General features: G+C 38.2%; 3 protein-coding genes across 3 annotated transcripts; 2 read left to right on the top strand and 1 right to left on the bottom strand.

Annotated features, from left to right (window-relative positions):
* Positions 1-29687: 29687 nt before the first annotated feature.
* LOC145066036 (protein EARLY-RESPONSIVE TO DEHYDRATION 7, chloroplastic-like) lies at positions 29688-31813 on the top strand. The gene is made up of 4 exons (XM_079013188.1): positions 29688-30566; positions 30756-30922; positions 31199-31283; positions 31379-31813. Exons 1-4 carry the CDS (start codon positions 29749-29751, stop codon positions 31572-31574), a joined length of 1266 nt encoding a protein of 421 aa, XP_078869314.1. The 5' UTR covers positions 29688-29748; the 3' UTR covers positions 31575-31813.
* A 19154-nt stretch (positions 31814-50967) lies between these two features.
* On the bottom strand, positions 50968-51492 carry LOC145067775 (uncharacterized). Its single transcript, XM_079014826.1, has one exon. The coding sequence runs from the start codon at positions 51490-51492 to the stop codon at positions 50968-50970; it is 525 nt and encodes a 174-aa protein (XP_078870952.1).
* Positions 51493-56571: 5079 nt separating this feature from the next.
* LOC145068475 (E3 ubiquitin-protein ligase UPL3-like) lies at positions 56572-64659 on the top strand. Its single transcript, XM_079015446.1, has 18 exons — positions 56572-57803; positions 57892-58002; positions 58088-58204; positions 58289-58459; positions 58535-58696; positions 58834-59061; positions 59149-59270; positions 59346-60780; positions 60873-60971; positions 61141-62565; positions 62700-62924; positions 63033-63137; positions 63374-63454; positions 63553-63621; positions 63721-63849; positions 63948-64070; positions 64181-64378; positions 64479-64659. Exons 1-17 carry the CDS (start codon positions 56907-56909, stop codon positions 64244-64246), a joined length of 5565 nt encoding a protein of 1854 aa, XP_078871572.1. The 5' UTR covers positions 56572-56906; the 3' UTR covers positions 64247-64378; positions 64479-64659.
* The last annotated feature ends 7430 nt before the right edge of the window (positions 64660-72089 follow it).

Raw genomic sequence — 72089 nt, 5'->3', positions numbered from 1 at the left:
GTCTGAACTTTACGTGATTATCATGCTTGGGAAGGTCAGATCTATGGATTAATGAAACAGATCTGACCTCAGGAGGTCTATGGAGTTTGTGCATGGCATGAACTCGCCGAGTCCAAAGATCAGACTCGGCGAGTAGGGTGAGGGTTTCCCGTAAATCACTCGGTGAGTAGACTTGCCGAGTTAGGAAATGACTCAGTGAGTCAGAGAGAGTTAGGGGACTGGAGTTCAAGGCGGAACTCGCCGAGTTGTTCTTGAGACTCGGCGACTTAAGTCGCGGTGGCCCTACGATTCATGCCAGGTGTGACTCGTCGAGTAAGGGGAGGAAATCGACGTGCCAAGCGGAGCTAACAGAGTTAGTAGACACGTGTAGACTCGCCGAGTTGCCTAATTGCACTTGACGAGTCGGGTCAAAGTTTGACCGTTGACTTTTGTTGACTTTTAGGGTTTGGTCAACAATGTGGCCTTTGAACTGATAGAGGGGTAAAATGGTCTTTCCCCTATAGAGCGTTGAGTCTAGTCCCGAGAGTTGTATTTATGAGAATATTTACTTTGTGTGATTAGGCGAAGGCTAGATCATATTTCCACTGAGTCAGAGATATACCGAGACATCTGAGGTAAGTCTTCTCACTATACTTTACCTAGTGTGGTAACAGAGTTGTGTGATAGAGTATTCTAGAGTTATATGTCAATGTATTTGCATGATATTATGTGTTGTGATTTATTGTGATATGTGATATGCATGATTCAGAGTTTACAGAGTTAGGACCAGTGGGTCCACAGAGTTATGGGACCAAGAGGGTCCTACAGAGATATTCGACCAGAGGGTCAACAAAGTTACAGCCTTGAGTGGTTGATATGTGTTTATGTGGTATTTTGGGGAACTCACTAAGCATTTATGCTTACAGTGTTATGTGTGGTGTTTCAGGTACCAGTGATGATCGCGGGAAGGCGTCGGCATGACTCGTACACACGCATACCGGAGTTCATATGTTTTGATCTTGGGGTTTTGTATTGAGATAATGATGATACAATGTTTAAAATGTGGATGGGAATGAAAATATATGTTTTTTAAAATGCGAAAAATTGTTTGAATTTTTACGGTGTTACAAGTTGGTATCAGAGCCTTGGTTTGAGGGATTCGGATGCATCTTCGGGCGTATCTGAACTCAAACTGAGGAATTGAGAAGAATTTTGATAATAAAGTAAAATTTTTGAAAAGAGTAAAAAGAGTTTTGAGACAAACAGAGCAGAGCCGTGTGTACGATCAGCCAGCGCCCGAACGGTGATTTCCCAAAATACCCTTACAATAAGTGCTATCATATATGTTATGTTATGCTATATGACGAATTATGATATGCATGATAGAGTAGACTAGGTATTCTTCTTAGGACTAGAGTGGCATGATATATGATGCCTTAGTCTAGGGGATTTTGCTGCTAGATATGTTTGAGAGTGTTTAGATAGCAGTGAGGTGCTTATGAGATATCTGCTTGTGAGTAGCACATGATTAAGAGATTAGATTGCTTGGAAATTTGGGACTCTGGGAGGAGGACTTGGAATGAATGTTGAGTTAGTGTGGTCGGTAGTATTGGGCCCGTACTACCGAAGGCACCAGGCCAGTGCCCAACCCAAGTAAGAATCCTTAGGGTACCAGGAACCAAGTAGGATTGGGGGTATCGAGTGTGTGCACACTCAAGAGAGTCTTTGATATTTTGTGTTGTATTTCAGAGAGGTATCATGGTGGGAACGCGCAACAGACCAGGGACTAGTGGAGGGGGTGTGAGCGACGAGGAGCTCCGCCAGATGATCCATGATGAGGTGGCTGTTGCCATCCGCGCTGAGATTCTAGAGATGTTCGGGTATATCAAGAACACCCTGATAGAGACATTTGACGAGAGATACGCTTCTCTTTCAGATGCTACTGTTGCTGCGGCCACTACAGCCGTAGTTGCGGCTAGACCATAGGGTGGTGAAATGTTGCTGTTCCGGGAATTCATCAACACAAAACCACCGGAGTTTGATGGGACCCAAGACCTGATTGCAGCGATGAGGTGGATTTCAGACATTGAGGAGTGTTTCTATACTTGCTCATCTCCTGATCATTTGAGAGTCCGGTTCGCGCTGAACCAGTTTCGCTTGGGAGCGAAGGACTGGTGGAAGTTTGTGACGGCGCATTATACGCCTGTTGAGCTTGCTGCAGTGACCTAGGAGAGGTTCACTGCTATGTTTCAAGATGAGTATGTTCCCCAGGTGGAGAGGGAGCGTTTGGCCCATGAGTTTTTGACCCTCAAGCAGGGTATTGAGTCTATCACAGTGATTATGAGGATGTTCCATGAGCGGGCGATGTTTTGCCCAGAGCACGTGTCCTCCGAGCAGGCACGTATGAGCCGATATCTGAGCATTTTGAGGAGGGATATATGGGAGTTCGTGGCGAACTCGACGTACCGGACATTTGTTGAGCTTCAGGTAAATGCCCGGAAGAGGGAGATAGAGCTGGAGACTCAGGCTAGGGAGAAGGCTGAGTCTCAAGGGAGGGATCGGCGACCGGCGCAGTCTCAGCCGGCAGCCAAGCGGGCCAAGCCCGCTGATTCGAGATCTGGGGGTCAGAAGGGCCGCACTTGTGGTAAGTGCGGCAAGAGCCACGATGGGGTGTGCAGAGAGGGATCTTGCTACAAATGTGGCAAGGAGGGGCATATGGCCAAGGATTGCCCCAAGGGGTTTGCAGCGTGTTTCCACTGCAACCAGACCGGACACCGCAAGGGAGAGTGTCCACAGTTGCGAGGGATAGCTCAGGGAGCACCTCAGGGATCTGCCCCTGTTGCTATCAGAGCTACTGAGAGCCGGCCAATGAAGACCGAAGTACCGAAGGCATGAGGGAGAGCCTTTCAGCTGACTGCGGAGGAGGTCCGCGCTGCACCCGACGTTGTGGCTGGTATGTATCATTTCTTGTATTTATTTTGATGTTGGGATATAGTGTTTATTTTATACTATGCGTAGGTACTTTTCTTGTGAATTCTGTACCTGCCTTGTTGTTATTTGACTCGGGTGCGAGTCGGTCTTTTGTATCTTTGGCTTTTAGTCAGCACATCAGTATTATTCGAGAGGTGTTGAGTCGACCTCTGAGGGTTTCCATAGCTGACGAGAGGACGGTGTATGCCGCCGAGGTAATCCGAGGATGTGTACTCGAGATTTTCGGCGTCAAGTTTCTGATTGATTTGGTTCCTATTGCGATGGGGGATGTCTGTGTCATCATGGGCATGGACTGGTTGAGCAGAGTGTGAGCGGTTATCGACTGCGAGAGACAGATGGTGACCATACGAGACCCTAGTGAGGGAGTTCTTACTGTATATGGCGAGGGTACACGTTCTGGGTCAGCATTTTGTTCGGCCGCCAGAGCGAGACAGGGTCTACAGCAAGGCTGTAGGGGATTTGTAGCATATGTGATGGATGCGAGGGTTGATTCAGAGAGACCGAGGTCAGTTGACGAGGTCCCGATAGTGCGTGAGTTTCCGGATGTATTTCCATAGGAGTTCTCGGGTGTGCCTCCGGAGAGGCAGGTATAGTTCAGTATCAATTTGGTTCCGGGGGCTGCGCCTATCGCCAAGGCGCCTTATCGCCTTGCGCCTCCAGAGATGCAGGAGTTATCCTCGCAGCTTCAGGAGCTGCTGGGGAAGGGGTTTATTCGGCCGAGCAGTTCGCCATGGGGAGCGCCAATCCTTTTTGTCAAGAAGAAGGATGGTTCACATCGGATGTGCATTGATTACCGGGAGTTGAACAAGCTAACGGTCAAGAACCGTTACCCATTACCGAGGATCGACGATTTGTTCGATCAGTTGCAAGGAGCATCTTGGTTCTCCAAGATCGATTTGAGGTCTGGGTATCATCAGGTGAGGGTGCGAGATGAGGACGTCCAGAAGACAGCATTCAGGACTCGTTATGGGCATTACGAGTTCGTGGTGATGCCTTTCGGACTCACCAACGCACCGACGGTGTTCATGGATCTCATGAACAGAGTGTGCAGACCGATGTTGGATCGCTCGGTGATCGTGTTCATCGACGACATATTGGTGTATTCGAGATCCAGAGAGCAGCATGAGGAGCATTTGAGGGAGATCCTCGGGGTCCTGAGATCAGAGAGGCTTTATGCCAAATTCACCAAGTGTGATTTTTGGTTGCGAGAGGTCCAATTCCTAGGGCACCTCGTGAACCAGAAAGGGATATTGGTCGACCCGGCCAAGATTGAGGCAGTGATGAGTTGGGAGGTGCCGAGGTCACCTACCGAGATCAGGAGTTTCCTAGGGTTGGCTGGTATTATCGGAGATTTATCAGGGATTTCTCCAAGATCGTCATGCCACTCACCAAATTGATCCGGAAGGGTGTTGCTTTTTCATGGTGTCCAGAGCAGCAGGCCTCCTTCAAGACACTTCGCCAGAGATTATGCGAAGCTCCGGTGTTAGCCCTTCCGGAGGGGATGGAGGATTTTGTAGTGTATTATGACGCGTCGATATCTGGGCTGGGAGCGGTGCTTATGCAGAGGGGTCATGTGATAGCATACGCATCGAGGTAGCTGAAGTACATGAGACGAGGTATCCCACCCATGATCTGGAGTTGGGGGCAGTGGTGTTCACCCTCAAGATCTGGCGTCACTGTCTATATGGGGTTCGGTGTACCATATACACGGACCACAAGAGCCTGAAGTATCTAATGGATCAGCCCAACCTGAATATGCGCCAGAGGATATGGTTAGATGTGGTGAAGGATTATGATTGTGAGATCCTGTACCACCCGGGCAAGGCTAATGTTGTAGCCGATGCACTGAGCCGTAGGGCAGAGGGCGCCCCGATGCGAGATGTTTGTTTGAGATTGAAAGTGATGACTCCGGTGTTGGACGCTATTCGTGGGGCTCAGGCTGAGGCCGTGATGCCAGAAAGCCAGAAGAGAGAGCGAGTTGTCGGGCTGGTATCGGAATTCGTTACCGATAGTCGGGGGCTTATGACATTTCAGGGTCGGATATGGGTACCGTTTGTAGGCCGGACGCGTACCATTTTGATGGAAGAGGCTCATCGATAGAAATTCTCGATCCATCTCGGGGCCATTAAGATGTATTTGGACCTGAAGAGGGAGTATTGGTGGCCCAGTATGAAGAGGGATGTCGCATGGTTTGTAGAGAGATGCTTGACCTATCGCAGGGTTAAGGCCGAGCACCAGCGTCCACATGGTAAGATGCAGCCGTTAGAGATTCCCGAGTGGAAATGGGAACAAATTACCATGGATTTCATCACCAAATTGCCAAGGACTGCGAGAGGTGTCGATGCAATTTGGGTGATTGTGGACAGGTTGACGAAGAGCGCTCATTTCCTTGCTATCAGTGAGAGCTCTTCCGCGGAGAGGTTGGCAGAGATGTACGTGAGAGAGGTGGTATCGCGACATGGAGTGCCGATCTCGATTGTCTCAGATCGAGAAGTACGTCTCACTTCCAGATTCTGGAAGAAGTTTCATGAGGAATTGGGTACGAGACTGCATTTTAGTATCGCATACCACCCACAGACTGACAGGCAGAGTGAGCGGATGATTCAGACGCTCGAGGACATGCTCCGAGCATGTGTGTTGGATTTCGTCAGGAGTTGGTACACGTACTTGCCCTTGGCAGAGTTTCCCTACAACAACAACCATCATTCGAGCATTGGTATGCCACCCTTTGAGCTGTTGTATGGGAGGAGGTGTTGGGCCCCCATTTGTTGGGGAGAGGTAGGGCAGCGTGTGATGGGTAGTACTGAGATCGTGCTTCAGACGACAGATCAGATTCAGCATGTCAGACAAAGGTTGTTAACCGCTCAGAGTTGTTAGAAGAGTTGTGCGGACAGGCACCGGTCTGAGCTCGAGTTTTAGGTCGGCGACTTCGCGCTCCTGAAGGTCTCTCCTTGGAAAGGAGTGATTCGATTTAGGAAGAGGGGCAAGTTGGGGCCCCGATATATTGGTCCTTTCAGGGTGATCGCGAGGGTAGGCAGGGTAGCCTACCGTTTGGAGTTACCTGCAGAGTTGGGTCAGATCCATGACACTTTCCACGTGTCACAGTTGAGAAAGTGTATAGCCGATGAGTCAGAAGTGGTGCCATTAGAAGATATTCAGGTGGATGCGAGCCTGAACTTTATTGAGAGACCGGTGGCGATTAGGGATCGGAAGATCAAGGTTTTGAGGAACAAGGAAGTGCCTCTGGTGCAGGTCCAGTGGCAGCATCGGAAAGGGTCAGAGTTGACTTGGGAGCCGGAGCGTGAGATGCGGGAGCAGCAACCAGAGTTGTTTGCAGAGTGAGATTTTGAGGGCGAAGTCTAATTTTAGTGGGGGAGAATTGTAACACCCAGATTCCCAGGTATATTAATTATTCCTTTTATTTTAGGGGGTTGAGAGGGGACTCGGCGAGTTGGTGCTTAGACTCACCGAGTATGGTCGCGGATTCTTATCCGGGTTCACAGCTGGACTCGGCGAGTTCATGAGTGGACTCGGTGAGTCCATGCTGTTTAATGAAACCTTAATTTCATTGGTTTGGGACCTATTTAAAGTCCCTTAGGGCCATCATTTGCGGCTACCAAACCCCAGAGAGAAACCCTAAGAGACCTAGAGCGTTTGTGAGGAAGGAGAGGCCATTCTTGATCTTTTTGTTGGTGTATTTGCAAGAAAGAGGTTACCAAGGCAAGAGGAGGCTGAAGGAGGTGCGATTTTGGTGACCTCGGAGTTCATAGACTTCATATTGAGGTATTTATTCGGACCTTCTTCATATTTGGTGTTGATTCTTAGAGTTAGGGTTTTCTAACCCCTTTAGAGGATGGATATGTGAAGCAATTGGTCCCTTCTTGAGTTTATGCTTTGGATCTGGACCCAAAGAGGTCCAGAGATCTTAACCCTTGGAGCTTTATGAGTTATTTTGGGAGCCATGAACTTAGGATGTTAGTTTTGGGGCTAAATCACCAAGTTAGACCATCTAGATGTTATATGAGTGTTAAGGTCTGAACTTTACGTGATTATCATGCTTGGGAAGGTTAGATCTATGGATTAATGAAATAGGTCTGACCTCAGGAGGTCTATGGAGTTTGTGCATGGCATGAACTCGCCGAGTCCAAAGATCAGACTCGGCGAGTAGGGTGAGGGTTTCCCGTAAATCACTCAGTGAGTAGACTTGCTGAGTTGGGAAATGACTCAGTGAGTCAGAGAGAGTTAGGGGACTGGAGTTCAAGGCGGAACTCCCCGAGTTGTTCTTGAGACTCGGCGAGTTGAGTCGGGGTGGCCCCGCAATTCATGCCAGGTGTGACTCGTCGAGTAAGGGGAGGAACTCAACGTACCAAGCGGGACTAACAGAGTTTGTAGACACGTGTAGACTCGCCGAGTCGCCCAAGTGCACTCGACGAGTTAGGTCAAAGTTTGAATTTTGACTTTTGTTGACTTTTAGGGTTTGGTCAACAATGTGGCCTTTGAACTGATAGACGGGTAAAATGGTCTTTCCCCTATAGAGGGTTGAGTCTAGTCCCGAGAGTTGTATTTATGAGAATATTTACTTTGTGTGATTAGGCAGAGGCTAGATCATATTTCCACCAAGTCAAAGATATACCGAGACATCTGAGGTGAGTCTTCTCGCTATACTTTACCTAGTATGGTAACAGAGTTATGTGACAGCGTATTCTAGAGTTATATGTCAATGTATTTGCATGATATTATGTGTTGTGATTTATTGTGATATGTGATATGCATGATTCAGAGTTTACATAGTTAGGACCAGTGGGTCCACAAAGTTATGGGACCAAGAGGGTCCCACAGGGATATTCGACCAGAGGGTCAACAGAGTTACAGCCTTGAGTGGCTGATATGTGTTTATGTGGTATTTTGGGGAACTCACTAAGCATTTATGCTTACAGTGCCATGTGTGGTGTTTCAGGTACCAGTGATGATCGCGGGAAGGCGCCGGCATGACTCGTACACACGCATACTAGAGTTCATATGTTTTGATCTTGGGGTTTTGTATTGAGTTAATGATGATACAATGTTTAAAATGTGGATGGGAATGAAAATATATGTTTTTTAAAATGCGAAAAATTGTTTGAATTTTTACGGTGTTACATTATAGGAACAAAAAAAATCACAGGTGGTAAATAAAGTACTTGGAGCTGATGACACAAATGTTCAAAAAGTCACACTTGCCGAGTATAACCGGCTATCTCTAGCAATGGTCAGCAAAACAAACAGCTCAGGTAAACACTTAATAAGCAATGACATCAATGAACTACTAATATTTTCAAATCACTCTTTTTGATTCTTCTTTAGTGGAATAATATGGTAAATGTGTTATTTTGTTCAAACCAAGTATTTTTTTACTTTTTTTTTGTTGGGAGTTGTAAGTTTTAATCATATATAATTTATTTCGTAGTAATTTGCATGGAAAGCGAATGGAAACACTCATTATGTCTATAATATCTCAATTGAAAAGTTGGAAATCATTGTGACATGCGAGCACATTATTAAATTTTAATTTATTTTTATTGTCTTTTCTGGTTACTAAATCTATAGTAATAAACCTGTGCAGAGTTGAAATTAACATTCATTATGTTTGCAGTTTTAATTTTGGATTTATGTTTTAATTGAATTGGGGATTTAATTCAAATTACAAATGACCACATCGACCCTCTCTGCAGGTGGGTAAGTAATTAGTAACTACACTTCACGTCTATTTTGTTTTATAGATTTACGGTTACCAATTTTGGTTTTTATTGATTTCGGTTTTTAAATCCCATGTTCACGATGTAGGTGGTTTATGTTCAGTACTTCACCATAGGTAATAACTAAAAATATTTTTTTTATTGAGTGTGGAGTTTATTCAGCTATGATTACTTTGGGTATATGATTTTGATTGTGATTTTGTAGTTCCAAGTGAAAATAATAGATGCAAAAATAAGGATCAGAAACCCGAGAAAAGAACTCCTTTGAGACAATTATTATAACCATAAGTCTCTTTTAAACAATTTTATTGTGAAAATATATCTAAGGCTTCACAAAATGAATAATGTGATATTGAAAATTATAGTGTGAAATAGAAGTTCGGAGAGTAATGATTTGAAACAAAACTCAAGGACAAAAAATGTCATTTTACTTGGAACAAACACAATTACAACAAAAATATTTTCTCTTAAATGCTATTTACAAACTTTTATTAAATGAAATTTAATAAAAAAAATCAACCCAACAAATGAATTCCAGGTTAATGTGTGTTTTGAATGGTCATCAGAAAATTTAAGACACTTTGTTCAGTTTTCTTTCCTATTATGTTTCAATTTCTTTTTTTTTTTTTTTGAAATTTAGATTGAATGATTCCAGGTTCATCAACCTTATTTGAAAAGTCATTTCGTCTTTTTCTCTCATTCTCAGCCATCTGCTTCCGATTGTTGACCATCACCGGTCAGGTTAGATCCATCAAATCTATGACCCGCTACTCCTTACTATATGTTTAGTTAGGATATGTCATATTCATATTTTATATAACTAAATTTCTATAACTTTTTGTAACGCCCCGATTCTCATGTATTACTTAAATAAGATTTATTGGGTTAAGCTCTACTCGACGAGTTGGTTGACCTACTCGTCGAGTAGAAGCGGGATGGGATCGCGTGTTAAGTGACCTACTCGATGAGTCCATATTGGGACTAGGCAAGTAGGAGTTGGCAAATGAAACCCTAAATCCTGGGGTTTGCACCCCTATTTAAAGGGATCTTAGCCTCCCATGGGCCTCTTTACAGTTCTAGAGAGTCCTGAGAGTACTTATACGTGTGTGGGTGCCTTTGTGTGGTGTTTGAAGCTTGGAAAGAGAATCTTGGAGGGAGAAAGCTAAGAGTGCAAAGGAATTGAAGCAAGGAAAGCGTGGGAAGCAGGATTTACCTCAGCTAGCATCCTTTGGAGGTATCAAAGTGAAATCCTTACTTCCTTTTTCCCCTTTTGTTGAGTTTCTAGGGGTTTTTATGGATTTTCAAGTTGGTATGAAGAGCTATGGGCTAGATTTGAAGTTGTAACTTCAGATCTGGACACTCCTTGGATTCTAGAAGCATAAAGTTACGGTTTTGGTGGTGATTGAGGTCCTTCTTGGGCATGAAGCCCCATTAAGAACTTAGATTTGGCATTTGGAGCCTTTAAGGCCATGCATGCACGTAAAGTTTGCAACTTTACGTGATAAGCATGCCCTAGAAGCTTGGATCTGTGATTTGGAGCCGCTGCATGGCTCAAAACAAGTTTGTATGGAAAGAGGACTGAATGGACTCGGCGAGTCGCAAAGTTGACTCGGCGAGTCATATGAAGATGGCCGTGAACTCGACGAGTTGGATGAACAACTCGGCGAGTCTGATGAAGATCACCATAAGACTCAACGAGTTGAAGAACAACTCGGCGAGTCAGATGAGTTTTCTCTTGGATATGTATGAGTGTGTATCCGTTGAGTTGCAAGGAGGGAACTCGACAGCTGGCCTTAAAGTTTGATCGAGAATCGAAGGAACTCGACGAGTCACTCCGATGACTCGGCGAGTTGGAATGTACCTCAGGGAACTCGACGAGTAGCCGAGGGTACTCGGCGAGTCGAGGTCAACACGGACAGTTGACCTTGACTGAGGACTTTGACCTTGATCAGGGGTTGTCTAATAGGTTATGGGGTACCTTATAAGGTTAAGGACTTATGAGTATATTGTACTATGATCATAGGTGGTGGAGCCTGTGTCGGGTGATCCGAGAGTTGGAGTGTATCTTCCGAGTCGACAATTGCAAGGTGAGTTATCCTGACTATATCGATAGGGTCTACGGCACCAGGGCCGACCCTTTAGTTGTTATTGTTATGGTATGCTACATGTGGTTATGATCTGTTAGATCGGAATCAGGGTAGACAGTATGCTATGCTCTTATGATCCGTAAGGATTGGTATGTTAGAGACCTGCTAGGTCGGTACTCTAGTTACGAGAGAATTCTATGATTGGTGATCAGTGAGATAGATATGTTTGATGTTGTGTATGCCAGTATATGATAGTTATGTGCACACGGTTATTTGCTTGTTGGTTGGGTTGAGGCGGTCCTGCTTTGTGCTGAAGGCCAACATACCCTATGAGCGGTCCGGGGAGACTGCAGGCCCACGTGGCGGATCAGTCATGCCGAAGGCTCAGGATGGATTCATATAGAATGTAGGCCTAGTAGGGCGGTCCAGTCAGGCCGATGGCCCAATATGCATGTTGATTGATTGATTGATTGTTATCGATATGGCATTGTCAGTTTGGTATTGGTATTTTGGGGGTAGCTCACTAAGCCCTCGGGCTTACAGTTTTCAGTTTATTGTTTCGAGCACTTCAGGAGTTCATGGCAAGGAGAAGGCATGACAGTATCACTCCTCATCCTTATGTTATGATTTTGGGACACTCTGATGGATATTGATTTGAAAACATTTTTGTAAAGCAACGCTATTTGACTTTCATTTATGATTGAAAATGTTTAAATTTGGTTTAAAATTTATGAATGTCACAAGTTGGTATCAGAGCCTCTGTTTGAGTGAATTGGAGGAACACTCGTGTGAATCCAGTCTCAAATCAAGGGGATTTTCGGAAAGTAAGTTTTAGAAATGGTTTTCAAAATAAAGGATGGAGGATGCAGAGGGTACGATCAGCCGGAGCCAGTAAGTAAACCCCAAAATACCATACAGTTACTTGATATTTTGATATGTTAGGACAGCATGCTAGTGCTAGGCTAGGGATCTTCAGGGATCACATGGTAGATTTTCCTCATTATATGATGCCTATTAGCCTAGGGTTTCTTGTATATGGAATTGACATCATAACTGTAGATGTTTAGTGTATGCATCACGGTTGTGCATAATAAAGACTGTATAGCCTGAGAATGTTGATTCGGCCTTCGGGTAGGAATGGATATTCGGAAGTCTATTGGGTCCAGCGTTATGTGCAATTAGCATGCACTAGCGCTGCAATGGATGATGGAAGTTTCATGGGTATGTGAGTCATGAGAAGTGGTGATACTGGATGCGAGATAGTTAGTATTCCTCTAGAAGTGAGGGTTGAGCGCATTTCTATGTTGATGATATCGTTAGGGCGTTGTAGTGATACTTGAGACAAATATGAGTAGGTGTGGAAGGTAGTATGGGCCCGTACTACTGAAAGCACAAGACCCATACGCGTAGCAAGGAAATCACAACCCCTAGGGTATGTGGGTTTTGGTCTCTTGACATTATGTTAGTTATCTGATGACTTGTATATATACTTTAGTATGGTGGTGACGAGACGTGTTGCTTCTGGTTCCGGATCTGGATCAGGATTAGGATCGGGGTCGGGAAACGGAGGGTTGGAGGTGCCGGTAGCACCTGAGCTCGTGATACAGATAGGGACCGAGGAGTTGGATGCTAGGATCCGGGAGATTATGCACGACGAGATTGTTGCGACATTCAGAGCGCAGCTGCCGGAGATGTTTGGGTCGATTAAGACCGCGATGGTTGAGTACTTTGATGAGCGATATGCAGCTCTAGCAGAGACAGCTGCCGCTGCAGCCACTTCGGCTGTAACTGCGGCAGGGGTTGGAGGAGGAGCCAGCAAGGCTTTCCAGTATCGGGACTTTGATAATACGAAGCCCCCGATGTTTGATGGTACAGGATGCGATCAGGGCTATGAGGTGGTTATCTGACGTGGAGGGATGTTTCTTCACGTGCTCATGTCCTGCTGACCAGAAGGTCAGGTGTGCCCTGAACCTGCTGACGCTTGGGGCAAAGGACTGGTGGAGATTGACGACAGGTTCATATTCTGATGATCAGCGGGCTGCTATTACTTGGGAGTAGTTCTAGGATATGTTTCGCACCCACTACGATCCGCGCGTGGAACGGGAGCGGCTTGCTCAGGAGTTTTTGACATTGAGATAGGATGGGGAGTCTGTGATGGAGATTACCCGTATGTTCACGGAGAGGGCTATGTTTTTCCCGAAGTTTGCTTCAGATCAGTCTCAGATGGCTCGTTATCTAAGTATGCTCAAGTCTGATATTCGACAGTTTGTGTCTACACAACGATGTGATACCCTCCTGGATCTTCAGGAAGCCGCGAGGCGGCGTGAGTTGGAGATAGAGTTGCAGCTGAAGGAGCAGCGTCAGGCCCCGACACAGTCTCAGCCGTCGCCTAAGCGGTCTAAGACCGTTGATACACGGTCTGGGGGACAGCAGAGCCGCACTTGTGGAAAGTGTGGCAGGGTTCATTCGGGAGTTTGTAGAGTAGGAGCTGGGTGCCACAAATGTGGCAAGGAGGGGCACTATGCCAGGGACTGCCATCAGTCCGCCCCTCCCGCAAATATGAGGATTTGTTACCATTGTCATCAGGTTGGTCATGTGAAGACCAACTGTCCGCAGCTCGCCGCCAAGTCGGCGCAGGGTTCCGCGCCAGCTACTGTGAGGATTGGAGATGAGAGGCCGGTCAAGGTGGAGCCTCCGAAGGCTCAGGGGCGCGCCTTCCAGCTCACGACCGAGGAGGCCAAAGCAGCATCGGATGTGGTTGTTGGTACGTTTCTATTCTCTGTCTCAATTATTGTATTCGTGTTATGCTTATGGATTGTACCTGTGATAAGGTACGTTTCTAGTAAATTCTTTGCCTTCTTTGGTTTTATTTGACTCGGGGGCGAGTCGGTCGTTTGTATCTCAGACTTTCAGTAGAGGGTTTAATGTGCCGATAGATGATCTTGAGTGTCCGTTGCGAGTTTCGATCGCCAACGATCACGGGGTTTTTGCTTCCTCGGTCTACCGGGGATGCGAGTTGGAGATTTTTGGGGTGTCCTTCCCGATAGATTTGGTCCCTATCCCTATGGGGGGATGTATGCGTGATTGTAGGGATGGATTGGCTTAACCGTTTTGGCGCCATGATCGACTGTGAGAGACAGCGGGTGGTGGTGGTGGGATCTGGGTTTTGTTCGGTAGCCAGGGCTCGACATAATATTCAGCATGGGTGTGCCGGTTATTTGGTGTATGTAGTAGATATGCGGGTTAGAGAGCAGCTCTCAGTTTCTGAGGTCCCGGTGGTTAGGGAGTTTGCTGATGTGTTTCTGGAGGAGTTACTCAGAGTGCCTCCGGAGAGGCAGGTTGAGTTCAGGATTGATCTAGTGCCAGGTGCGGCCCCTATCGCCAAGGTGTCGTATCGCCTGGCACCGCCTGAGATGCAGGGACTATCATCTCAGTTGTAGGAGCGGTTGGGTAAGTAGTTTATTCGTCCGAGTAGTTCACCCTAGGGAGCACCGATCCTTTTCATCAGGAAGAAGGACGGTTCGCACAGGATGTGCATTGACTATCGGGAACTGAACAAGTTAACGGTGAAGAAGCGTTATCCGCTCTTGAGGATAGACGATCTTTTCAATCAGCTGTAGGGTGCATCTTGGTTTTCCAAGATTGATTTGAGATCAGGGTATCACCAGGTTAGGGTGAATGAGGAAGACGTGGAGAAGACCGCGTTTCGGACTCGTTATGGTCATTACGAGTTCGTGGTGATGTCGTTTGGGCTCACCAACGCGCCAGCAGTGTTCATGGATCTAATGAACCGGGTATGTAGAACGATGCTCGATCGCTCGGTCATTATGTTTATAGACGATATCTTGGTGTATTCCAAGACTTGAGAGCAGCATGAGGAGCATCTCAGGGAGCTGTTGGAAGTTCTGAGGAAAGAACGACTGTATGCCAAGTTCTCAAAATGTGAGTTTAGGTTACGAGAGGTCCATTTCCTCGGACACCTTGTTAACCAGAAGGGGATTTTGGTCGATCCGGCCAAGGTGGAGGCGGTTATGCAGCGGGAGACTGTGACAACTTGAAATTTCCATTTGTACGAACAATATATATTCAATAGAAGCCAGTCCAATTTTAGTGATTTTCAGACTTTTCCGAACAAGTTTGTGTACATTAGGGTTTACACTTCAGGGAATATCAGGAGAGTGGATGCTCCTGGGTTTGTGAAATTTGAACATTTCAAGTTTCATAATGTTACAGTCCAAGTTCAAGAATAAAAGTATTTTCTGTCAAAATGTTTCAGGACTATAAATAGTTTTCTGAATTAAATTAATTCATTATTCACAATTCCAACTAGAGAAAAGCCATTTTCTCTCTGACGGATCTTCGGGTTTTTATCCCAGATTGTGAGTAACTATTTCTAGTAGTGTTAGAATACTTATTAGATGCTTATAACATGATTTAGATGGCTAAATCATTAGATCTAGGAGTTTACTCCCCAAGGTGTTCTTGGGCGGTAAACTCCCGAAACGAAGCCAAAAACTGACACTTGTGTTATGATAAAGCCTTACACTATTATGTATGCATGTTAGGGACAAGAAAACATACACAAATTACCCAAGATTGGGAGTTTACGGCCCAATACTCTCATAGGCCGTAAACTCCATTTTCACACCCAAAATGGTGATTTTAGGACTTAAGGACTTAAGGCTTATATCTAGGCTATTTTCCCAAATAGTATAAGGTCTTAAACACATCAAATGACACAAACAAAAGTGAGTTTACGGCCCAAGTGAAGCTTAGGCCGTAAACTCCATATAAATGGACATAAAGGGTGTTTTCATGACACCTAAAGCCCTAGGCCTTTACAAGAAATTGTTCCACTTAAAATGAAGGACCAAAACTCACCAAAATCACTTACCAAAGTGAGTTTACGGCCAATAGAATGCTCTTGGGCCGTAAACTCAAATGAATGGCACCAAAGTGTGCCTAAGGTCCTCATTTGCCTTAAACAATTGTCTAGAACATGTCCTTCAAAAGCAAGAGGCTTGAAAGCAACAAAAACAACACCCCAAGGGAGTTTACGGCCGTAAACTCCAAGGGGAATGGCCTTGAGGCCGTAAACTCCTATTTGGAGTACTTCTAGACCTTAAACCCTTCCAAGGACTTAGCCACTAAGTTAGGATAATTCTAGAAAGCATTTGGGACTTCAAAACACACCAAACACACATGTTTGGGAGTTTACGGCCGTAAACTCAAGAGTTTACAACCGTAAACTCCATGTGTGATGGTTTATGGAGAGTAAACTCTCATATAGGGTCTTTTGGAAACCCTAAACACAAATACCCTGTCCCACAATAGCTTAGATGAAATCCTTACGGCTTAAAACACTTATATAAAGTGTTAACTATGTCTAGGATGTCTTAAACATTATCAATTAGTCATTTGAGTCTAATTGAGTGCATATATGTGTGATTATATGTTCATTAGGATTGTAGTGTGTGCACAAGTCCTCGCTTGACACCTAGCCATCCTATACCGTTCAGTTCATTCCAATCACCAACTACAGGTGAGTTCATACCCCTTAATCAATGTTTTAAAGGATTTTAAATGCTTTAATGGGGGGGAATACAAGTAGAAAACAATATGTTATTAAATCAATCTTATGTATTTTATAACTGTGTTTTCACTCAGTAGATTTCACATATTTCAAAAGGTGTCACATGAAATGGTTTTCTATCTTAAAATACTTGGATAACAAAAGTATTAGTTTTGAAATGTTTAATGACTTCAAGTCACTCTAAATTATTGTTCAAAACTCCTAGATATCTTGCAAAACCATTATTTTACCTTTTTGAATCAAACTATACTTATGCACATATGTTCATTTACATGTTAGAGATTATAGTTTTCATCCTTCGTTCAGTTTCCCACACCCTGGTGTATCGAGGGTGCATAAATCTACTTGAACAACCACATACTTTCCAATAAATTATCATAGGGATAATGTGAAGATATCAAACATTACTTCTATTACAAGGAATCACACAAGAGTCAGTTCATTCATGAGTCTATACTAATGCCTTACATGATACATGAGTACACGTACTTAGGATTATATGATACATGAATATGTTTACATATACTTACCTGTTACATGAACACACTTACATGAATACCATACACGAACACTTCTTCATAGGTGCATTATCTTGTATTTACTTACCTTGGATACTTGTACTTAGAACTAAGAGGATGATTTATTAGTACTTACTGTGTAAATTGTCTTTCCTATCCCGGTTCAATGGGATGTTTCGGTGGGACTTACCATTCCGAATCCCACTGATTAGCACCAGTGGTCGATGAACGTCTACGAATGTCTAAGGTTGTCACTTATTTAGTAGTCAGTGACGGGACTAACCATCCCACTGTCCACTGTTGCAACAGTGGATGAGATGTGAATCTTCGGAGGATCATTAGGTTGACGATCTGCATTAAGAGATCGATACGGGGACTAACCCTCCCTCCACCCTGCTGCCGCTACAGAGGATGAGGGGACACTCTTCGGATGTTCCATAGGGTCTATCTTTCGCTTCAACGATGTCGTGTTTGTCCTGGTAACCCAAGACAATAACACTTACATGATTATATTTTCCCTGTTTACTTTATTTCGTGATTACTTTCACATAAACGTGGAGTTAGACTAAGTGCTCTAGTACTAGTCAATAGAAAGGAAAAACTATCATTATACTTACAGAACATTGGGGTCTTGGTAGAAGACTACACTTCATACTTACAAAACATTCGTGTCTTGGTAGAAGACTACACTTCATACTTAGAAAACATTCGGGTCTTGGTAGAAGACTACACTTCATACATGCAGAACATTCGGGTCTTGTTAGAAGGCTACATTTCATACTTATAGAAAATAAGGGTTTTTCTAGGGATTTCATACTTACCTCAACATTTTCATTTAAAGGTTTACATGGCTTTCATAACAGATTTTCACAAACAAGGCAATGACACTTATATACTTATGAATTCACCAGCTTTAAAGCTGATACTCGCTTTCAAAATAACTTGTATTCTCAGGTCATCAGTAGACAGGTACGGAGGCCAGGTTTTGAGAAGACGAAGCAGACAAGTCTCGTCTTTTATTTTGATTGTATATTTTTGGTGTCTTACTACAACGAAAGAACACACATGTATTAAACTTTACTTATAATGCAATGGATGATGTTGTTGCTTGTTTATTATATTACACTGTTGTGATACTGTACATGACGTCCTCCACCCCTGAACGTTTCCGCCGTTCGTGGTTTTGGGGTGTGACAGAGACCCCGAAATCTCCCTCTGACATCAGGAGTTTCTTGGGTTTAGCAGGGTATTATTGGAGATTCATTCGTGATTTCTCCAAGATTACCGTACCCCTTACCCGTCTAACGAGTAAGGGGTGGATTTCCGGTGGGTCCCTGAGCAATATAGGGCGTTTGAGACTCTCCGGCAGTGTTTATGCGAGGCGCCAGTATTGCCACTCCCCGAGGGAGTGGAGGATTTTGTGGTATTTTGTGATGCATCCATCACAGGTTTGGGGGCAGTCCTCATGCAGCGAGGACGGGTGGTAGCCTACGCATCGCGGCAAATGAAGCCGCATGAGACGAGATACCCTATGCACGATCTTCATTTGGGAGCGGTGGTTTTCGCTTTCAAGATTTGGAGGCACTATCTATACGGGGTCTGTTGCACTATATACACGGATCACAAGAGTTTGAGACATATCATGGATCAGTCGAACCTGAACATGAGGCAGCGCAGGTGGCTGGATATGGTCAAGGACTATGATTGTGAGATCCTTTACCATCCTGGTAAAGAAAACGCAGTTGCGGATGCTCTGAACCACAAGTCAGCTGGGTCCCCAATCCCAGCCAGGTGTATGAGGATAGCGGTGGATTCCCCGCTGGTGGGTTTGGTCAGGGACGCTCTGATTGAGGTGATGAGACCAGAGAACTGGAAGTTGGAGAGGATTAAGGGCGAAAGCGCCCGGTTTTTTCAGGATAGCCACGGATTGTTGACCCGTTATGGTCGGGTTTGGATTCCGATGTCCGGAGGGGTCCGGCAAACAGTGATGGAGGAGGCTCATAAGTCTCGTTTTTTTATTCACCTAGGAGCCACCAAGATGTACCGTGATTTGAGTTCGAGCTATTGGTGGCTTGGCATGAAACGAGATATCGCTTGATTTGTTGAGAGGTGCTTGACATGTAGGATGGTTAAGACCGAGCATCAGAGGCCGCATGGTAAGCTGCAGCCTCTGGAGATTCCCATGTGGAAATGGGAACGGATCGCGATGGATTTCATCACGAAGTTGCCGAAGACGGCAAGAGGGTTCGATGTTATATGGGTCATCGTGGATCGATTGACCAAGAGTGCCCATTTCCTAGCCATACAGGAGAGTTCGTCGGCAGAGAAGTTGGCCGACCTATACGTCCGCGAGATTGTCTCTCGCCATGAGGTCCCAGTTTCCATCGTTTCCGATCGGGATGTCAGGTTTACTTCCCGTTTCTGGCAGAAGTTCCACGAGGAACTGGGTACGAGACTGCATTTTAGTGTGGCGTTCCACCCGCATACTGATGGACAGAGTGAGCGGACCATTCAGACCCTCGAGGATATGTTGAGGGCGTGCATCATTGATTTCGGTGGGAGTTAGGATTCCTACCTACCGCTTGTGGAGTTCGCCTACAACAACAACTATCATTCCAGTATTGGCGCCCCGCCCTTCGAGCTGTTGTATGGGCGGAAGTGTAGGACCCTAGTCTGCTGGGGCGAGGTTGGGCACAGGGTGATGGGTCAGACAGAGGTAGTTCTGCAAACTACCGAGATGATACAACAAATTAGACAGCGACTGCAGACCGCTCAGAGTCGGCAGAAAAGTTATGCTGATCGACGCCGATCTGAACTGGAATTTCAAGTGGGTGACATGGTTCTCCTGAAGGCCTCACCCTAGAAGGGTGTGATCCGCTTCAGGAAGAGGGAAAAATTAGGTCCCCGTTATATTGGGCCATTCATAATTGTTGCCAGGGTTGGCAGGGTGGCTTATAGGCTAGAGCTCCCGGAAGAGCTCAGCCGGATCCACAACACGTTTCATGTTTCGCAATTGCGAAAATACATTATGGACCAGGAGGCAGTGGTGTCGTTGGATGACATTCAGGTCGATGAGCGCCTGAACTATGTGGAGAGGCATGTGGCTATTTTGGAAAGGAAGAAGAAGATTCTGCGGAACAAGGAAATACCTTTGGTAAAGGTACAGTGGGAACATCGGAGGGGATTCGAGTGGACATGGGAGCCGGAGGCGGAGATGCGCGAGCATTACCCGACATTGTTTATTCCAGCGGACTTCGAGGGCGAAGTCTAGTTCAAGTGGGGGAGAGTTGTAACGCCCCGATTCTCAGGTATTGCTTAAATATGATTTATTGGGTTAAGCTCTACTCGACGAGTTGGTTGACCTACTCGCCGAGTAGCAGCGGGATGGGATCGTGTGTTAAGTGACCTACTCGACGAGTCCATATTGGGACTCGGCGAATAGGAGCTGACAAATGAAACCCTAAATCTCAGGGTTTGCACCCCTATTTAAAGGGACCTTAGCCGCCCTTGGGCCTCGTTACAGTTCTAGAGAGTCCTGAGAGTCCTTATACGTGTGTGGGTGCCTTTGTGTGGTGTTTGAAGCTTGGAAAGAGAATCTTGGAGGGAGAAAGCTAAGAGTGCAAAGGAATTGAAGCAAGGAAAGCATGGGAAGCAGGATTTACCTTAGCTAGCATCCTTTGGAGGTATCAAAGTGCCATCCTTACTTCCCTTTTTACCTTTTGTTGAGTTTCTAGGGCTTTTTATGGATTTTCAAGTTGGTATGAAGAGCTATGGGCTAGATCTGAAGTTGTAACTTCAGATCTGGACCCTCCTTGGATTCTAGAAGCATAAAGTTACAGTTTTGGTGGTGATTGAGGTCCCTCTTCGGCATGAAGCCACATTAAGAACTTAGATTTGGCATTTGGAGCCTTTAAGGCCATGCATGCACGTAAAGTTTGCAACTTTACGTGATACGCATGCCCTAGAAGCTTGGATCTGTGTTTTGGAGCTGCTGTATGGCTCAAAACAAGTCTGTATGGAAAGAGGACTAAATGGACTCAGCGAGTCGCAAAGTTGACTCGACGAGTCATATGAAGATGGCCGTGAACTCGACGGGTTGGAGGAACAACTCGGCAAGTCCGATGAAGATCACCATAAGACTCGACGAGTTGAAGAACAACTCGGCGAGTCGGATGAGTTTTCTCTTGGATATGTATGAGTGTGTATCCGTCGAGTTGCAAGGAGGGAACTCAACGGCTGGCCTTAAAGTTTGATCGAGAATCGAAGGAACTCGACGAGTCACTCCGATGACTCGGCAAGTTGGAATGTACCTCAGGGAACTCGACGAGTAGCCAAGGGTACTCGGCGAGTCGAGGTCAACACGGACAGTTGACCTTGACTGAGGACTTTGACCTTGATCAGGGGTTGTCTAATGGGCTATGGGGTACCTTATAAGGTTAAGGACTTATGAGTATATTTTACTATGATCATAGGTGGTGGAGCCTGTGTCGGGTGATCCGAGAGTTGGAGTGTATCTTCCGAGTCGACAATTGCAAGGTGAGTTATCCTGACTATATCGATAGGGTCTACGGCACCAGGGCCGACCCTTTAGTTGTTATTGTTATGGTATGCTACATGTGGTTATGATCTGTTAGATCGGAATCATGGTAGACAGTATGCTATGCTCTCATGATCCGTAAGGATTGGTATGTTAGTGACCTGCTAGGTCGGTACTCTAGTTACGAGAGAATTCTATGATTGGTGATCAGTGAGATAGATATGTTTGATGTTGTGTATGCCAGTATATGATAGTTATGCGTACACGGGTATTTGCTTGTTGGTTGGGTTGAGGCGGTCCTGCTTTGTGCTGAAGGCCAACATACCCTATGAGCGGTCCGAGGAGACTGCAGGCCCACGTGGTGGACCAGTCATGCCGAAGGCTCGGGATGGATTCAGATAGACTGTAGGTCAGTAAGGCAGTCCAGTCAGGCCGATGGCCCAATATGCATGCTGATTGATTGATTGATTGTTATCAATATGGCATTGTCAGTTTGGTATTGGTATTTTGGGGGTAGCTCACTAAGCCCTCGGGCTTACAGTTTTCAGTTTATTGTTTCGGGCACTTCAGGAGTTCATGGCAAGGCGAAGGCGTGACCGTATCACTCCTCATCCTTATGTTATGATTTTGGGACACTCTGATGGATATTGATTTGAAAACATTTTTGTAAAACAACGTTATTTAACTTTCATTTATGATTGAAAATGTTTAAATTTGGTGTAAAATTTATGGATGTGACACTTTTAGGTTAATCTTTTCTCGATTTTATGTTTTAGTTGATTCCAGGTGTGTACTCACATAATTACTTTTGGATTCTTTATTGTGCACATCCTTTTAATTAGAGTTTTTGTACATATAAACCCAGGGATCAAATTTAATATAAAGGAGTGTTGTACAACTAAATTCAGTGGTTTGCATCATATTTATGGAAGCTACAAGGTACCTGTATGTTGTTTTGGAAAACATCTCTAATCTTCGCTTAAACACTAAATAAGGTACCACTATCTGCTTTCTACATATTCATTTTTGTTTTAATTAGTTATAGGGGTTTATAATGTGAAAAGGTTTTATTGACTTCTATTTTAATGTAATTTTGATGTTTGTAGACATTCTTTTATGAGAATGTTTTTTTGTGGCATTTATACACCGATTCATGCCGATAAAAAAAATTGAGAACTTTAAAGAAACCAGTAAGTTCCACCTACAACTTCTCCACCCCCGTCCTCTCTTTTGTGTGTTCTAATGATTTGTATTGTGTTTTTTACAGAGCTTCAATATTGTTCCCAGATGTTTCATCCTTTTTTGGAACTTCTTCAAGCGACTGGAGTTCGGAACCACCCACCTCAACACAAAATCAAATGTAATATTGATACATCTTCATCTGAATTTGTTCGTATGAATCTTGATCTTCATTTCCACACAGAATAGCAACATATTTTAATGTGGATACCAATTTATGCAATGTACTTCATTATTTGTCTCACAAAACGACACGTTCCGCCCCGCACAACGGGCAGGAAACCCCTCTAGTTTATATTTATTTTATTTTCTTATTAATTAAGTTGTTATAAGCATTCTATAATATTTTCAGTAAGCTAAAAAAATAATTTCTTATGGCCCTATAAACAACTTAAGTCATATATTTCTCACATCCCATGATTGAAAAGATATATTTATGTATTTAAACCTTTATATTTTTGAGAATTTCTAATATTTAAACCTTTATAATTTTGGGATTTTCTAATAGAAAATCGCTATATTTTTACTTGACATTATTTTTGGTGAAATTGATGTTTAATTTAATGTTGTCGGTGAAATTTGGTAACCACTTTGAATATTTTTGGTGAAATATGGTTTCTACTTTTGAGTCTTTATGCTACTAGTGAATATTCTTGAGTGCTTTCGATGATGTTTGTGAAATTTGATTTCTACTTCATATATTTTTTTTGGGTGATATTTGGTGTTTATAATTATTTAATTTGATTTCTACTTCATATATTTTTTTTGGGTGATATTTGGTGTTTATAATTAATAAATATCATGTTTATTATGTTAACAATTTGTTCTTGCAATTTTTGGTTTGTGAATCTAAACTTTCTAAAAAAATTTATTTAGAATGTAGAATTTGTAAACTATGAAATAGAGTTTACATAAACAAATTTGCCTGATAATATTCTAAACCTTTTAATAATGTTGTTGCTATGAGCATGAGCAGGGCCGGTCCTAGTCGATTTGGGGCCCGGGGCAAAATTAAAAATGAGGCCCTATTTTCGACCTTCAAAGTGGTCGAATAAAAGATGACAATTTAAAACAATAAGCAAGTAATCACATTTTTTCTTTTATTATCAAAACACATGGTAAATGCTTAAATGCCACTGTATTAAAAGATTGTATTTGACTACATGTCTCCTTCCTTTACATAAAAAAGTTCATGTATGATACCCATAATCAACATTAATGTCAAACTTTAGGTTTTTACCGGTACTGTTATCAGGTATATAATAAGAAAATATACAAACCAAGTGAAATTGACAAAATTGTCATTAACAATATCGTTAGTTCAGTGGTTCACAATTGATCCGTCCTCCAATCTCTTTGTTTATTTCTTCTCTTTCAACTTACCTACATAAAAATCAGAATATATATATATATATATATATATATATATATATATATATATATATATATATATATATATAAAACTCAAAACTCAGAAAAAATTAGAACAAATGTAAAGAGGCATAAATTTTGAAAAACAACACCCAAAAGAAGTATCACAATGGCACAACTGAGGAGAAACAAGAAATAGTTTGATAATCAATCCTAAAAAGCCAAAAAGATGATACCTCGGAAACAGAAACCAATCAAAACCAATATGAAATGCCGATAGCAGGGCAAAAAAACACAGCAGGAGCAAAACTAGAGCTAGGGTCAAAACCGTCCATAATGGCCAAAAATTAAATAGCTACCGTATAGATCAACCCAAAACAAAAAGAAAAATAATATAAATACTTCCACCTCTGGTGCAAAACTACAAAAACATCATAGAGAAATACATACCATATCAAGAGCCAAATGGAGTCAGGGGCAATGTCGTCCACATGGTCAAAAAAATTCATCAATCATGGTAAAGAGCAACCCAAATATGAACAACATGCAAATTTAATCACTGAAGCACCTTACAAACAAATAGAGAAAAAATGACACTTTGTCCCTACAAATAAATAGAGAAAGAATGATACTTTTTTGGTTTCTTGCTCACCCATTTATGATTTCTCTTCTTGAAAATTGTTGTGGTGTCATGTATTACGAGGAGACATTTGAAAACTCAAGCGTCTCTTGGAAAGGTGACCACATCGTCTCCAAAGAAGGAAAAAAAAACATAGCTGTGGGGCCCAAAAAGGAAAAGGTTCGAACACAAGATCTCACAAAACTCAATTAGGGTGTCTTAACCATCTCAACCAAACTTAGGTCTACTTATGTATTGCATATTATGTTTTATATCAGCTATATGTATATATATACTAACCCGAATTTACGGGGCCCCGAGATTTTGTGAGGCCCTGGGCGATCGCCCAGCTTGCCCACCCTATTGGGCCAGCCCTGAGCATGAGGAATGTAAAACTAATGCTGTAAACGAACTGAACGATTCGGAACCGTTAGTGAACTGTTCGGCGGGAAGTTCGTTTATGTTCGTTTATTTAATAAATGAACGAACATGAACACAAATTCTCGTTCGTTTAGGTAAACGAACGAACATGAACAATGATCTCGTTCATTCATTTACGTTCGTTTATGTTCATTCGTTTAAGTTTTTTTATGTTCATATATTTTCAATTGTTTTTTTTATTACATTACTATATTATAATTCGTTTATGTTCATATATGTTCAATTGTGTATGTTTATCTTTGTTCGTTTATGTTCGTTCGTTTATGTTCGGTTAGCATGTTCACGAACATAAACGAACGAACATGAACAAGACAATTTGTTAAACGAATGAACATGAACAAAAAATCTCTGTTCGTTTATCCATTTGTGTTCGTTCGATTGTTCGGCTAACTTAAACGAACGAACATGAACAAGCCTTTGTTCGTGTTCGTTCGGTTAGTTTACAGCCCTATGTAAAACTGTGAAATAAACTTTACATTTTTAATTATTTCATTTTATTTGCATTCACTTATAGTAGTCTTATAAATGGTTTGATTTGTTTATGTTTACATATCACAACCTTGACTGGAAAATAAATGGGCCATTTTGATTACCTCCTCAAGAACAAGTATGAATCATGGCTATTACTAGAAAACAAGACCAACTATATTATTTATAATCCGTCCACAAACATGTTTAATTTGATGAATGAGAGGTGAGAAAGTGAAATGAATGAAAGTTTCATTATCCACTTGTAAAAGTATTTAAAGTTATTTTAGTTATGAATTTGCTAAAATTAATATTGTTTTTAAACACAAAAATAGTGAGGAATGTGTCCCTACCATTTATGGATGTTTGCTCACAACTTTTTGATGGCCCTATGTCGACGCGCATGGGCAATGAGTTTTGATGAACTACTTATTAACAAAAAAAAAATGTTTAATTTACAGCAAATCCTCCTTAATAAATATTTTTTTTTTTTGCCATATGTCATATTTTTATTTATTTTGCTACATTTAATTTTATGGTTATTTTAAATTAATTTTTATTCCACATGTCATTTTATGGTTTTTTATTTTATTAAATTATAGATAGTATTTAAATGCAATAATAAATGTATATCAATTTCATTAATGAACTTTCCTTTGAATTTCAAAATTACTAAATTAAAGATTCATTAACATTTTATTTATTTATCTAAATTATATGTTGAAATTTAAAAGAGAAAAAGATACACTTTAATTTTTATAATTCAATATTTTCTCACTTTTTTTATAAATTCAAACTTCTCAAATGTTTAGAATTTTGTATTTAGTTTTTATTTTAAATAAACTCATGTAATACATGAGTCTCACACCTAGTATATAACAAAAAAATAGAACACCAAACATATACACTTCTTACATTCTCTATACTACTTTTAAACTATTTATTAACTAAAGCTGAACCTCAACATTTAACTGAAAGACTATTTTTTCCCGTGGCCGATTTACATAAAAGAAATAGGATATGCAAACATAGAATTTAATACTATATAATAAAAATATAAAAGAATATATATATATATATATATATATATATATACTCTAATAAATAAAGATCTTTTTACCACATGTCATATTCTTATTCATTTTGTCACATGTAATTTTATGGTTATTTTAAATTAATTTATATTCCACATGTCATTTTATGGTTTTTCTATTTTATTAAATTCCACACATTATTTAAATCAAATAATAAATGCATATCAATTTCATTAATGAATTTTCCTTCTAATTTCAAAATTACTAATTTAAAGTTTCATTAATTTTCTTTATTTATTTATCTAAATTATTTGTTTAAATTTAAAAGAGAAAAAAAACACTTTAAGTTTTATAATTCAATATTTTTCTCATTTTTCTTATAAATTCAAACTTCTCAAATATTTTGAATTTTATATTTAAATTTTCTTTTAAATAAACTCATGTAATAGATGAGTCTCACACTTAGGGGTGTTCGTTTAGATGGATCGGTTTGATCTAATCCAATAAGGTGAATCCAAATGGATTTCGGTTTTCAAAACATGAATCCGAACTGTCCAAACTAAATTCAAATCAGATCTGAACCAATCAAATTACAATTTGGTTGGATTGGTTTTTACAACTCGGTTTTCAAGAGACATGTCATTTAAATAGTTATATAACATGAATATTAGTGAACTTTAAACAAATATAAATTGTTTGGTTGAGAATCAAAATTTATGAACAACTATTAAAAAATGTATTATAATCTAATATTTTATAGATAAAAAACTTTTTGAAACATATACATTGACGATTTTTATTGTATAATACTTTGGAGTCTATTTAAAAATATAACTTAGCAAATTAATAAATAACTAAAATATGTATATTTGAAACAAATATAGGTACATAAATAAATAATAAACTCTTATTCGGTTTTTTAGACTACTCGGTTTTAATTTTATAAACCGTAACCAATCTTATATCCAAAATAATAATTCGGTTTTGCTGAAAATCGATCCGAAAATCCGAATATCCAAACCAAATAGTTCAATCCAAATTGTCCGATTGGACAATTCGGTTTTATCCGAATAATGAACAGCCCTACTCACACCTAGTCTCTCTATTCTAATAAATGAATAGGTTTATTCTCCTATTGACATATATAATACAATTAGAACTACTCATTAATATTATATGTCACCTATCATATCACTTGTCAGCCTATTAATTATTAATTTCAAATTTTAAATTTTAAATTTTAAATTTCCTACTCTAATTACATTAAATTAATAATTGATTATCCATTTTAAATTTCAAATTCTAATTTTTTTTCACTCTAATATATTAAATTAAAATATTAGATTAAAAGATAAAATAAAATTAATACAGATTATAAGGTGATATAACTTCACGTATTTATTTAAATCAGCGATTATAATTTTATATAATTAAAAAAATATCTCTTAAGTAATAATTTATTTAAAATAATTGATTAATTTGATTTGATTTTTTAAATATGAAATTTTAATTAATTTTATAACCGTAGTTCTCACGGGTTATAAACTAGTATTCTAATAAAAGAATAGTTTTATTCTCCTTTTGACATTTGTCATCTTATTAGGCCTTTTAATTAATGCATATTTTATTCATCTTTTGTCATGTGTCAATTAATGCATGTCACTTGTAACTTCATTTCAAATTTCAAATTTTAAATTTTTCACTCTAATTACATTAAATATATAACATTAGAATAAAAATTAAAATAAAATTAATACAAATTATAAAATAATATATTTCACATATTTATTTAAATTAATGATTAAAATTTATATAACCAAAAGAATCTCTTAATTATTAATTTATTTAAAATAATTAATTAATAATTTTGAGTTTTTACTATAAAATTTTAATTAATTTTATAACCGTGGTTTAATTAATTTATTTAAAATAATTAATTAATATATATATATATATATATATATATATATATATATATATATATATATATATATATATATATATATATATATATATATAAAAGAGATGTCTAAGGTTGTGCAAGTGCATCCTTCCCTTATTTTCACCAACACATGATGGTATAGTTAGATTATAAACTCTTTGGTAACAAATATATAGTGACGGTTAAATTGCAGTTGATAACTCGGTTTAGACTAACAAACCAAATAATCGAACAAAGATCGAACCTTATTGGACAAAAATCGACTATTTCGGTTTAGTTATTGGTTTTACATATTGTTTAGATTTTGGTTTTCTTTCCTTCAACAACAATATCACATTCCACATTCCAATACAAATAGGGTTACTTAGTAAACATATTTTGGCACTAATTTGCCTTTTCTAATTAAATAAATCTAAATTTACACGTGGTGGTTTGATTTTAACTTTTTTAGATCCATTTTCTCAAAGTTTTTGGCTTAACTTTCTATTCTTTCCGATTGACCCATGCTCAAAAATTGATCGATCAAAATAATACAATTTAAAGGGCAGTGATTCGTTCACAACAATTTTTGGTTTTATATTTTTATAGTGATTCGTACACAACAATTTTTTATCGTAAATAATAATTTATGTTTTAAGGATAATCATAAAAAATGACCCTAAATAAGAAAGAGAGAAATTAAAACATAGAAGTCGACCACCGTACAGTTGACTGGTCAAAGATGCTTAGACCCACAAAGACATCTTGCTCTCATTACAAGGTTAGAGTCTTAAAATGGTCCTCCTACTTTCATGGTTAGTCACAACTGGTTCTTCTCTTTCAAAATCTTCACATTTTGTCTATATTGTCCTTTTTTTTATCTTTAGGCACCATTTATTATAGGAATACTATTAAGATTAACATCTGTCATGTATTTTGTTAGTAAAATTAAAAAATACAATTAATATCATTCTTAATCTCAAAAACATATCAAAACACAATACAAAATTATAATTATAATTATAATATTTTATACTGATCATCAGGAAAATACATCCTCATCTACACGTACACACGTCTGTCACTACACATTCCGCGTCTGACACGTGTCCCTAAATACTCGTCTTCTATACATCCCACGCTATCTTCGTTTCTAAGTTTAACCCTCATAAATATCCCGAAGATCTTGAAAACCTGCAACAACAACAATCAAACATGGCGTCACACTCCTCTAAAAATCTCTACCCACAAGTCGATCAGTCGAACCCAGAATCGTATTCTTCATTTTCGTCATCAAATCCTTCAGCTCCATCCATGTACCCATCACTCGAGACCAAGGATCTCGCTGAGAAACTGTTCCCGGACAACGATCAAAGCCATGAACAACAACAACAATCAACTACTTTTGAATCTTCAGAGGAAGTTGTAATCAAAATCCCCGGATCAATCGTTCACTTAATCGACAAACAACAGAGCATCCAATTAGCTTCCGGGGTGTTCGAAATAATCCGTCTCCGACAAGGCGGCAACGTCGTCGCGGCTCTCGCTCGTGTCGGCGACGAAATCCAGTGGCCGTTAGCGAAAGACGAAGCCGCCGTGAAACTAGACGGATCTCACTACTTCTTCACCCTTCGTGTACCATCCCAATCCGGAAACGACGTCGAACCGGAGGATTTGTTGAACTACGGTTTGACAATCACAGGAAACTCTTCCGATGAACTCGATAGGGTTTTGGAGGAGTACAGTGCGTTTTCGGTGAAGGAGGTGGAGAGGGCTGTGGCGGTGGAGGGAGTTGGCTCTCCGGAGGCTAAAGCGTCGGCGTATTGGACGACATTAGCACCGAACGTGGAGGATTACAGTGGGTCGGTTGCTCGGATGATTGCATCCGGGTCGGGTCAAGTAATCAGAGGGATATTATGGTGTGGTGATGTAACAGTTGATAGATTGAAATGGGGGAATGAGTACTTGAAGAAGAGGATGAAATCAGGGCAAAAAGCCGATGTTAGTCCAGAAGCTCTGAAGAGGATGAAAAGGTATTGACTTTTTGATTTTGACTCCAAAAAGTCAACTATGAAGTCTTCCAAATTCATCATTTTTACAAATTTGATGACCATTTTCGATCTTTTTTCGTGTTTATGTACTTGCTATAAAGTTTAAAGTGATCATATTATGAAAGATTCGATTTTTATAGACAAATTAAGTGTTAATTTCATGAATTTTAGGGTGAAGAAGTTGACCAAGATGTCAGAGAGTGTGGCAACAGGGTTGCTTTCAGGGGTGGTGAAGGTGTCGGGGTTCTTTACGAGCTCGATTGTGAACTCTGCACCAGGAAAGAAGTTCTTTTCCCTTCTTCCTGGAGAGATTGTTCTTGCTTCCTTAGATGGATTCAGTACGTATTCCTTCTTTCAATCTTTATTGTTTTATCTTATGGAATGGAATGTGATTCCTTCCATTTTGATGGAATGGAATGTACGGAAGGAATTTGATTACTTTCCTTCATCCGTCAATGTTAATGAAGTGAAGAATTGCAATTTAATCCATTTTATGCAAACTCTAACATTTTCGAAATAACTTGAAAATTATAACCAAAAAACTTGCAAATTATCTATTATATAATAGATTTACATAAGTAAGTTTACAGATTGATTTGGGTTTTTGGAAATAGATAAGGTGTGCGATGCGGTTGAAGTAGCAGGAAGGAACGTCATGTCGACAACATCAACAGTGACTACGGATCTTGTTTCACATAAGTAAGCATAATATCAGTTTTAAACATGACATTTTTGGGGTTTTTTAGGTCACCTAAAGTAATGAGATCATTAATTAATTGATTGATTAATTATAGGCACGGTGAAGATGCTGCGAAGGTTACAAGCACAGGGATGGATGCAGCAGGGCACGCGATAGGAACCGCATGGGCGGTTTTCAAGATCCGAAAGGCTTTCAACCCGAAAAATGCTTTTAAACCAACTTCGCTTGTGAAAGCTGCGGCTTCTGGGTCAAAATCGTCTTCTAGTAAATCTAGTAAATCGGAAATCTGAATGAAATGTTAGCTGGAATTGTTTGTGGGATATGTAAATTTGTTTTGAAGTGGTTTCACCTTTGTTCTTTTCATGGGACTATTTGATGGGAGAAAAGGGGGGAAAACAAAATATTCGGTAATTGTGTACCGTAATCACGTATTAGTTTGTAATTTACGTGAAATTGTAGCTGAAATTTTTCAATATTCTGAGCCTGTTATATAATTAATAGGATCAGGCATTATATCGTCATTCATCAACGTTGGTGTACATTGTGTGTGTGTGTGTATATAGTGTATCAAACAATCGGTTAAGCCAAAGTAACTAGTGATTAATTGGAAATCTTGTGATGTTAGATTTTAAGCGACGTGAGGTACATAAATATGCGTCTATTTGATTCTTGTGTGTAAGATTTTCCCCCCGTGTAATAAAGGACTATTTTTTTTATTATTATTAAAGAAAGCAAAGTGAAGATAAGGTCTGCTTTGAAGTTTGATAATGGTGTGTACATCTAGCTGTGTCTACACCACATAATATATAACAAATCGAGTTCAACTTTTCTGAGTCCCATGTATGTATATGTGACAATGTAAGTTGCATCATTTGGTGGGCGTTTTACTATGTGTTTAACTTTCTTTTACACTTTAAACCAAAAGGAATTGGTGTATGTTTGCATACTTTTAGTAGGTTAGTAGATTGTGGTTTCTTACTGCAAATTCATTAGGCTGCAGGGAGTGGCCACGGTTTGGGGCCGCGATTTATGCCACCTCAGCCGCGAACACCGCCCCTTTATTGCGGTCTCCTGCGGTCAAAACCGCACTGCGGCCCTCAATAGTCGTGCAATGTGATTGGTTTGGAGGAATCAGGTCAAAATACTACCGGTTTTTTTTTTTTTTTTTTTTTTTTTTTTTTTTTTTTTTTAATACTTTCTTTCCTATAAAATACTACATACACTTCATTTTTTTTTTAAACAAAAAACACTTTTCTCTCTCTATTTTATTTAAAAAAATTCACCAATCTCAAAAATGTGTTTTTTTTTTCATGTGTATTTTTATTTTGGAATGCAATGTAATGTTTTTTGAATTTTCAATGTAATGGGTTTTTTAATTTTCAAGTAATGAAAAAATATGTTGTTTTATTAAAAAAAGTTTTTTAAATTAAAATAGTTAAAAAAATTAAAAAAAATAAATAAAAGTTTGGTACCACTCCCTTGGTGTGGCAAGAAACCACACTTGTGTGGTAAAAACTGACGTGGCGCACATGTGGCGGTGAAGGGAGTGCGGTTTCGGTGGCACCACTCCCTCCAGCCTTAGGTGGAAGAGGGGGAAAGGGAGTGGTGGTGTTTTTTTTTTAGGTGTATAAGGGTCAATAAAAAAGGTACTTTTAACATATATTTTTTTGAGAATATAACTCTAAATTTTTATTCAAATCGTAGGATGATTTTATATGGATCAAATTTCAATGATCATTATTTATACACCTGCAAAGTCTTACATGGTGGTAAACACCATGAGTGTAGACCTAATCTACTACCTAATGGTAGACATGGTGATAGACATTATTATATGACATATAAACATACGTGTAGCTTATGAACAGCTGTAAGTGTTGAGTTGTCCGTTTCATTGCTAGGTGGTTTGGAGTCAGATGGATTTGCAGTGACCACCATTATCCTCCAATCCGTATTCTACACTTGTTGTCTTCCCGTCCTCGTATCCGTCTTCCCTTTTTTTCTCTACTAAAGTAGATTAACCTCGAATAATCGTCTTCATATGTCAATTACTTCTCTTTTCTCTACCAAACTTTTGCGATGACCATGTGCAAGGCGTTCCTGATGGTTGTTGGAAGTTCTGATTTTTGGTGGTGTTATGCACAACATGTGTTGTCCAAGAAAGCCCTAAAATCATTTTCTCAAAGAAGGTTAGCAACCATTACAATCTCTTCAAACGTTTCCAATTTTTTGGTCATTGTTTCCGGTATGTCTTTGACCCTGAGATTATGGGATGATTATGCTAATATTTTAATCTTCTATGGTATATATATTGTTTTTGTGTGCTTTTGAGGCCTTTCGATTGGGCAATTGCTTTGGAGTTTTGCTCATGTTTGCAGTGGCGGATCCAAAACTAAAAACCAAGGGTTGCAAACTACAAAAAGGCTCATTTCCGCAGGTAGTTTCTGTCATAAAATCGTCATTAAACGGCAAATGTACACTAAATTCACAATTATCATACTTTGTGATGGATTTGTGACGGATTTGTGTAATTTCCGACAAATTTTTACTAAATTTACATTTAACGGGGAAATTTTGAGATGTATCTCGTGCTACTCCTTACAACATAGTAGATCCGCCCATGCATGTTTGTATCAAACAAAGGAGAAAGAGGTGACAATGTTATATTTTTTTCCGAAGAGCCACTTCAATCCCAATGTCTATTCAAAACTAGATCTAATTTGTTATTCATCACTTGGGTTTAGGGTTCGACCTCCCCTATAGGTTTATAAATACTTAATTTTACAGAGATCAACGTCTCACCTTTGTCGCTCTTCTAGGATGTGTCATCATATGCGTCAATGCCTGTAAATAGTAACGAGTCCAAAGGGAAAATTCTGCTTAACCACATGTCTTTATCTAGAGAGACGACTGATTCTTATTGAAGTTATAAACCACTTGGAATAAGATATGAATGGGCTATTCCCATATCTCTACGACTTTGAGTGAAAACATATTCAAGTACTACTCCAATATATTCTTCTGGTTTTGGGTATGATTTTAAAAATGAATCTAAATAGGGTTTGATTGTTGATTTTGATTTGAAGGGTAGTTGTTAGGGGGAGAGCTCCAACCAAATGTGAAAGTATTGATTTTTTTCTTACGTCTCTATCAAGTTTTTTTATTACTCAATTACTTATTCATTTATATGTTTGATTACTTCTAACCTAACTAGTGTTTAAGTTTGACGACATATATAAATGATTACTTCTAACCTAACTAGTGTTTAAGTTTGACGACATAAATAAGTTATCCGCAGTTCCTGAATACCCTGTTGATATTTATCTCTTTCTGTAGAACTAAGGAATATGCAAAAGGTAAGGAAGATGCTTTGGCACTAACAACATGGTGCTTAGAAAAGTTGTATACAATAAGAAGATGATCTTCTTTCATATATAACAATATATTAACATTAAAGATGTAATGTCCCAAAATTTAAGGCCAAAAACTTCATTTTTATAATAATAACAATAAAATCATCATCCAAAATGTGTTCATAAAACCATAAAATAAAATCAGAGTAAGCCAATAATCATTCAAATACATCAAATCAACAAAATGCGGAACATGTTGTGTGTGTGATGCGATCATCCCGAGCCCTTCCCCATCGATCCGAAAGTACCTGAAACATAAACTGAAAACCATAAGCACGAAGCTTAGTGAGTTCCCCAAAATACCACATACCATAATACCATACATATCAAACATATAATAGGTCGTGCCTAACAACCATCGGGCCCTGCTCGGAACAGATCTATCAATAATATGAGATGAGCCCCGCCTCATCACATTCATCAGGGCCTTCCTGGCATTGGGCCCTGTCCGATATACATATAGACACATAAAGCACATGCAATAATCACTAAGACAAATAACATACAATACACTCATTAGGCCCCACCCGGTATACAAATCACATACTACACATGCAAGAGTCACACAATCATAATAAATCATGGGCCGACATTGGTGCCTTCGTGTCACACCCCCAAAACCGATGAAAGGCGGAAACCATATGGGGGGAGGACGTCATGTACAGTATCACAACAATGCAAAGTAGTAAACAAGCAACAACATCATCCATTGCATTAATAGTATAGTTTTATACAAGTGTGTTCTGTCAAGTTATATAGACACCAAAAATTATATACATCAAAATAAAAGAGGAGCCTTGAACGAGCTCCTTCTTCTCAAAACCTGGCACCTGTACTTGTCTACTGGCGACCTGAGAATACAAGTTATTTTGAAAGCGAGTATCAGCTTTAAAGCTGGTTAGATCATAAGTATATTAGTGTTTGTGTTTGTATGAAAGCATTTGTAAGATGTTTTGTAAGATGTACTGTGTATGTCTGTAAAAGTTTTGTATTTGATTGAACTCTCCTAGAAAACCCTATGTTTTCTACTAAAAGTAGCCTTCTACCAAGGCATCTAGTATTTGTGTGTGTGTCACCGTAAAAGTGTGTATTTTCCCAAATCCGACTATCATTAACCAAAAATATAGTTTTTGCATTATTGTTTATTGTCTGAACATCACAAAGTAAAAACTAAAGGGAAAATGTTATAGCACTGCAAAATAGTAAATTGTAACTACTGTTGTACTAACTACCTTAAACCAAATGTAAATTTTAAGGTGACATGTGATCGGCCTGTATCTTGCTACCGACTTAGCTGAAAGACGACAATGTAAGATGTCGTGAAAATGACGTTTGGCACCCGTAGACTTGCAAGTCCCACTGTAGCGAGCAGCAAGGTGTAGGATAGTCAATCCAGTATAGATCTATACGCAAACTCAATACGCTCTCCAATGAAGGAGATTTTGATACAAAAACAATCATGGCAGGTAGTGTCATGCCCTGCTTAATGGCTCACATAAATGTGGTTAATGTATATGAAATGTGATTTGTGTGCTAGCTGTATTGTGTATTCTTCCTCTGTCTAGCATGTATGTTTGTTTCTCATCATAGTGTCTATTGTTTGTTTCTCGTCACTCTGTTTCATGTTTGATTCTCATCATAGTATGTATTGACTCATGTATGAACTGACTCATTGTATGTTTCATTGTTCTAGTAATAGTATCTTCCTAAACCACCCCTATGGTAGCTTACTAGTAAAGTATGAACATGTTTGTATACCCTTGCTACCCAAGGGCATGGAATTGAATGAAAGAAATAACCTTTTATATCTATATACATATACACTATATATAACTAGGATTCAAACGACCTTCGGACAACTAACCTTGATACCCTAAGACCACATCAAACAAGAACAGGAAGCAGGGTAGACTAGCAGTCCTAAGTCCTTTCAATCCTACTTATATAACTATATTTATACAGATACACAGAATATAAGTTTAAAAGAGTTTAAGTAAAAGTATTTGACAATTAAAGGAGTTTGTAAGACAGTTTGAGGTAAAATAGTTTGATAAATAGTTTGGAAAGTAAGAAAACCATTTGCTTGGTAGTCATTAATCACATGTGATTGATATAATAACTATAATTGTTCAACTTGTATTCCCCCCATAAGAGCATTTAAAAACATTTCAAAGGTTAAATTTAGGGGTATGAACTCACCTGTAGTGAGTGGTTCTGATGACAATGTTGGATCTGTTGCTAAGTGCCAAGTGGTGACTTGAGTACACACACGAATCCTATTTAGCATATATTGGCACATATATGAATATAATTAGTGTTATGAACAACTAATTAATGAGTTGGGACCACCTTAGGGACTAGTTAAACACTTATATTGAAGTGTTACAACCATATATGATTGTATGAAGGGTTATAAGGCTATACAAGAGAGTGTATGGCCAAAATCCACACTTTGTGTGTGTGCGGCCAGGTGTGCTGCCAGCACGTGTGTGCGGCCCTGTGTGCGGCCAGGTGTGCTGCCGGAAGGCGTGTGCTGCCAGAAAACTTGGTGTTATTGATGTTCTTGGTGAAAGACGTTACCTTTCCGGATGATACTTGAGAGGATTTTCGGGTCCTTGCTTTGTAGAAGTGTAAGAAATGATCAAAAGACCAAGGATAGTATATATAGGAGGGTGAGTGCAGCTGGAGGTGTGTGTGGTTGGCCTGTGTGCGGCTGGCTGGCCGCACACACCAGGTTTGGTATGTTTGGCCCGTTTTTCCAATGTTACACCCAATCTAATCCATCCTCCGACACGTAACTCAAATATACTAAGCTTTAAGCACTATTTTAGACCCAAAACTTCATTATAAAATAGCAAAACGAAGCTAACTTTAATTACAATGAAAAATGAAAGCTAGAAATTTCGAGTTGTCACACTTCGACCCACTAAACGTTGAGAGGAGACTCACCTTAAACTGCTGAAATTAGATAAACGCTCGGACAACTGGTCCGGATAATCCACGCGCTAATCAATCAAATAAAACCCTAATTAAAAATTGGGCCATAAACCATAACTAGAAATTTGATTCATTTGTCCAACTCCCGACCATTTTACTCTTTCCTCTCTTGGCCCAATAACCATGGCCCAACCCAATGGCTCCAAAAGACCAATATAGCCTAAATTCCTAAATGATACACAAAGCTTGTCATGGGCCTAAATCCAAGAAGGCACAAAGCCTAACAATGGCCCAAATTCATAAAGACTAATGGCCCAACAAGGCCTAAAACCCTAGTATTCCAAATGTGACCCAAAATCGATCCAATGGGATTCTGAGAGAACGTATGGCGTCTATTTAATGACTACTATCGTCCGAACGCCCAACGTTCTAACCCAAACGCCTGACGTAACCGCAAAATCCCAAATAATTTACCAAGTTCTTAATGGATTAAGACCTAATATTCAAATTTCAAATCCAATGTTAAAAGAACGTCTAAAGTCATAAAGCTTCAAGCTTTATGACTTTGCATGGCTACAAAGAGCCTAACACCAAAATCTAACTTAAATCACACTCTAAAGTTCCAGAACTACATAGAAGAGTATCAAGGTCCAAACTTACTTTTTTATGATTCTAAACCCTCCAAAATGATTGAAAGGCCAACCCAAACCTCTGGAGCATTCCAAACTCACAAAAGTTAAGTTCTTGGGACCAAAAAGAACATAAAACTAAACTTAAGCAAGATCCAATAAAGAAGTCATCAAGATCTAAACTTTATACCTCCAAAAGGTGCTCCAAGATGCCAAGAGTCCAGATCCAAAGGCTAGAGAGCAACAACAACAATCCAAAGATCTTCCTTCTCCACCAAGAACACTAAAATGATACCAAAATGTTACTCCAAGGCTTGAAAACACTCATACTCACTTAGGGTTTCGAAATGAGGGCTATAAGGGATTGAAAGTGGCGTTACAAAAGATTTAATTATGTTTATAGTGCAATGGGTAAATTCATTTGTTTCTTCATTTTGACATATATAAATTTCTTTCAATCGTAATGAAGATAGGACATATGTTGGATATTCCATGGATTATTTTCTTTAAGGTTCTTACTAGAAAGTGTTTGTTGTTTCAAATTTGTATTCAAAATACTGTTGTTATTATTATTATTATTATTATTATTATTATTATTATTATTATTACTATTACTATTATTATTATTATTATTATTATTATTATTATTATTATTATTATTATTATTATTATTATTATTATTATTAGTAGTAGTAGTAGTAGTAGTAGTAGTAGTAGTAGTATTAGTATTAGTACTCGTAACGCCCCGAATTCTGGTATGTAATTTAATTAAAGTGATTTTCATTCTTAAGGGGGTACTCGACGAGTCAGAAGCTAGACTCGTCGAGTAGAGACGGGATTTGCACACGTTTTAAGTGGGCGACTCGACGAGTCTGCTAGTCTGGATGAAACCCTAATCTCAAGGTTTTTCACCCTATTTAAACATCGTATGTGCCCTAGGACCGGCCTCCCTCGCCCACAAAGAGTCACATACGAAACCCTAGCAATTCTTTAAGCAACCTTGAGTGTTTTGTGCTCTTTGAAGTTTTGGGAGGAGAAGGAAGGAGGATCCAAAGGAGAAGAAGAAGATCCAGGCTTTTGGGGGTCAATTCAGAGCACATAGAGGTATTAAAACTCGAACCCTTGTTGTTCCTTTAACTGAATCTCCATAAAAGCTTAATCTAGTCACTTTTGGGCCATTTCTAGATCTATTGGTGAGTAGGGGCATGTGGAGATAGAAGAACATCAGATCTAGTTTTGTTTGAGCTTTAGAAGCTCAAATTCACCAACTTTATTAGGCCAAACGCGCATGCAAGCCCTAAATCTACACTTATGGATTATTTAGGGCTTTTAATCCTCATTTGATCATGCATGCATGTAAAGTTGGAAACTTTACGTGTAAAACCCACTATAGGAACCCAGATCTATGAATTGAATGCCTTGGAATCGATAAAAATCAACGATATAGTTATGTCATGCAAGCGACTCGGTGAGTTGTTCATCGGACTCGACGAGTTGAGTCGCGAGTCCCCAAATTTATCCCTTTGAGAGATTACGAGTGGAATCAATGAATAGGACGTGGACTCAGTGAAATGGGACACAAACTCAGTACTGGAGGGACTCAGCGAGTCCAAGGCAATCTTCTTGCCTCAAGAACATACCCGACAAGTTGTTCATACTACTCGGCGAGTCACATACTAGACGTGTTCATGAGATAAATATGGACTCGACGAGTTGTTCATACAACTCGACGAGTCGAATGAAGTTAGATTGGATGTTATTATCGAAGAAGAACTCGTCGAGTCTTTGCTAAACTCGACGAGTAGTAGCGAGTAGTGGATAAGAAGAGAGTATAGGGACTCGACGAGTTAACGGCCCAACTCGGCGAGTCTGGTCAACTAAATGTTGACTTTGACCAACGGTAAAATAGTCATTTTACCCTCAGTTCAGTTATCGGTATATGATTTAGTGTTTATGGGAATTATAGTCGGGGAGTTCCGGAGCAGCATTCATCCTGTTTCGGATTTAGCATCTCAGCAGCCAGAGTTCCGAGGTGAGTTTCCTTCCAGTAGGAACGGGTCTACGGCCACAATGTCGGCCCGTTAAGTTAGGAGTAGTTCCGAATCTCGGTCTGATGCAGTAGTTAGATTGCTTGATGTCTTTGTGATTCAAGCATGTTTTGTGTTATATGTTCCGGACCCTGGTCTGATGCAGTATGCAGTATATGTATTCATGCAGTATGCTACTTCAGATCACTGAAGTAGTCGCCGATACGAGAATGCATACCCTCCGCACCATTCGTCTAGAAGATGCTCGTGAGAGATCTGAGAGAAACCACGAAACCCTGCTGCAAGCACTGGCTGAATCACGAGCCGAAGTCATAGAACTCCACATACGCCAGAGGGTGTACGAAAGACACCTACTTGATGTGGAATGTCAACTGGCTGAACTGAGAATTCACCAGATGGATGACCGTCGCCAGTAGGAGATGCTTTGATTTCCCTCTTGTTTTTAAAAGAACTGTGTTCCTGTCTATGTCCTATGTGGCATTTTTCTATGGAACTGCCTTGTACTGTAAGTACTCTTAGTTAGGCCTTTATACGGCCAAAACTTTGGATACTCCGGATATGATGTAAGACTTGCTTCACGGTCAATTTTCACTGAACTTATTTCATCTTAAACATCGTTAATGTTGACAGTCGGCTAAATTCCGTGTCATGTTTTTGTTCACATACTCTCATCATACTTTCATTGGAGTCTATCTGAATCATGCTTTAGTCAAGTCATTGGACTATAGTAATTTAGAATTCGGAGACATTTCCGAGTCTCTTTCGGTGGTTGGATCATATTATCCACCAACCCATAGTACCTCGGCGCAAACGACAAACGTCTTGAGACCATTGTACGCACTTACTTCCAATCTTTGCTAGGACTGCATCATAGGGATGTATGTCAAACCTTCGTGAACATACTTCCATTCCGTACTAGGACTGCATCATAGGGATGTAGGTCAAACCTTAGAGAGCATACTTCTATTCTTTACATGAGCGATCGAACTACGTCTAGGTTCAACCATTCTCGCTCACAAATTCATTTTATTTCCGTGTAACATAATCATGTCGCCAAAGAAAAACGATCAACCCATCAACCAACCACCAACTCTTCAGATTGATGTAGCTACCTTTCAAGCTGCAGTCTCGGCTGTCGTGTCAGCTGTTCTTACCCACCTGAACGCTAACAACGCGAATATTAGCGGGATTGTTAACAACTATTCCAATCTAAGTAACAATCAAGCACCTCAACGAGCAGCAAACTATCACGACACCCCGAGTCCCAAGACCAAGTGTAACAAACGGAATACTTGGGCTAAATCTAAGGACAAATCGCTTCGAAAGGGCGAACAAGAAACAACCACCAGTAACAACTTTCATAGCCACGACATCTGTATGATCAAATGAGCACACCAAAACGTTGAGAACACGAGAACAACTCTGAACTCTTCAAACATTATGATCTAAGGCTAATATAATTTGTAAAGTCATGAGATGAAAATTGTAAATTTCTAAAAGTCATGGGATGAGATTGTAAATTTTTAATAGTCTAAAGGGTAATATGGTCATTACATGTTAACCTATTTTTATCAAGTTGTTGGAATCTGTCTTTGCCCATCTCTCTCTATCTCTCACTCACGTATCCCTTTTCCTTTCACTCTCTAAATACAAATTTCAAACCTTTAAACCCTAATTGAGCCGCCACCACCATACACTTCCAAAACCATCATCACAACCTTCATCTTTTATCCTTTACTGCATCTACAAAAGCTACAACTTGTTATCAAGACATGTAAATCGATCTCCAATCGCTCGTTCTTTATTCATAAATTATATTTTGAGATTCCATACTTGCAAATAGATTTTAATTAGAAAGGATTGTTCTCGATTTTTCTTAAATGTGCAACTATGAAGGTCTCCATGAATGGAGAAGATCAAGAGACTCGAGGTGTTTGAGCACCATTTTTTGCGTTGCCGCCGCTGCCTCATCTTCCGCCCTGATGCTATTTTTCATCACAACCTACTTATGTCGCCTCATTCTTCTTCTTTCTTCGTGCGTGGTCGTCGCTGCCTCTCTTTCTCCCTAATTTGTATTTCGCGATGCCGTGAATATGAGTTTGTTGTTTTGATCACAGTATGCTTTTTTTCCTAATTTGTGAATTGTTTTGTTGTAGTTTGACTGATACCTATAATTCAATTCAACAAAAAAAGGGAGAAGGTTGTTGCGGTTTTTGGTGAGTCTTGATTGGAATTTGAGAAAAGAAAAAGAAGTGGGATACCGTGGGAAGGGAATACACAACACAATCATTCAAAACCAAAAAAAACATTGTTTTCAAGGTATGTTATTATTTTCTTGATGTTTGAGTTTTTTTTACTTACTTTTGCGTCATTTTCTTTTAGGCATCAAAAACAAAAAAAAAACCCAATTCTTTTAGGCATCTATAGCATTCATTCTGCTTTGTTTTTATTATTTCACAAAAAATGCTTGATTTTAACATTAATATTGAAATTGCAAGAGATTTTGACTTGGCTTCAATTATATATTATGGTAGCTTGGTGTCTATTTAACGAACGTTTGATGAACTTTTTACTAGATGTTAATGATAGGTTTTGGTCATAAGAACATCCTATGTGCTCATACAAACCCTAATGCTTGGATCTAGGTTTCTCTATTGTACATGCAAGTTATCTAAGACTATAAAACCTAATTCTAGCATACAAGTAATCATATTAACATAAGAATGGGTTTAAGTTATTACCTTGATTGTTATGTAGCAATAAGAATCCCAATTCCTTCTTGTATTGACTTTAGAAAGCTTAGAGTCACAAATGTCACTCCTCTAATGGTTCACAAACACCAAGAGCAAGAGGATGAGGAGGAGAGAGGATGGAGGCTGCCCAAAACGTGTTCTAACCCTAGAAGAGAAGTTCCCCACGTTTTTGAGCCTTAAGGGTTCTATATATAGTGAGGCTATTAGGGTTATCTAACAAGGAAACCCTAATTTGGATGCTTAAGCCCTAAGCAACCCATGGACTCCTTTAATTAAGGCATTGGACGATTTCTAATGGGTTTCCCCATAGAATTCATCTACTCCTTAATATAAGGCAATCCATAGCCCAATTGCAATTATCTTATAATTACAATTCCAGTCCCTTAAGTTTAATTAATCTCTTTTAGTCACGAAACTAATTACCAATTAATTCTTGACTAATATTAATTAAACAATATGATTTCTCCTTTAATATATTATTCTCGTAATATATTAATAAATCATATTTAATCTTTTCTCTCCATAATTCATCCTATCAAGTTGCTTTGGTGAAGGCAACCCAAAAGGACCATGCACCATCGGGTCAAGTACATACCAAAATAGTTATGGACTTAGACACTAATCCAACAGTTAAGTACTTGGATACACTGTATTCATTTTTTATTATTGTAAGATTGATTTTCAACTTTCACCTTTTTTATTTTAATAAAATTTTGTTCACTAATGATAATCAATGTTTATGTTTATTACCTTTTGATTTAAAAATGCAATTTAGAAAACAAATTGGTTAATAAGTTAAGCACTTTGTGGACAAATAATACAAAAAAAATTCTTTGATTTCTTGTAGATTGACCAAGTTAATACAGATGAGCTAGAGGATTATAAAGATGAATGATGAATGCACATTGACAACAACTTGGAAGGAGCCAAAATTTATTTATATTAAGACATTATAATTTTCCATTTGTGATTATAATTCATATCTGATTGTAAACGTTTTTATTTATTTTTTTGCAAAGCTGCTGTTTTATCTCTACTTTGTGTTCTATTCATTTAAAATTACAAATGTATTGATTTTTTTATTTTTATAATGTTCTTTATTCAATTACGATTATATTTGTATTCATCAAAAACTATAATATTTTATATTTATGAATGAAATATACATTCATATATGAATACATGGTTTCAAAGTGATCTTAATCATTAAGTACAATTGTGTCAATATAAATGTACAAAGTCAAATTGTAATATAATCATTTATGATTGATAGTTTAGTTTTTTATTCATTTACGACGTATAACTTATGTGAAATCGGAGAAAAAAAATGATTTTTTAAGATTTTTTTTTCGGTTTTAAAATAAATTTTGGCAAAAATGTTTTTTATATTCCATTAATAAGAAAAATATAAAAATAGAATATTTCTTTGTTTTTTGGTAACTGATCATAAATTTAAGGGAATTTGGTTGAATTTTATTTTATTTTAAATTTAATCAAAATATACAATTACTAATATGCTACAATATATTGATTGGTCTATAATTGTTCTCACGTTCTCAACCTTTTAGGTGTTCTCATTTAATCATCACCCTATATATATATATATATATATATATATATATATATATATATATATATATATAGGGAGAGAGAGAGACAGAGAGAGAGAGGTAGGTTCAAATGTTTCTCACATCTATTATATGCTATAATGCACCAATAAGAATTTAATAATAATTATATGTATATTAAATGTTATCCATACTTATAACTTATTTTTATGGAAACTAATTAAATTCATCATTCATGTCAACAATAATATTCTTTCAAAATGAATTCATATCTAGAAGAATGAAAGTGTATTCCAGCAAAATGAGAGTGTATTCTAGTAGAATACACTCTCATTCTTCATACGTCATGCAACTTTATTTTATTTTAAGTGAGTGAGTCCTAAAACAAAATACGAACTTATATATAAAACCTATATCTAAATTCATTTCGAAAGAATGTTATTGTTGACATTAATGACAGATTTAATTAGTTTCCATAAAAAGAAAATTATAATTATGGATATCATTTAATATACATACAATTAAGAAATCATTTAGTATTTATGTTTATTTAATTCAATATTTATTTAATTACTATATTACTATTGGTGCATTCTAGCACACAATAAATACAAGAAACAAAATAACCTAGCCATATATATATATATATATATATATATATATATATATATATATATATATATATAATAACAACGGTGAAATATTTATTTAAATTTAATTGGCTTTTGAGGGTATAATGAAAAAAAATATTAATATAATAATAGTAATTTTTTAGGAGCAATTCAAATGATGATTGAATATGATGGTATAATGCATAATTATATAAGAAGAATTGAAAATAATGAAACCCATCATCATTATTTTGGCTATAAAATTCAAAATGAACTAATTTCTTTTTTAGATGACACATAAATTCTATGATTAAAATAAATTAAAAGGCCAAATATTTTTCTATAATTATTGATTGTATTCCAGATGTGAGTCATCAAAAACAAATGACTTAATTCTACAAAGTGTGATTTTTTCTTCTAAAAAATAATAGTTGTTGAATATTTTTTTAGAATTTTTAAAAGTAGATGATACTTCTAGTTTGAGAATTTTTAATGAATTATTAGATACATTGAAATTGTTAGATCTTAATGTGGATGATATAAGTGATCAAGATTATGATAATGAGTCAATATCAATGAAAAATACGAAAGAGTTCAAAAAAGAATGCTTGAAATTAATTCTAGAGCTTTATATATACCATATAATTGTCATAGTCTTAACCTTATAGTAGTGATATGACACTTTTTTTTGAAAATACCGTTTCGTTTTTTGGAATTGTAGAGCCTTGTGTTTGCCATAATCTTAAACATCCGGTTTTAGTGAACCAACAATCCACAAAAGGATAAATCTGCATATTTTCTGTCAAACCTAAGGGTATTTATGTCATCATCATTTTTAGAAGTATAAAAATATTTTTAGAAGTATAAATATATTGTTTAGAAGTATAAATAAATAATTTTTTTTCATATAGTTGTAACAACCCAAAAATATACTAAAAATTTAAACTTTTCAAAACCACTCCGGGTAAATAAAATTATTCAAACATCAACATAGTTCACAAATTGTTTTCAAAATGATTTCATATCAGAGTTCCCAGAAATCCCAAATCATAAAATGTGAGGATGTGTACGTCGCACCTTCGCCTTGCCATGGTCACCTGACGTACCTAAAACAAAAATCAATAAATGTAAGCTCGAAGACTTAGTGAGTTACCCCCAAAATACTAGCATATACCACCCAGCAACATATAACAAACAACATGTATAATGAGCCTTCAGCATGACTGGACCGCCTCCTCAGGGACTATAACCTATCTGGACCGCTCCCGAGCCTTCGGCATGACTGGACCGCCTCGCAGGGCCTATCGCCTATCCAGACCTTTCGTCGGGCCTTCGGCCTGACTGGACCGCCTCCTCAGGGCCTACAGCCTATCCGGACCGCCCCAGATATGTTGGCCTACAGCACGAAGCAGGATCGCCTCAACCCAACCCCCAAGCAAACAATCATGTGCACATGCATAACATACAAACAATAGCATGCATATAACAGTCAAACCGATCTAACAGATCACAAGCATAGTAATGATCCTATAACCAAGACACCGACCTAACATGTCACTAACATAGCATCCTAACTACCATGATGTAAATCAGTAGGCATATCATATAATAATCTGAATACAATCCATAAAGGTCCGACCTTGGTGCCTTAAACTCTGTTGATATATTGAGGATAACTCACTTAGCAAGTAGTGCAGAACTGAACTGGGAGTCTCCTGTCGCTATTTCACCGACCACCTTGACTGCCTAAAATGATGAATACTAAATTAATAAGCGGGGTCTCCAAAATTGTCAAAGGGTCCATATTTCCATTTCCCAATTTCGGCCTAAGGCCCAATATCAATACACTAACCTAAGTCTATATGCACAAGCCCAACAATGGCCCAAATTTCCTAATTAGGCCTTACCACAGGACCCTTTGACAGAACTGACCCTACTTCTAATATTCAGGGCCCAACAAGGCCCAAGTCCAAATAGTCTAACAGCGGCCTAACCCGAAGCCCACAAGTTAAAAGTCCAATCTGAGGATGTACGCGGGGCGTACTCCCCTGGTACGCTAGGTGTACGCCTGTCTTATGTTGACCGCCATCAGGGTGGTTGACCCTGTACGCTAGGCGTACAAGAATTACGCCAGGGCGTACGTAGGGTTTCACCAAAACCCTAATAAGTGCTTAATGGCTTAAGCACTTAACCACAATTCCAGATCCATCGACCAAATGTGCCATTGAACCATAAAGTTTCAAACTTTATCACTTTGGATGTCCAGAAAGGTCTTAACACATGGTCTTAATCCATTAAGACCTTCCTACTTCATGCATGAGACAAATCTAGCTATTGGGACCTCATTTTTATCACTTAGGACCTCTTCTAAGGTCTAAAAGGACAACCCATTTTGTCCAAGTCATCACATGCACCATTTTGGGACTTTTGGGATAAGAAAGCTTCCATAAAGCTAAAACGACTAGATCTATAACACATGAGCATAAAGTTCCAAGCTTTTTACCTTCTGGAGCTTGTAGGGCACAACACAACTTCAGATCTATAGCCTTGATCTCCTTCTCTGACTCCTTGGTGCAATGACTTCACCTTCAAAGGTTCAAAATGCACACCAACTCACACTCACACACAAAACTAGGGTTTGGAACGTTTTCGGGGATATGGAGGTTGAGGATAATCAGAGGAAATGGGCTATAAGGGTGTTTATATAGTCCCCAACCCTAAATATTAGGGTTTTCACTTGACATGAGTACGCCCAACGTACATGAGTGTACGCCCAACGTACTAGGGCGCGCCTAATACGCTCAGCGTACCCTTATGTACGCTCAACGTACTCCTTCCTAGCTCAAAGTGGCCACTTTAGTCCTTATACTTCTTATGGCCTAACTCAACCACTCTAGGGACTATAATTGGAAACTTATAAAAGATGAGGGATTCGAAATATACCTGCGGAGTTCGGGATGTTACAACTCTCCCCCACTTGACCTAGACTTCGTCCCCAAAGTCTGCTGCAACGAATAGATACGTGTAGTGTTCCCACATTTCGTACTCTGGCTCCCAAGTACACTCAGATCCCTTCCGATGCCGCCACTACATCTTTACCAAAAGTATTTCCTAGCTACGTAGAATTTTTATCCTCCTTTCCAAAATAGCCACCGGCTGCTCCACGTAGTTCAGGTGCTTATCAACTTGGACAACATCCAATGACACTACCGCATCCTCATCCAATATGCACTTTCACAATTGGGAAACATGAAAAGTGTTGTGTATCTAACTGAGCTCCTCTGGAAGATCCAGTATATAAGCAACTTTGCCAACCCTGGCAATAACTTGAAATGGTCCAATAAATCGGGGACCCAATTTTCCCCTCTTCCTGAAGCGAATCACACCCTTCCAGGGTGAAACCTTCAAGAGCACCATATCGCCGACCAGAAACTCCAACTCAGATCGGCGCTGCCTAGCATAGCTTTTCTACCGACTCTGAGCGGTCTGCAGTCGCTGTCTGATCTGCTGAATCCTCTCGGTAGTTTGCAGAACTACCTTGGTCCTACCCATTACCCTGTGACCCACCTCGCCCCAACAGACTAGGGTACGACATCTCCTCCCATACAACAGCTTATAAGGCGGGGCGCCAATGCTGGAATGAAAGTTGTTATTGTATGAGAACTCAACAAGGGGTAGGTAGGAGTCCCAGCTCCCACCGAAGTCAATAACACAGGCTCTCAACATGTCCTTAAGAGTCTGTATGGTCCTCTCGCTCTAGTTGTCCGTCTGCGGATGATAGGCTGTACTAAAGTGCAACCGTGTGCCCAGTTCCTTGTAGAACTTTTGCCAGAATCGGGGGGTGAACTGAACATCACGGTCTGAGACGATAGAGACCGGAACCCCATGTCACGCGACAATCTCATGGATGTATAGCTCAGCCAATTTCTCGGCCGATGAGCTCTCCCGAATGGCCAGAAAGTGGGCACTCTTGGTCGGTCGATCGATGATGACCCATATGGAATGAAACCCCTTGCCGTCTTCGGCAGCTTGGTGATAAAATCCATCGTGATCTACTCCCATTTCCACATGGGTACCTCAAGAGGCTGCAACTTGCCATGCGACCTCTAGTGCTCAGCCTTGACCATCCTGCAGGTCAGACACCACTCCACGTACCAAGCGATCTCTTGCTTCATTTACGACCACCGGTAACTCAAACACAAATCCCGGTACATCTTGGTAGCCCTGAGTGAATAAAATAGCGAGACTTATGAGCCTCCTCCAAAATAATCTGTCTGACCCCACCAGACATCAGAACCCAGACCAGACCACAACGGGTCAACAATCCCCTACTATCCTGCACAAACCGGGTGTTCTCACTCTTAATCCTCTCCAATTTCCAGTTCTCCTGATGCATACCCTCTGTCTGAGCTTCCCTGAGTAAGCCCACGAGTGGGGAATCACTGATATCCTCATGCATGTCACTGAAATAGAAGGTCCGGTTGCCTTGCGGTTCAGAGCGTCCGCAACCACATTCGCTTTACCAGGGTGGTAAAGGATCTCACAATCATAGTCCTTGACTACATCCAGCCACCTGCGCTGCCTCATATCCAGGTTTGGTTGATCCATGATATACCTCAAGCTCTTGTGGTCCGTGCAGATGGTACAACGGACCCCATAGAGGTAATGTCTCCAAATCTTGAGAGCGAATACTACTGCTCCCAACTCCATATCATGTGTGGGGTATATCGAATTGTGCGGCTTCAGCTGCCGCGAAGCGTAGGCTATTACCCTTCCTCTCTGCATGAGGACCGCTCCCAGACCTATGATGGATGCATCACAGTATACCACAAAGTCCTCCACTCCCTCGGGGAGGGTCAAGACTGGGGCCTCGCATAAAACACTGTCTGAGGGTCTCAAACGCCCTCTGTTGCTTAGGCCCCCAACAAAAATACACCCTTTCCTCGTTAGACGAGTGAGGGGTACTGCAATCTTGGAGAAATCTTGTATGAACCTCCGGTAGTACCCTGCCAAACCCAAAAATCTCCTGATGTATGAGGGAGATCTCGAAACCTCCCACCGCATAACTGCCTCGATTTTGGTCGGATCGACCAAAATCCTATCCTGGTTAACGAGATGCCCGAGGAACCGGACCTCTCATAACCAAAACTTGCACTTCGAGAACTTGGCATAAATCCGTTCTCACCTCAAAACCCCCAATAACTCCCGCAGATGCTCCTCGTGTTGCTCCCGAGTCTTGGAATACACCAAGATATCGTCAATGAACACTATGACCGAGCGATCAAGCATTGGTTTGCAGACCCGATTCATCAGGTCCATAAATATCATCGGCGCATTGGTGAGCCCAAATGGCATCACCACAAACCATGTCCATACCGAGTCCTGAACGCAGTCTTCTCCACGTCCTCCTCCCTCACCCTGACCTGATGGTACCCGGACCTCAAATCAATCTTGGAGAACCACGATTCCCCCTGCAACTGATCAAATAGGTCATATATCCTTGGGAGTGGGTAACGGTTCTTCACCGTCAACTTGTTCAACTCATGGTACTCTTTGTACATCCGGTGCAATCCATCCTTCTTCTTATTCATGAAGAGTATCGGTGCTCCCCACGGAGAACTGCTCGGACGAATGAACTGCTTGCCTAACAATTTCTGCAGCTGTCCTGCATCTCTAGTGGTGCCAACCAGTACGGCTCCTTGGCGATAGGGGCCGCACCAGACACTAGGTCGATCCTAAACTGATCTGTCTCTCCAGAGGAACTCCGAGTAACTCCTCCGGAAACACGTCAGCAAACTCCCTGGCCAATGGGACATCTGCAACTGAAAGTTGATCGCTGACCCGCCTATCCACCACATACGCTAGATAACCCGCACACCCATTCTGAATGTACTGTCGACCCCTGATAGCTGAACAAAACCCGGAACCCGATCTGGTGCCCTCACCATAAATCACCAGTTCTCCCCTTCTTGGGGTTTGAACTACAACCCATTGGCCCTCGAAGTCAATCATGGCACCGAACCGACTCAGCCAATTCATACCTACTATCACGCCAACATCCCCCATAAGGATAGGAATCAGGTCAATATGGAAGCGTACCCCAAATATCTCTAATGTGCAACCTCGATAGACTGAAGAAGCAGAAACCCCAAGTTCATTGGCGATAGAAACTAGCAACGGACACTCAAGCTCCCCGACCGGCAAACCAAACTCCCTACAGAAAATTTGAGAAACGAATGACCGACTCATACTCGAGTCGAATAATACCAAAGCAGGTAAGGAGTTCACTAAAAGCGTACCTAATACATGTATACACATATATAAGCATAAAACAAATATAATCAACGAGATAAAAGGATAGAAACATACCACCACCACATCTGGTGCTGCTCTGGCCTCCGCGACTGTGAGCTGGAAGGCGCGTCCCCGAGCCTTCGGGGGCTCTGCTCCACCCTGCCTCCCATCGATGATCCTCAATGTAGCCTCCGCCGGCCTAATAGCTAACTGCGGACAGTTGGTCTTCACATGACCAACCTGATGACAGTGAAAACAAATCCTCGTATCCGGGGTAGGAACGGGCTGGCACACTCTCGCGCGTAGTGCCCTTCCTTGCCATATTTGTGGCATCCAATACTCAATTGACATGCTCCGGTATGAACCTTCCCACACTTCCCACAAGTACGGGCACGCTGCCCTCCCGACCTGGAGTCAGCGACCTTGAACCGCTTCGGCGCCGGCTGCGCGGCTGCCCTGGGGACTGTCTCAACTCTCGTAATTGTAACTCAATCTCCAACTCATGCCGCCTCGCGGCCTCCTGAAGCTCCAACAAAGTATCACATCTCTGTGTCGCAACAATCTGTTTGATATCAGTCTTGAGCATGCTCAAATATCGATTCATCTGAGCCTGCTCATAAGCAAACTCCGGGCAAAACATCGCCTTCTCAGTAAACAACCTGGTGATCTCCGTCACTGACTCCGCCCCCTGATGCAGATTTAAGAACTCCTGTGCTAGTCTATTCCTATCCACCCGTGGAACATAACAGGTACTGAACATGTCTCTGAATTGATCCCAAGAAATCGCAACTCGCTGCTCCTCAATGTACGATCCGATAACCAATCTCCACCAATCCTTCGCCCCGGACCGTAACAGGTTCAGAGCACACCTCACCCTCTGATCAGCAGGGCATGAACACGTGAAGAAACATCCCTCCACATCAGACAACCATCTCATGGTGACGATCAGATCCTGAACCCCATCGAAAGTAGGGGGCTTCGTGTTGTCGAAGTCCTAGTACTGAAATGCCCGGACAACTCCTCCCCCTGCCGTCGTTACAGTCGATGTCGCTGCAGCGGTAGCTGTCTCAGCTAGGGCTGCGTAACGCTCGTCAAAGTACTCAACCATGATGGTCTTAATAGACCCAAACATTTCCGGTAACTGCGCCCGAAACAGAGTAGCAACTTCATCGTGCAGGATCTCGCGAATCCTGGCATCCAACTCATCTGTCCCCATCTGACCGACGACCTCGGGCGGTACCGATCCATCCTGACCACCAGCTCCTGACCCCGATCCCGATTCGAATCCAACCCCAAAGTGTCTCATAACCACCATACTGAAAATATACCAAGAAAGATATCAGATAATCCACATAATAATTAGAAACCAACTCCCAGCTAACCCTAGGGATCATGACTTCCTTGACACGCGCATGGGTCATGTGCTTTCAGTAGTACGGGCCCATACTACCTTCCACACCTACCCATATTTGTCTCATGTATCATCATAACGCCCTAGTATACACATGCATGGCGTCCATTCAACCTCGCTTCTAATGAATGGCTAATTGTTTCATAACTGGCCTACCGACCTCACACAACTCACCCATGAAACTTTCACCAACCCTGCAACACTAGTGTATGCTAGCCATACATAACGTTGGACCATATAGACTTTCTAATATCCGATCCTACCCTACGCCCCCAATCAAACAAGAACATAACATAAGGCCAAATCAAACATTCTCAGGCTATAAGATCTTAGTTATGTATAACCGTGATGTATACACTAATCAACTTCAGTAATGATGTCAATCTCATATAAAGGAAACCCTAGGCTAACAGCTATCACATAATCAGTCAATTATATCATGTAATTTCTTGAAGATCTTTAGCCTGGTACTAGCATGCTGTTCTAACATATCACATAATCAAATAACTATATGGTATTTTGGGGTCTACTTGTTGGCTCCGGCTGAAGTACACATCACATCCCCTTTATTTATTTTGAAATTTATTTTAAAATCATTTTGAGAATCTTTTCCTTGATTTGAGACTGGATTCACACGAGTGTTCTTCCAATTCACTCAAACCAAGACTCTGATACCAACTTGTAACAACCTAAAATTTTACTAAAAATTTAAACTTTTCAAAACCAATCCGGGTAAATAAAATTATTCAAACATCAACATAGTTCACAAATTGTTTTCAAAATGATTTCATATCAGAGTTCCCAAAAAATCCCAAATCATAAAATGTGAGGATGTGTACGTCACGCCTTCGCCTTGCCATGGTCACCTGAAGTACCTGAAACAAAAATCAATAAATTTAAGCTCGAAGGCTTAGTGAGTTACCCCCAAAATACTAACATATACCACCCAGCAAAATATAACAAACAAGATGTATAACGAGCCTTCAGCATGAATGGACCGCCTCCTTAGGGCCTACAACCTATTTGGACCGCTCCCGAGCCTTTGACATGATTGGACTGCCTTGCAGGGCCTACAGCCTATCTGAACCGCTCACCGGGCCTTTGGCCTGACTGGACCGCCTCCTCAGGGGCTACAGCCTATCCGGACCACCCCGGGTATGTTGGCCTACAGCACGAAGCAGGACCGCCTCAACCCAACCCCCAAACAAACAATCATGTGCACATGGATAACATACAAACAATAGCATGCATATAACAGTCAAATTGATCTAACAGATCACAAGCATAGTAATGATCCTATAACTAGGACACCGACCTAAAAGGACACTAACATAGCATCCTAACTACCAGGATGTAAATCAGTAGGCATATCATATAATAATCCAAATACAATCTATAAAGGGTCGCCTTGGTGCCTTAGACCCTGTTGATATAGTGAGGATAACTCACATAGCAAGTAGTGCAGAACTGAAATGGGAGCCTCCCGCCGCTATTTCACCGACCACCTTGACTGCCTAAAATGATGAACACTAAATTAATAAGTGGGATCTCCAAAATCGCCAAAGGGTCCATATTGTCCATTTCCCAATTTGGGCCTAAGGCCCAATATCAATACATTAACCCAAGTCTATATACACAAGCCCAATAATGGCCCAATTTTCCTAATTGGGCCTAACCTCATAATTGGGCCTTACCACAGGACCCTTTATCAGAACTAGCCCTACTTCTAATATTCAGGGCCCAACAAGGCCCAAGTCCAAATAGTCTAACAGCGGCCCAACCCGAAGCTCACAAGTCAAAAGTCCAATATGAGGATGTACGCAGGGCGTACTCCTCCGGTACGCTGGGCGTACGCCTGTCCTATGTTGACCGCCATCGGGGTGGTTGACCCCGTACGCTGGGCGTACAGGAATTACGCCGAGCGTACGCGAGTTTCACCAAAACCCTAATAAGTGCTTAATGGCTTAAGCACTTAAGCCCAAATTCCAAATCCATAAACCAAATGTGCCATTGAACCATAAAGTTTCGAACTTTATCACTTTGGACGTCCAGAAAGTTCTTAACACATGGTCTTAATCCATTAAGACCTTCCTACTTCATACATGAGACAAATCTAGCTATTGGGACCCCATTTTTATCACTTAGGACCTCTTTTTAGGTCTGAGAGGACAACCCATTTCGTCGAAGTCATCACATGCACCATTTTGGGACTTTGGGACAAGAAAGCTTCCATAAAGCTAAAATGACTAGATCTATAACACATAAGCATAAAGTTCCAAGCTTTTTACCTTCTGGCGCTTCTAGGGCACAACACAACTTTAGATCTATAACCTTGATCTCCTTCTCCAACTCCTTGGTGCAATGACTTCACCTTCAAAGGTTCACAATGCACACTGACTCACACTCTCACACAAAAATAGGGTTTGAAACGTTTTTTGGGATATGGAGGCTGAGGATAATCAGAGGAAATGAGCTATAAGGGTGTTTATATAGTCCTCAACCCTAAATATTAGGGTTTGCACCTGACATGAGCACGCCCAACGTACATGAGTGTACGCCATGCGTACTAGGGCGCGCCTAATACGCTCAACGTACCCTTATGTATGCTCAACGTACTCCTTCCCGACTCAAAGTGGCAACCTTAGTCCTTATACTTCTCATGGCCCAACTCAACCACTCCAAGGACTACAATTGGCAACTTATAAAAGATGAGAGATTCGAAATATACCTGCGGAGTTCGGGATGTTACAAATTTTTGATTGATATACTTTTAGATACATAAAATACATATTTATACTTCTAAAAATATATTAATATATTTTTTATGTCTTAATTGGTATAACCAAGCAAAAAAGCCCTTATATATAAATAAATAACATTTAAAAAGAATATATATATATATATATATATATATATATATAATATTTAATTGAATATCTTTTCTTATATAATTTTTTTTGTGTATAAATACATATAATATAAATTTTTTTAGGATAAAAACATAAAAAAATTATAAATCAAAGGTTTTTTTTACGAATTTAATATTATAAAAATATGTTAGGATATGTCAAATGATAAAACCTTATATTTTTTACAAATATTTTGGAAATAATACGTATAAGACTTAAAATAATTGTTTTTAGACGAAAATAATGATTTTTGTACGGTCTTCAAAATAAAAGCAAAAATCTTAAAAAATGAGAGGGGTGAAAGGTTTATAGTGGGACCAAATGTAATATAATAATGATTTATATTGTTAATATATATAAAAATAGATAAAATGGGTATATAGTTATTATTTTTTTTCCAACAATGCAAAATTATTATAAAAAAATTAAATATCTTTTTATATTTTGTTTTTATTTTTATTTTTATAGAATAATGACATGTGAATATCATTAATTTTATTTTTTTAGGAAATAAAAGTAAAGATTATTTGATGAAATGAGGATAAATTGTAATTTTCAAAATCAAAACATAAAAAAGCTAAACTCAAGAGAAAAAAAAAATGTAATTTTCTTAATTTTAATACGAAATTTGATTGTTTCCAAATCAAGAAAGAAACGAAGGAAAAGAAAAGGACTTTTTAACACATGAACATAAAACATGTACAAATGTACTATTTCAAGGAAAGGGGCAATATACATAAATTAGGGTTTTCCTTTATGAATTGATTATACCTTCCTCATCATAAAATTGATGTCGGTACACTCCTAAATTCATCATACGCATGCGTCTCTTTGCAATCAATCGGTTTACACCAAGTAAATAAACAATAATTCCCGTGATTGATTTTTCTAGGGTTTGTCAGATTTGGTGCAAATTGGACCTTTTTCGCAGGATAAATTGAAGTATTGTTTGTAAGATTCTTAGACTACGAGGACGATGATGATAAGGATTTATTATTTCATCGATCGTCGTTGATCGTTGATTCCGAAAGGTGGGTTTGGGGTTTTGTATGGAAACTCGTAGCCGGAAGAGGGCGGAGGCCACCTCATCAGCCCCTTCTTCTTCATCGTCCGGCGGTCCTGCCACTCGTTCCAACAAACGCACTCGTCTCTCTTCCACTACATCCCCCGCCGCCGCTGCTACACCTTCCAACGTCGTTGCGCAATCCGTTTGTACTCGCTCACGCGCTTCTAACATGGATACTAACATTAATGAACCGTCAGGCTCTGGGTTAGCCCGCGGCCGTCGTAGTGGAAAGAACATAAATAATCCGAATGCTGGACTGGATAAAGATAATTTGGATAAAGGCAAAGAGAAAGAGAATGAAATTAGGGTTAGGGATAGAGATAGAGATAACAACAGAGACAACATTTTAGGATTTAATAAAGACCGCGGGGGAGTTGATGATGAAGATGACGACGACGATGACAATGACAGTGATGGTGGCGGCGTGGGGATTTTACATCAGAATTTGACTTCTGCTAGTAGTGCACTTCAAGGCTTATTGAGGAAACTGGGTGCAGGGTTAGATGATCTGCTTCCGTCATCAGCAATGGCATCCGCTTCATCATCTCACCAGAGTGGACGACTAAAGAAAATTCTTTCAGGCTTGCGTGCTGATGGGGAAGAAGGAAAGCAAGTTGAGGCGTTGACACAGTTATGTGACATGCTTTCTATTGGCACTGAGGATTCTCTAAGTACTTTCTCTGTTGATTCTTTTGTGCCTGTTCTTGTTGGGTTGCTTAACCATGAAAGCAATCCCGATATCATGTTACTTGCAGCTAGAGCACTCACACATTTATGTGATGTGCTACCTTCTTCATGCCCAGCAGTTGTGCATTATGGTGCTGTTTCTTGCTTTGTTGCTAGATTGCTTACAATCGAGTACATGGACTTGGCTGAACAGGTGTGCAATCTTACTTCCTAAATGTTTATATCACTTCACTTGTGGATTCAGACTAATCTTGTCTTCAATGGAATTGCTTTCCCAACAGTCCTTGCAAGCTCTTAAGAAGATCTCTCAGGAGCATCCAACTGCATGCTTGAGGGCAGGTGCACTAATGGCAGTACTGTCGTATCTTGACTTCTTCTCTACAGGAGTCCAGGTATGTTGCTTAATCATGATATAGTTTTAACTTTTAAGCATATATAATATTATCCCTTTTTCCATAATCTCATTTTATCTTTCAGCGAGTAGCACTTTCTACTGCTGCAAATATCTGCAAGAAACTTCCATCTGATGCAGCTGATTTTGTCATGGAAGCCGTTCCTCTATTGACAAACCTTCTTCAATATCATGATGCAAAGGTGAGTTCTTTGATTCCAAGAATAAAAAATTAATTAACTTTTATATGTTTCTGATTGTTTTTTGAAACAATACTCTCTTTGTAGGTTTTGGAGCATGCATCCGTTTGTTTGACTCGAATTGTAGAAGCATTTGCAGCATCTCCTGATAAACTAGATGAGCTATGCAACCATGGATTAGTTACACAAGCTGCCTCCCTCATTTCAACCAGTAGTGCTGGAGGTGGACAGGCATCTCTCAGTCCATCTACATATACGGTATATTGATGACTTTATTTTGGAAAAAGCACATAGCTTTTGGAGGTTGCATTACCTAACAACAAGATTTTTCAGGGATTAATTCGATTGTTATCCGCATGTGCAAGTGGGTCTCCTTTAGGATCAAAAACATTGTTGCTTCTTGGGATTAGTGGCATTCTTAAAGATATATTATCAGGCTCTGGTCATGCTGCAAGCATGTATGTATCCCCTGCTTTGAGTAGGCCACCTGAACAGGTAATTCTTAATGCTTATTTATATTTCTTGTTCTCCTTCTCCATGCTTATAAACTTTTACAGATTTTCCCTGACTCCGTATAATTTTAATAATCGAAAAATTTGTAACCAATCTGTTTGATTTTTTTTTTCGTGCAGATATTTGAGATTGTGAATTTGACAAATGAGCTTCTTCCTCCATTGCCTCAAGGAACCATATCTCTTCCTTCCAGCTCAACCTTATTTGTCAAAGGGTCTCTTATAAGAAAGTCACCTGGAAAGCAAGAAGAAACAAGTGGTGGTGCACCAGAAAAAGAAAAGTTATTGACTGATCAACCTGGCCTTTTGCTGCAATTTGGAATGGACCTTCTTCCTGTTCTCATTCAGGTTAGTTTTAATGGAAACTCTTAATTATAACTCATTTTAGCAAACCTACTTTAAAGTTTAAAATGGACTTTTTTTTTTGTCTTGTAGATATATGGGTCAAGTGTGAATACACCTGTGCGACATAAATGTCTATCAGTTATTGGGAAATTGATGTACTTCAGCACATCAGATATGATCCAATCTCTACTTGGTGTTACAAATATATCAAGGTATATAAGTTTTCATTCCTTTCTCATTGAATTCCATCATACCAGACCCCTGATGTTATATGCTATTATCACTAGTTTCCTAGCAGGCGTTTTGGCATGGAAAGATCCACAAGTTCTATTGCCTTCACTTCAAATTGCAGAAATCCTAATGGAAAAGCTTCCGGAAACTTTCTCCAAACTTTTTGTGAGAGAAGGTGTAGTTCATGCTATAGACACACTCATTTTATCTGGTCCATCCACCAATCCTCTTTCCCAATCATCATCAAATAATTATACCGATTCTACCCCTGGATCATCACGTTCAAGACGCTATCGCCGCCGCCTTGGACCACCCAATGTGGACCCCGAAGATCCCAAAACCGAGGGCTCACCTCCAAGTTCCCTAGAGGCTCCCACACTCAATTCCAATCTCCGGGTATCAGTGAGTACAAGTGCAAAAGCTTTCAAAGATAAATTCTTCCCTTCAATCCCTGGAGCTCCTGAAGCTGGGATTACAGATGATCTTCTACATTTAAAGAATCTTTGCTCAAAGTTAGTTGCTTTATCTGACGACCATAAGTCAAAGTCAAAAGGAAAGTCAAAAGCTTCCACATCACCTCGGTTTCTTGATTTTTCACCCACTAAGGAAGATAATTTGTTAAGAGTGGTAACCTTTATGTTATCAGAGTTAACCAAAAGAGACAGTGTTTCAACATTTGAGTTCATAGGAAGTGGTGTTGTGGATGCTTTACTTAACTACTTAACTTGTGGAAGCTTCTCAAAAGAAAGGGTGTCAGTGTCAGAAGCGAATCTACCAAAGTTACGTCAACTAGCTATTAAAAGATACAAATCTTTTATATCAATTGCGTTTTCAAGTGTCTACAATGAATCAAATTTAGTTCCTATGAGCGTTTTAGTTCAAAAGCTTCAAAATGCATTGACTTCGTTAGAAAGGTTTCCTGTAGTGTTGACTCACAACTCTCGATCCTCTACAAGTGCACGTCTTTCATCTGGTTTATCCGCTTCATCTCGTCCGTTCAAACTTCGGCTTGTAAGATCACATGGTGAAAAATCACTTCGTGATTATTCCTCAAATGTTCTTTTAATTGACCCTTTAGCAAGTTTGGTTGCTGTTGAAGACTTTCTTTGGCCTAGGGTGCAACGTAGTGAATCTAGCCATAATAAGCCTTGTACTTCTGTTGGGAACTCGGAGTCTGGAACCATGGCGGCAGGTGGTGGCAGCGGTGGCGGTGGTGGTGGTGGTTCGTCGCCTTCTTCTTCTACTCCTGCTTCGGGTACACGGCGTCAGTCAACAAGGTCCAGGTCAGCGATTAGTATAGGGAATTCAGGTGAAAAGGATACCCCACAAGAGAAAAATGCAAGTTCTTCAAAGGGAAAGGGGAAGGCTGTGTTGAAGCCAAGTCAAGATGAGGGGAGAGGAGGACCACATACAAGAAATGCTTCTAGAAGAAGAGCTGCTTCTGATAAAGACACTTCGATGAAGTCTGTGGATGATGAATCTTCTTCTGAGGTATGCTCTTTATGTGCTAAAGTGCTCTTTAATTTTTTTATAAAAAACTTTTGTTCTCATATATATTTTGATTACTTATGTGTGCACTGTAGGATGAGGATGTAGATATATCACCTGTTGATATTGATGATGCATTGGTGATTGAAGATGATGAAATATCAGAAGATGACGATGATGATGATCATGATGATGTATGTTGTCATACTCATACCCTTATTTCTGTTCACTTGTTTATTATATCATTCCACTTTCATTCATTTGTTTCCTACAGACATACAAAGAAGACTCATTGATAACTTTTTATAATCTTTCACAAATACAACTTTTTACATACGATTTTCCTTCTTCCCATTTTCATAGGTGCTAAGAGACGATTCACTTCCAGTTTACATGCCATATGTCCACGATGTCAAACTAACCGACTCCACTGACAACACCACCCTCGCGGGTCCCACAACCAGCGACAGCCACACAAAGAGCCGATCAACCCCGGCTCGTGGCTCAGACTCAACTGACTATCGTGGTCCGACTTCATTCAGCTCAAGGGGCTCAATGTCATTTGCAGCAGCCGCCATGGCCGGGCTTGCATCTGCCAACGCTAGGGCGGTTAGGGGCGGCAGCGGTGGCGGCAGAGACCGCCATAACCACAGCACCCCCCGGTTAAGCTTCTCCTCAAATGGTAAACAACTCAACCGACATTTAACAATCTATCAAGCCATCCAACAACAGCTTGTGTTAGATGAAGGCGACAATGATCAATACAACACCGATGGAAGCAAACTATGGAACGATATCTACACAATCACCTACCAAAAAGCCGATATAAACTCACAAAAAACAACAAATTTAACAAAACCGGGGTCCACATGTCAAATGTCTCTCTTAGATAGCATCCTCCAAGGCGAACTCCCTTGCGACATGGAAAAAGATAACCCCACTTACAATATTCTCTCTCTGCTTCGCGTATTAGAAGGTTTAAATCAGCTCGCACCACGTTTACGTATCGAAACAGTAATCGATCAATTCTCGGAAGGAAAAATTTCAAGTGTAAATGACATAATTACCCCTGGCGTTCGAGTTTTATCTGACGAGTTTGTGAACTCTAAATTAACCCCGAAATTATCCCGACAAATTCAAGATGTGCTCGCTCTTTGCAGTGGTAGCCTTCCTTCATGGTGTTATCAGTTAACAAAAGCATGTCCTTTCTTGTTTCCATTTGAAACAAGAAGACAGTATTTTTATTCCACTGCTTTTGGGTTGTCGCGGGCCCTACATCGGCTCCAGCAACAGGGGGCAGACGGGCACGGGTCGACTACTGAGCGGGAGTTACGGGTCAGGCGATTGTCACGCCAGAAAGTGCGGGTTTCCCGGAATAGAATATTGGAATCTGCTGCGAAAGTAATGGAGATGTATTCGAGCCAAAAGGCGGTTTTGGAAGTGGAGTATTTTGGTGAGGTTGGGACTGGGTTGGGTCCCACTTTGGAGTTTTATACGCTTTTGAGTCATGATTTGCAAAGAACGGGGTTGAAGATGTGGAGATGTAATAACTCGGGTGACGGGAGTGTAGCAATGGAAGTTGAAGTTGAAGAGAAGAAAGATGATTTGGGCGATATTGTAATTTCACCTCTTGGGTTGTTCCCACGCCCTTGGGTTGAATCTTCTTGTGATGGTAAAGTGATTGAGCATTTCTGGCTTCTTGGTTGTGTAATGGCGAAAGCTCTTCAAGATGGGAGGCTTTTGGACATGCCTCTTTCTACTGCTTTCTACAAGCTTGTTCTTGGACAAGTAAGTTGATTGTTAATGAACTATTGACTCCACTTTTTTTTTTTTTTTTTTTTTTTTTTTTTTTTTTTTTTTTTTTCTGTTTTGTTGTCTTGGATGAATTGACTTATGTGCCTTTTCTTAATTTTTCATTGTAGGAGCTTGATTTACATGATGTTTCTTCTTTTGATGCTGAACTTGGGAAGACATTGCAAGAATTGCAAGCGATTGTTTGTCGGAAAAAATACCTGGAGTCAACACCTAGGCATGACTGCAATGCAATACTTGACTTAAATTTCCGAGGTGCTCCTGTTGAAGATCTTTGTTTGGACTTCACACTTCCTGGATTTCCTGATTACATTTTGAAACCTGGCAACGAAGATGTATTTACTCATCCTTTTACCTTTCAATTTTTTTTTTCCTTCTAGCATTTGTTGATAAGGTTGCTGTGTATATTCATAATTCATATGATTCTTTTTTGGGAATGACAGGTCAGCATAGACAATTTGGAAGAGTACATTTCCCTTGTAGTTGCTGCTACTGTCAAGACAGGTATCACAAGACAAATGGAAGCATTCAGAGCCGGTTTCAATCAGGTCATATTTCATTTTTATATTTTTAACTTCATGTTGCTTCTTGAAGTCTCGTGTATAAAAGAAATGATGATTTTTCATATGCTCGTTTTTCTTACATATTGATGACAATACGTTACAGTTATATTGTTATAGATGCAATATAATGTCTTTTCACATAACCCGTTTTCCTGAGACATCTTTTCATAAATTGATTTAAATAAATTTCAACTAATGTGTATTTTTTGCTCATTCACCAGGTCTTTGACATTTCGGCTTTGCAAATATTCACCCCAAATGAATTAGATCATTTACTTTGTGGCCAACGAGAGTTGTGGGAGGTAAATTTGTTTACTTATAATTAAATACTTTTTATCCAATTATTGTGAAATATATAATTAATTATTTTTTTTGTTTCAATTTTCTTACAAAACCGCAGGCTGACAAACTTGTGGACCACATAAAATTCGATCACGGATATACTTCCAAGAGCCCTGCAATAGTCAACGTAAGTCAAATTTCCATACAATTTAAATTCCATTCATTTCATATAATTCACATTATCATTAAAAAAAAACTTACTATTTGTTTTTTCACAACTGTTTAGTTGCTTGAGATAATGGGAGAGTTCACTCCCGAACAGCAAAGGGCATTTTGTCAATTTGTCACTGGTGCACCTCGGCTTCCTCCCGGTGGTTTGGCAATTTTGAATCCTAAGTTGACCATTGTGAGAAAGGTATATCATATATATGTTGACTTTGTGTATTATGTCTTTTTTATTAATTAATAATTTTAAAATAAATGGTTATAAAATGTTGTTTGTGTGTTGCTCAGCACTCTTCAACAAGCAGTAGTGTGACATCCAGTGCGGGTGGCGCGTCGGAATCTGCAGATGATGACTTGCCAAGTGTCATGACATGTGCTAATTACTTGAAGCTTCCTGCTTATTCCACCAAGGTATAATAAACAATTAAATGAAAGTAGGTTGGTTGTATTTAGTCCAAAAATAAATGAGGGCAGTTTTGTAATTTTGGGTGTGGGTAGCAACTAACAAGTGATTACTACAGGAAATTATGTACAAGCAACTGGTGTATGCTATCAGTGAAGGACAAGGATCGTTTGATTTGTCATGAACATGAAGCTTTTCATTTCAAACTATTAACTGAATTTTGTACATTTTGTCTCGAAAGCTTTTGGAATTTGGAATCATTTCTTAACTGCAATAAAAGTTTCTCCAGGCGCCCTCCCGGACTCTCAATCTCAAGGTCAGTAAACTTTTTATCTGAAAAAAAAAAAAAACATATCAACATTGATTTAAGGAAAAATCGTTATTTATTTTTAATCATGTTTATTTATTTTTTGCAGTTGTATGTGGATGTGGTGATTCGATCCGATGGTTTGGTTTCTACAGATTTTGTTTTGTAAATAGCAACTAGCAAAGCATCGTATTATTTGACTCTCTTATAAGTCTTATATCTCTAATCGCTACTTCTGTTTACTTGATATCTGGTTTCTTTTTGTAGCTCAATAATGGTTCCTTACGCCATATTAAGTTTTACCTTTTGCCATACTTTTGGGAAAAAAAAGTACTCAGGATCTGTTTCAGTTAACTTTTCTTTCTTTTTTCCATGTTCCTGTTTACCAAAATGGAACAAAATGAATTAATTATATCCATATAATCCCTTGTAACAAATCTTCATGTATAATGCATAATAATAATAATAATAAAAGCATACTAGACTTTTTAAGTGTATGCATTTCAAATGATGCTTTTCAAATATACATTCATAGTTTTACTGATAAGATAAATCTTTGCTAGAAAACAAGTTCAATCATTTGCGACATGTAGTACCCTAAAATGGGAAAATGTGTTTCTGTACTAGCCCTTAGGTTAACCTCAAAGCTTACTCTCAACTTGTCTTTTTTAAAGTTCCAAATATGTGCATAAGACCAAATATATTCTTTTAACATCATTATCGCCTTATCTTCATTCCAATTCTTTCTTTTAGCTTTGTACCTCTTTTGAAACTCTGGTATGCATCTTGTTTCAATTCGTTAGGGTAAATAATTTATCAAGCTTTCAATCGTACCAGTTGTATACTTTACTACATATACTTCTTAATTCTCTAAGGTTATATGTTCACTATATGTCCCATAACGCTAATGATAACACTTCGCCACTGAATTATCAATCTTTATCATCATTCCTTTTAATTGACACATTAAGTTGTGACTAACTTCTCATTTCATTAGCCTCATAATGCCACTTCTCATTTCTTAGCACAAATCTTCAAATTTGACTTCTTAAAGTCAAAGATCAAACTAGTAATTTATCATTCACATAAGTGTATTTAAGTAACTTTAGAACTCACATAATGATGATATATAGGTGATTTCGTATATTTCCAATTTTGTCCCATACTTGGAAGAAATAACAACATACTTTGCATTTTGCCCCCTTCTTGACATAAACACTACATCCTAAGATATTTTATAGTGTATAAACATTAAACTGACTTGGATCACATCTAGACTAATGGAAGCAAGTCAACAAGCAATGACACAAAATGTACATCACGATGGAAAAATATAGGTCTGTATATTTCCAGATAAACTAGTTACTTTAAGACCCATATAAATATGCACATGTTTAGGTAAAAGACTCTCCTGAATACTTGCATCCAAATATGATATTTAGAGAATACTTTCATATTAAACATCTCATTAGTTCCATTATTTTCCAATTCCATGACATTCTTTATCTCTTCATAACGTTAAATCATCATCCAAAATATGTACACTTGTCTTCTAACCGAAATGCGAGGACGTTATAGTTACCATTCTCTAATGAGATCAAGAACCTCAATTCTATTATATGTTTATTCATTGGGGAGATAACACTTATTTATCGAAGTTACTATACTCATGTGTAAATATTAATATATATGAGCTTATTTGGTCTATGTGCATTGATGAATTCTATACTACATCACATGAAGTTCACCTCAAAGTAGAATAACTATAAATCCCAAATGGTTGTGACCATAATTATATATTTGCTATATAGTGATCTAAAGTAAGTATCAAACTACAACTTGATCCATATATTTAACTCTAACAACCCATATACCAAATAAGTGTGAACATAACTAAATAAACTCTTCAATGGTATTAGCTAAGGCATGGTATTTAGTTTCAATGTTGGATCTATTGATAATTAATGTTTCTTATTACTTCAAGAGATAAGAGATTATCCACATAAAATGCAACAACGAAGATATATTAAGTCTCATCTAGTAGCTCGAAAGGGTTTGAGATGATGTATATGAGAAATAAAGATCATGAAGCATAGTTACATTGTTACCTTGTGATACCCTATGATGCAAAAAATCCGATGTAACTATAAGAGCAAAAGACAATGATAAATTGAGTAACTATGTGTATATAATAAACATGAACCATACGAGTAGCTTTAAGGTATACTCGAGAGCCCACCAAATGATGATAAAAAGTAGGATCCCGAAGTGTGGCTCTTGTTATTATTCTATAGAGACATGGAAGTACCCTTACTGTGGTGATGTAGATAAGCAATGGCATATTTTACTAAGATTTATAGCCTAATCCTTATTACAATGTGTATTCCATGTAAGGTTTGATGATGGATTTCTTGATATTGAGTACTTTAGGACTTAGAGATGTAAGAGAATTGATGAGTTTTAACATTGTCGATTCATTAGATTCTAAATATTTGGTTCTGGTATCATTGACGTCATATCGTGTTGATGTTGATCAATATGAACTTGATGGTTCTATTAAATTTTTTTACTGTTATAACATTTTTGATGAACATTATTGATTTTGGGAAATTTTGTTTATTTAATGTTGTTTATTCCCTCTCTATATGGGAATTTATTGCGACATATCCTCAAATTTAAAGTCAACCAAGTTGTATCTTGATAAGACATTATATTTGTAACATATACATATGTAAGTTATTTACCTAATTAATTATTTGAGGTCTTTTCATGTCATTTGTTGCATTCTAATAAGCCTTGTTAGATATGTATTTTGATTTTTTTTTTCTTTTGCTATTATACTGCGAAATTAAGCAAATTTCTTCTTCATGCTTTCATAACTTTGGCATTATAAAGCCGATGTACAATTGGTTTTTTTAGGGCCAAGACACCTTTCAATATGGTTCAATTTTAGTGGAAACCAAATTAAACTGAACCATAAGCATCTCTTAGCTCGAAGAGATAAGATTGGAAGGATAGTTGTTTATGTGCTACAAATTGCCATCTTTGCCATTTTTTTGAAAATGACAACTTACAAAACCATTAAATGAGGGATTCATGCATGCACATGGGAAATGGTACTAGTACCATCATGTGAACTACAATATTATGTTTTATATTTTCTTTTTTTGTCCTTAAAACGATAACAATTTGTTATATAAACAGATCGAAAGATAAATAATTATTGATCATAAGTTAGATGAATATACTAGTATACCAATCACATGTTTAATATAAGAAATGGAAGCATCATAACATCAACATATAAACACACACACACAACCATATATGTATTTATATACATGCATTTATGTGTATTACATACATAAGTTTATGTGTATACATATATTATAAAATATAAAAATACAAAAAAAAACACCTATTTATTTAAGAACAAGAGCAATCACATAAAAAGTCACCTCAAAGAATATCTATTTTGAGTTATGCCAAAATTCCTTCTCTAAATCAAAATTCCTTTGTCACTCATGTTTTACTTGTATATACCATGTTTATTATCTATCTTATGGTCTTATATTTACTTTTAAAATCCTTAATTATATTTTATATCATACAAAACCCCATAAAATAAAATATTAAATGATAAAAACGATTTCAACCTTAAAATTTAATACATTTTCATATGCGCAAGTTACGACTAATGAATTTTTATAATATTTGTTTTCTTTCGGTTTTCCTTGACTTCATCTTAAAGTTATGCTAAAATAAGCTAATTCACCATCACTTCATATGAACTAATTAATCTATAATCCCAATAACCAGTATAAAAATTAACATTGAAAAAGAAAAAAAAGTACAAATAGGTGTGATTTTGTCTTTATAAATAAAGTGGTATCATAAAATTGACATACAATGTTTTATTTGGGAGAATGTCTTAATAGTTTTGGGTGACAATGATCCAGAAAACTATTGATGTGAAGTAGTACGACGTTGATTATTCATTGAGTGTCACTTTATATTTCAAATAATTCCTCATCATACAAGATGTTGGTTTAATGGTCAATTACAAGATCTGATTATTTACTAACAGTGACTTTCAGGTATAATCATACAATAAACTTTTTTTAAGAGTTTTTAATTTTCAGTTTTCAAAATAAAAAATTTACAAATTAAAAAAAATTGTTTGAAAGTACAAGCCTGATATTTTATTTTTTAAATATAATTAGTTTTTAAAAACTTTTAACTTTTATGTTTTATTTATTTATAAATATAAAAAGCTTACAACTTTTTATTGAATATTTTTGTATAAATAAAAATTGTAACTTCAAGTTTCAAACTTTTATCTACAAGTTATAACTTTCGATTACCAATTATTTTACCAAACATACCCTTATTTTTCAAATTGTTTTTTAGAGTCATGTCCGTTTGTTAGAAGGCTTAAGGCCACACAAACGATGTATTATGAATTAAGTAAGATACATACATGAGGATAGCTAGAGCATCACAAGATTATTTCATGTTTGAAATCATGAAAGTTTGTTTTTTTCAAGCAAATTGGATCAAATGGATTTATTCAAACATATTGAGGATATTATTTTAATTACATTTAAAACATTAAGATATATTATAAGATTCAAATAAGTAGCAGACAAAGAATTTGACGATTCAATCTAACTTAACCAATTGAGTTTAGACCACCTAAAAACTACAGGTGTCGACATGTATATATATTCAATATGTTTGTTATATTCTTCATTCTAACATCGTAATAAATGTAATATCAGTAGCTATATCTTTTTATGTATTTTAAATATGTTTATTAATTATTATTTTATTGTTTTTAACATTATTTGATCTTTATTTATTTGATTATAATATGAGTCATAAACATAATTACATATTTCATGATGTTTATCATACATAACTTTCTTATCTATTCAAAGGCTACTTTTAGATAAGTATATCAAATCACTAAAAACAATTATCATATGGTATTTAATTTAATTATGTTTTTGTTTAGAGAAATAATTGCTATAGATAAGAATATATATATATATATATATATATATATATATATATATATATATAGAGAGAGAGAGAGAGAGAGAGAGAGAGAGAGAGAGAGAGAGAGAGAGAGAGAGAGAGAGAGTTCAACTGAGGAAAAATAAAGTTGAGAATGAGAGAATCAATTTCAGCCACATATTTATTTTGCCGCAAAACATTTGGGTGTGCCGGAGAAAATGGGCAACAGATACACGTGTTTTTTCAAACCAAACATATTTACTTAAACTATGGTAATCATCACCTTAATATATATAAAAACATAGTCTTTTTTTTTTTTTTTTTTTTTTTTTTTTTTTTTTTTTTTGTAATTTTTAAGTAGTTATTTTTATCAAAAAATTAATTTAAATATATCAAAATTCAAAATTTTTTATTCTTTATAAATATAGATCTAAATTGATAGTTTTAAGATTATATATATATATATATATATATATATATATATATATATTCAGTTCACATTATTCATAAGTGAATAAAAATGAATTAGATTTTTATTAAAATACATTCAATATTCACTTATGAATAAAAATATGTTTAATTCTTTTTTACAGTTTAAGTATCATTTATATATGAATATAACACATAATAAAATTTTCTTACCTAAAATAAATTTTTTACATCATATTTCGTCACATGTTATATTCATATATAAATAAAACATATATCAACTATCGTCATATGTTATATTCATATATATATGAATAAAACATTTATCAAATTTATGTTACAGTTCATTTGTTATTCATATATGAATAAGTAGCATATTAATAAAAGACAAAACATTTTGAAAATTCGAACTCATTATTCATATATGAATACCAAATGAACTGTAACAAAATTATGATAAATGCATCATTCTTATATGAATATAACTTGTGAGAAGAGCTAATACATGTTTCATTCATATATGAATGATAGTTAAACTGTAAAAAAAATTAAGCATACTTTTTATTCATAAGTAATTAACGAATGTATTGTAATAAAATCTGATACATTTTTATTCATTTATGAATAACGAAAGCTGAAACTATAGAAAAAATATTTTATCTTAAAACTATATCAATATGAATGTCTATTTGTATAGAATAAAAGATTATGAATTTTGATATATTCAAAATAGTGTTTTGATAAAAATAGCTACTTAAAAATTAAAAAAAGAAAAAACTATGTTTCCTTTCGATCGGTACAATGGAGGGTTTTGCGGCAAAAATAAATGATTGACTGAGAATGATTTCCATTTTCAACATTTTTTAATTGAGATGTCTATTTGTATAGAATAAAAGATTATGAATTTTGATATATTTAAAATAGTGTTTTGATAAAAATAGCTACTTAAAAATTAAAAAAAGAAAAAACTATGTTTCCTTTCGGTCGGTACAATGGAGGGTTTTGCGGCAAAAATAAATGATTGACTGAGAATGATTTGCATTTTCAACATTTTTTATTTTCTCAATTGAACTTACATCTCTCTCTCTCTCTCTCTCTCTATATATATATATATATATATATATATATATATATATAGGGTTAGGTTATTGTGTTTTTGATAAGTATTGTGTGCATGTATGGTTGATTGTGGTCCAATCATTTTAGTTATTTTAAGTAAGTGATTAATAAATATTACTAAATTAAAGATAACACAAAAAAACCATATAAATTCATTATAAGGGTATTATAGTCAATTAAAAAAATTATAAAAAGGAAAATTCGAGATTTAGGGAATAATTAATGCTCTTGACTAAAAAAGTATGATTTTATAAATTAATTCAATTTCAAACGTAATTTGTAAGCATAAACCGATTTTATTCTATCAGAATGTTATTTAGTTAGAATGATGTTTTGTGATTATGTCAGAATGGTATTCTATTAGAATATTGTTAAATGATCATTTTTTTGAACCCTTATTTGACTAATAACAACATTTTTATATGTATTCATAGACATCCGAACTTAAATACACATTAATACATATTCTTACAGAATAACAGCCTATTTTAATATAATTAGAAATATTCTAAGAGAATGTCATAAAAATGAATAAAATTCTTATAAAATTGCATTCTTAAATATAAAATTATTTATAAATGCACTTGATCTTCTTCAATGGTCCAAATAATCGAATTGAATCCAACTATTCTTACGAAAATGTGATGGATTATGGTAAGAATGTAATTTTCGTAAATGTACTTGTTTTTGAACTCCATTACAAGTCTTTCTCTTGTATAATATATATTTGATTCCTTATTGAAGGCATTCTGAAAGAATAACATACATTACTCGTTATTATTACTAGTTAAGCAAATATACTTGTCAACAAACATTCTTAAAGACATTCTGACATAATGCATTTATACAAATAAATTCTGATAGAGTACACATCAGAATTCACTCAAATAATATTATTTTCTTCTATATGACAAAAAAATACATCAAAGAATGTTTTTTTTACTGTTCCTATCTTGGCAAAAAAGGAGATTGAAATCGAATTTTGTCAGAATAATAGGCATCAAATTGATGAGTGTTACTAACCTCATTCTAAAAGAATATTGTGTTTTCTCATTCTATAAGAATTTGCAGGTTTAAAATAACATTCATTATAAATTGTATTGGTAGAATACCAAACTTTCCATGAGTTCTTTATAAGAAAAAGGCCTAAACA

Source organism: Lactuca serriola, chromosome 8 (genome assembly GCF_051521515.1).
Source record: "Lactuca serriola cultivar US96UC23 chromosome 8, Lser_US96UC23_V15, whole genome shotgun sequence".
NCBI lineage: Eukaryota > Viridiplantae > Streptophyta > Magnoliopsida > Asterales > Asteraceae > Lactuca > Lactuca serriola.
The sequence above is the reverse complement of the archived record's forward strand: the minus strand, read 5'-3'. Positions and strand labels throughout refer to the sequence as shown.

Bases quoted from the DNA above. Each gene is read 5' to 3' on its own strand.
- LOC145066036 (XM_079013188.1), top strand. From the start codon at position 29,749: ATGGCGTCACACTCCTCTAAAAATCTCTACCCACAAGTCGATCAGTCG. The intron at 30,567-30,755 runs GTATTGACTTTT...CATGAATTTTAG, and splicing joins GCTCTGAAGAGGATGAAAAG to GGTGAAGAAGTTGACCAAGA. The intron at 31,284-31,378 runs GTAAGCATAATA...GATTAATTATAG, and splicing joins ACGGATCTTGTTTCACATAA to GCACGGTGAAGATGCTGCGA.
- LOC145067775 (XM_079014826.1), bottom strand. From the start codon at position 51,492: ATGAGTCGGTCATTCGTTTCTCAAATTTTCTGTAGGGAGTTTGGTTTG.
- LOC145068475 (XM_079015446.1), top strand. From the start codon at position 56,907: ATGGAAACTCGTAGCCGGAAGAGGGCGGAGGCCACCTCATCAGCCCCT. The intron at 63,622-63,720 runs GTAAGTCAAATT...ACAACTGTTTAG, and splicing joins AGAGCCCTGCAATAGTCAAC to TTGCTTGAGATAATGGGAGA. The intron at 63,850-63,947 runs GTATATCATATA...TGTGTTGCTCAG, and splicing joins AGTTGACCATTGTGAGAAAG to CACTCTTCAACAAGCAGTAG.